Raw genomic sequence first — 72,089 nt, 5'->3', positions numbered from 1 at the left:
AAGCAAGCAGTGTGACTCAGAAATATTGTTCCTAAGCACAGTACTGCCTTAAACATTTGGGTTTTTTTTTTTCCTTTTTTTTAATCAATATTCTGTGTTTAAGCGATAACATAGCAGTTAGACAAGAAGCAGAATCATAAGACCACTTGACTTTGGCTACGTATCCTCCTTCTGAGCCATAGAGTTTCCCAATATGTTGGATCACTGAGTATTTTTATCCCTCTTCCCCACTGAGTTCAGAGAGACCAGCAAGGTAAGTATTGCGGAGCACACACTGGAAGGAGTAAGACAGAGATCTCAAGCTCTCTTCCACTACTTGTTCACTAGCCCCTAGTGCTAGTGAAAAATAAAAGACCCGATTTGGTTTTCAGGAAAAGAAAGTTACCAGTATTTATTTCGTTTTGTGTACCAGGTGCTCTCCTAAAATGATGCAAGGAGATGCATCTTTCAGCAACTCTATCTCAGGTTTTTCTACACCATCCTCAGAGATTTAACTTTTCAATAATCCTCTTTTTAAATATGGAAACTGAATGACAGACTTTAAAGCAGACAGACACACAAAAATAATTAACATTTAATCTGGTAGACTGACCTCACCAAGAATCCATTTTATCCATTTTTTTTTTTTCCCCTAAAAGAACTGAAGCCAGCCGTACAATAGCATTATTCCAGATGGCTCTAGAAAGTCCTCCATCTTTTTCAACAAAATGTTGATCGCGATCCAAAAGCAGGAAAGTGATTTTGATGGACATGCATGTCTTTCTGCAGTGTGACACATCCTACAAAACGGAAGAAGAAGAAAAGCAATCTCATTTAGAAAGAAGTCTGAGCTTAGGATGCAATTTGGAAGATTAGAATGAGGAAACATATAATCGACAAGACTAGTAATTAGAAGTGATTTATTGCCTTCCCTTGTTAAGCCTATTATTAAGATAGAATATTTTCCTACACTTACTACTCACAACTTATATAAAACCTCAATTATTTACCTCTTTTGTTTTTTACAAAAACTTCAAGACAACTGTTTTAATAACTTCCACTTAACTAAGAATCGTAGCACTGTTAGCTGCATTTGCTCACTAAAAAATCTTTAATGAAGCTAGCAGCTACCAAGGAATTTGAAAAACTAAACTTTATTCCTCAGTGAAAAGCAATCAACTGTTATCTCTGTGTCGGCATTTTCTGTGCTACCAAAGAAAAGTGTTTCCCAAAATGACTGTGCATCTCAGCACACTTTGCCTGCAAAGCTTAATTCTTCCTGACACTTGTCCCAGGGTAAATTTTTCAAAAGAGGTTGCCTTAATTTTAAAAGTGACTTTTAATGATACCCATATTTCAAAAGGTGAAATTTTAAATATACTGAATTCTGGTATGACTTGGAGAAATTAAAGAAAGGACACAGGCAACAGGGTTGAAGAAAAAAAAAAACCCCAAAAACGTCCACAAACATAAACCAGAAAACCAAACTCAAAGAAAACCAAATACCGCAATTCCCTTGCCTTATCAATCAAGGTCCCTAACTCATCATACCCACCGAGGTCCCTAGCATAAAGATCTCATAACATCCTAATTGACTAGGATTTCTGTTCCTCAGCTAGCAAAAAAGGAAAAAAAAAAAAAAAGCTGGGGGGAGTAAATGTCATCTTCTATTTACCTGGCTGCTCAGTAGTGAGGTTAGTTGGAGGCACAAGAGTACCTATATTCAGTTCCTTTCTTACCCAAAAGAGATTCAAGTCTGTATCACTTACTTCGTGACAGGTCTTAACCTCTCGGTCCTAAGCAACCATCAATTGAAGCTTATTCTGGTGTAAGAGTAGCTATCAAAGCTAAGTAATTTTACAAGAAATAATTAAAAGTTCAAGAGGTTAAAATAAGAAAGCATATACAAGTGGAATTCTCTAGCATAACTTTATGATATTTTTACGAGTGGCGACACCAATATTAAAAGTCACTGTATAAAATATTAAATTCTTACCTGAAAGCACACCTCTCTCACAGTCCCTAAGATCTTCTATGAAATATCTGAGACTGAATTCACAACTGTTTTTCTCCAGCTTATGTCAGCATAACTTCACCGATCTCAACTGAACCAAGCTCATAGCTATTTTTTCCAGCAAGCGTCCCCTGACAGCTCCATCAGCACAATAGCAGGTATTTTCCACTTTTGCACAGTGGTAGTTTTCTACTTTCTGAATAGTAGCATAGTAGTTCTGCTAGATGTTTAAAATATAAACTGTGTGATGCAAGGTACTCACCAAGTTCTGCCCATGAAACACTCCATAACAGAGTTTTTTGCTTTAAATCATGTGAATAATAAATGCTACCTGTTATTGACTTGCCACTCCTCTCTGCTTAGGTTTCCCTGTGATCCTAGTTTATTGGCCTGTAATGAGTGGCTGAAATAAAGAAGTACCAGTAGTGAAAGCATTGATACCTCGTTCAAACACACATTTTCCACTGCTTTACTTCTGTCTAGAATAACTCCCAGAAATGAAAACACTCATTTTCTTCGTCACAAGTGATCACAAGTAAATACGAGAAAATTTGGTTCTTAAAAGTAATTTTCCATTTTTCCTTCTCATTTTTGTGTTTTGTCAGTGTCAGAATTCTGCAAATCAGTGTAATTTACACTGCAATATCCAATTGATATATTTTATTTTTGGTCATATCCTGCCAATTTCCATAGATTTTCAGGCAGATTTTCTTTCAGAGGACTTCAGGGACTTAACAATAAAATGCTGCTTTGGCTTAATGTCAAGTAGGCATCTTTAAAGGTGTCTTTCAAATCAGTATTTCCAATCAGCTTAAGAAATTTACTTTGTTCCCTTAAACTCACTTCCTCCCAGTCACCTGTTGCAGAAATTCATATCTTGGTCAACGCCACGGCGTTCTGGGTATCACATCACTTTTCTTGACTACTGCCAGCTCAGTTCAGTCAAGCTCTGCTTCACTTTCACATGATGCAGCTGAGAGCAGTTAAGAGCTCTTAAATGCTACCTACTTATTCTCTAGATGAAAATCCTTATTTTTAAGTATTTCTTAATATAAAACATTTTAATTAAAAAATATCAAAAATAATAATGGCTGAAACAGCCTTAAAGGTATGAGTGACGACAACAGTGCAGTGACTTCTGCCTGAGTGAACAGTATCAGTTTTGACTCAGTTCACTGAAAAGGATATGATTCCAAGTCCCCAGATGGCACCAAAATCTATGATTTAACCACTCACCAACACATCTGACAATGGCAAGAGAAGGACCTAAGCCAACAATCTGTGCCATTTGTGATGGAGTTCAGAGATGCGGCCACTCACCCCCCCCCCCCCCCCTCCTCCAACCTCTGCCTCGAAAGGAAAAAAAAAGTCAGACCCAAGATACCTAAGACAGCGCAGAAGTCCTTACACAGAACCGAGCATCACAAGTCCAGTGAAGGACACAAACTGTACCAAGAAAGAGTCGAACGTGAGCTGCTTGCTTTGACGTATGGGGAGGTCAGAGATGACTGCAGCTCGAGCACATGGCGTTGAGTGTCTGACACAAATGGCGACTGTTTCATGGAGAAATGTCACTGTCACCTCTTTCCACCAGCGTTCCTCCCTCTCTTCCCTGCTTCTACACTTTCCATCTAGACAGCAGCAAAGACAAGAAAACAGATGATCACAACAGGAGTTATCATCAAATTTGTCTAAGGCGAGGCCTCAGCATTTCATGGAGATATGACAACTCCTAAAGTAACTACATGATACTGTGATTAATTATCTGTTAATGTACAGTTTGAAAATTAGATAAGCTATGGTATATGATACCATTTCAGATCAGGTACAGAATTTCAGATTCTTATAATTCACACTGAATAAATCAAGCTGTATCATCACACAGAGAAATAAATTTTGCCATTTTCCCAGTTTAGGTCTCACAAAATAAAGCACTTTGAGCTTAAAAAAAAATAATTAAAAAATCACATTTAAAATGATCAGAAGAGGCAGTATCTTTTCTTTCAGAAAAAAATATATTGATGGAAAAGAACCAATCTGCTCTCAGGACCAGATAAAGGAACATGAAGCTCAAAAGCTCATCAATTTTTCAATCATGTCAGCCATTCTAATTAAAAAATTACTACCTCTCCCTACAAACCCTGCATCTCTGCTCTTGCTTCTTGGAGTATATAACATGTACGATTATCATACATAACACGTATGCTTAACCCTGTAATACCATCTCTTCCCAATGGTCTCAAACTCCCGTACATGATCCACAAGTCTGTGAGCGGCTATGAGAGCACCTCCCTACCTCTCACAACTCATTTGCCCACCTTTCCCACTTACAGACACACCGTCCCTGTAGCAATCACAAAAACAGTGAGGATGAACCAGCACCGGCAGAAATAGCAGCAGCTGGGATTAGCATGGGACAGCACCACATGAACTGTCCCTTTCGATGAAGTTCTCCATCAATTATCAGGGTTGAAACATCCACTCTGTGTCTAGGGGGAAAAAAATTCACTCCTTCCATCTTGACATTAGAGAGTTCTTAAAGAAAGTGGTTAAGTCTACTTTAACACCGTAAAAGTGCTCTTCACCAGCTCTGTCTCATGGCCTAAATGATTTCAGGATGATCAAAACCAGTAAGGAAGTTATTAATTTGGAAACCTTCTTTTTATGTGGACATAAATACAGAGCCCACCCTTTCAGCATAGCCTTTTCCACGTTGAGGATTTGATGATGGGCTCAAGATTTTGGAAGAAAATATCTACCAATGTTTACATAATGTTTAAACTAGTACTTACTAAAATTAAGAAGTAAACATTTAAATTCTACTCCATAGGCAAATGCATATTTTCATAGATAAGCCAATTATTTTGAATCTTTAGATATAAAAGCGTTCAACAAATCATACCTCTGTTTTTACCCAGTAATTAGTTCTAGGTAATATCTCTATGCTCACGCACTACAATTAAATACTAATAAAAGATAATTATCCCAGTCTCAAATGCCAGAAGGTTACATTTGTCTCTTTCCAATCTAAAATATGCTTTGTTTTTAAATGTAAGGTTCTCAGTTGCAGTTAAGATGATCTACATTTATTTCTGGGGTGTCTTAGACTAATATTTTTGTACTGCAGCAATACTGGAATATGAACACACACATATTTTTCTATCCCATATTGCTGTAGGTTTACATTTATCTCGTATTTTCAAAATTTCCTATAAGACTTTTAGATTTCTTCACAACACAGAGGCAAGAAAGAGACGCTGACAGGGATTGTTGGGTCAATGAGGGTTAGTCAATATAAAAGTTTTAGATTTATAAAGCGTATGTGAAGAACAGAATTCAAAAGTGAACTTGTGTGTGTCTTAATCCAGTAAAACGCTAATTAGGATTTCTCACCAGACTTTTATGAGGTTCAACAAAAAAAAAAGAACAAAAATTAGAACAGTCTATTATTACTATATAGAAATACAAATTACTATTAATACTTTCTGCAAGCAGTTATTATATGTTACTACAGATTGCATGTATGCAAGGCCAAAAAAGGATAATATAAAAATATCTGAAAGTGTAATATACATAATTGCGATTCAGCGAGCACAATGTTGAGAAAGGATGAGGCATTAAAAGATTTGTGTCATGAATTAATGCATTCATTAAAGAAAGTAACTCGAACTTTTACAAAGATTTTCTGGAGAACATTATAAGTGTATCAATACCTCATTTGCAATTCCTCACAAGCAGGCAGGTTTATTGTTTGGCAGCAAAGCACAGATGTTTTACAAGTCGAACCCTTGAGTTTAGGAAAGGTTATGCTGGTTGTTCAAGGTCTTAACTGAGAGCTTAACTGTATTAGCACTCCGCACAGCTGGTTAACCCAATCCCATACAAGATAAAACATGCTAGATAAATGCAGTTAAGCAGAGTAACTATACGGCATGTGCTCGATAATGAAGTAATCGTTGCTGTTAAAGAACTACCTCATGAGTTTTCCAACACTGGCAGGCTACAAGCCATCACTGTCAAAACAACTTTTCTCCTGGGTGGCCGGTCGTTGGTGGTTCAGCACAGATTCCCCTTTCTTGACAAATGACGACTGCTCAAGCTGTGATTTTCTTTCTGCTCATTTTCTTTCATAGGTGGCTCTATTCCCAGTGCTCTAATGTGATTCAGCTTCATAGTCAGCCTGGTTATATTTCTTCTAGAGATTGCAATTATATTTCTAAACTATTCTTTGTGTTGCTATGAGAATCAAACAAAAGGAAAAAATGTTGAAGTTTCAATGAAGAAAATTTCCATAATATGTGGTGGCTGTCACAATCTTGCTGATAGAAATAATTACTCCTCCCAGTGTAACTACACTAAACCACCAAGAAATGTGGATAAAAACTCTTACCCATCTGTGCTCTTTCATAAATGCATGTGAGAGGAGAGCTAAATGCAGAGATTAGTATACCCTGGGACGCACAGCAGGACACAGACGCCAAGGTGATAGGCCCCGTTACCTCAGTCCCCGAGATGAGGAAGGTATTACCTCTCCTTTTAATGGCAGTGACGGAAGGCTACGTAGGATAGATTGTGATTTTGGGTAACTTTGTGCTTGGCCTTCATGTGATCCACTACATTATGCATGCTAGTCTTCTTTTTTTGGCTGATAACTGGAAGTATCAAAAAACAAAAGCGCAAGCTGCTGTAGCATGAGCTAATGATATTTTTCTGAGGCAAGAGAAAACCACGTCGTCTGCAGATAACAGACATTGTTTACAGATAAAACAAATTGCTTTTGTGGCTGCATTGGTGAATAAATGAAATTTTAAAAAATTGAAGACCATTTCCAGTAATGGTGTGGTTCTGTTCTTACCCAAACACCAGCCATAAGACAGTTCAATTTATTACCAGGTGCACTTCTCCGATCACCAACACTTCAGGATCTGGCTACTACAACACAGAGGCTGCAGCTCGGATGGAAGCACCTGAGCACTGCTGAATTTGCTGTCTCGGGTACTTTTAACAGGTTTCAACAGCAGAGCTCCAAACCTGCCTGAAAACTAAGTAAATAAGCAACTAGCCAGCAGCTCTTACAGAACTTTCTGAGCCAAGCTAAATCTGGGTCATCAGTTAAAAGTTAACTCAGGTGGCAGTCGCTGAAATGTAGCCATGTCTATGGACGCGTAAGGGAGTGCTACCAGGTATTCATACAGACGTCACAGCCGGAAAGCATTGCAAAAAGGTATTAGTAGAGAGATAGTTGTTTCAGATCTGTTCTGTTGCTCTCTAAGACCTAACCACAGTAAGACCAACTGATAAACTGTTCTATAACAGTGTTGCCAAGATAGACTGTACTCAAAATTAGTAGCAAACTTCGATATTGACAACTCTAAAAAGTTATGGGCAAACTACTATGGAAGCTTCTGTATCACTCTACGACCCTACCTGAGCAAAGTTACCTTCCCTGCTCAGTGCAAAATCATCATCTATCAATACAGCCCAACACTGCTTGCTAGGGCCAACCATTCCCAAGAGCCACAGACTCCTCACACCATGCCTGAGCACTTCTGGTGACCATTCCACCCACCACAGCTGCACTGGCAAAAAGACAGTCCTCCAAATACCTTTCAGTAGAAAAGAAAGTTGAAGAACAAACTAGATTGCCTAAGGGTAGAAGTACACCTGCAGCCCAAAGCAACTTGAGCCCAACAGCACTATAAACTCTTCATCCAGGAAAAGTGCTGCTGAAACACTACCCTGCAGCAAACTCACCGCCAGGCTAAGCTAATAGCTCCAGGGCTGTTATCTCCAGACACCCAGTCTAACTGATGGGGGGCTTACTGATTCAGACTATAGTCACTTGATTTTTTTTTATTTTTTTTAAGTTGCTAGGTACAAGCTGAGTGTATAGTGCCACCATAACGGTCAGACACAGTAAAACCCTTCTGCACGAAGCATCTGACAGGTAATCACAATCAACTATGCAGGACTAGAACATCCAGAATTGTAAACCCAGTAATCCACGTTAATACACATCCCCCTCCTTTCCTTCCTCTTCCTCAAAAACACCCAGGGGAATTTAGGTTAAAAAGGTCATAGGCTGTTCATGACTCTCTCCAGAGCTACCAAGAGCCAGCCATGTTTTGCTTAGCACAGGAGAAGACCCAAAGCATCTCAGCAAGAAGAAGGATTGCCAGCAAACATTTTATACCGTCACTGAACCCTCACCAGCTCCTTAGCAGCTGTCAGGTAGATGAGTTCACAGACTCGGTTGGTTTTTCTGAAAAAGCTAGAAGCATCCCAAATATCCAATGCAGCACTTGAACCATTATGTCATCCTCCTTGAAGGTGAATATTCAGGTTTAGGCAGGGAAAGACAGCAGTTATTTTTAGACTATTTAAAATAATAAGCATTATTTGACATTAATCTTCAATGTAATTGGGTTTGGTTTGTGGGGGTTTTTTTTACTTGAATAGATTTCAAGGACCTATGTTTTCTTATTTGCAATATTAAATATCATAATGTTTAGAAATGTTTTCATTTTAAAATATAGGAAAATAATTTTTCAGTGTCTTCTGAATTCATAGAACTGAAAAATCTAAATGAAAATTATCATATCCATAAAATGACAGTAAACAGTAACAATAATAATAACTAGTGAGTACTAGAAATATGCCTCAAACTGGAACTACTTCTCCTAATTACTAAGTCAAATATTTTTGTTTTGATAAAATTAATGACCAGAATCATCAACATTTTAAGTTGTTTTAAAAGAAAATTCTGACTGAGATAGCTTTGAGAAACTACAACCCTCCCTGGAGTTATCTCACCTAACAAACAACAGATGAGGACGATGGCAATAACTTATCCAACTCTTTAGCACGGTGGCTGTGAGCCTGGATAAATGGTGACTGAATTACAATATATCCATATCTAGGGCAGATGCAAACTCAATGAGCGGCTGCAATTCAGAAGGAATTCCTTAATTTCCCGAAATTAAAAACCCATGCCACCAGAAAAAAACCCAACTCCCCAGTTGAAAGGTTAATCATAAAAGGGTGGAACTTCTCTCATGGCAGATTAAAAATTATCCCCAACCCTGTTCTCAAAAGTGGGAATTGTCCACAATTTGTATCTTAGAGATTCCCAGCTCTTAGTTTTGGGAAGAACTCAAAAGCGGTCATAAGTTCGCAATAAACGAGAACGTACAAAGGAAAGCATCTACTCAGCTCTGTGGCTAACAAAAGAAGAAAATTACTTAGCTGGCCTGCACCCCGTCTCTTCACAATAATTAGATTCATTACGCGTACGCCTCTCCAAATGATTTTAATTCCGTCACTGTCAACACGAGTTCTTCAAAGCGGTGTAGGAAATAATGATGACTTTATTGGACCTGTTGGCCACTTTGTAACATCCAGCTGTGTTCTTCCTTTCTAGGGCAATTAAGGGGTTTTGTGGTGCTATTTCTGAGCATGATGCAGCAAGTCAGAAGGATCTAAATCTCAAAGTTGCTCAGGTTGCATTTCAATCCTGTAACTTAGAGGATGCTGCCACCAAGAGTTTTGAAGACATAAATGGCATGCTGACAGCTGTTGTCAGCGAGGACAATGAAAATTGGCAGATTTAGCCAAGTATGAAGCATGACAAATTGCAGGAAAGCAAAAGGAAGGCAGTGCTTCACTCAATTCAGAAGTAAGATGACATTTGCTAGGAAGCTTGTGGGAATTCTTCAGACAGTCTACAAGATGTGCTAAATGTTACTTGCATTATAACGAATCATAAGGTATCGACTGCAAAATCATTTCCCTTTAATGAAGACTTCTCGAGGAAAAAAAAATATCAGAGTCAATTAGAAGACTGAAACTACAAATATGATATGCTTTACATATCTCTGAAGCATGAAGATCCTAATAAAGTGCATTCAATAAAAATGAACAGCAAAACTGCTGCAGCTTATCGGATTGACAGTATGTTGAGTTTATGGCATGCTTAGGACATTGCCCTCCTCTCTTTACATCTACACCAGTGGTATGTTTTTCAAAAACATGTTATTCTGCATGAAGAAAAGATATCCTACCTGTATCTGTTGTTTCTTACCATTGGAGTGAAATAGTCACTTCTTTTCTTCTCAAAAAGCAACCCAACCTCACTGCATCAATGCTTTACAAAATAATAGTTGAAACGATGACCTATATTTGTTTAACATCAATAGGAGGAGGATTTAATTTTTTGCATACTTTGGGGGTCTTTTACTAAACAGGTTTTATTTTGTCTGTTGATCATGTTTTTCAGCTTTTATAATATTTGGTTTCAGTTTCTTTAGAATCCGAGTGTAATTCTGATTCTTTCATTTCACTGGAAAAAAGGGGGAAAAAAACCCCTGTCCTTTTAAGTACTACCTGTCATTCCAAAAGAACTTTGCAGACTGATATTAAAAAAGTATTAATTTTCTTTCCAAATACTACCATATCTAGGAATAAATATAACTACATTTGAACTATAAAGAATTAAAGAAAGGGTGTATTTCAGTACTGCAACAGAAACCAGCATGAATTTCAAAGTTACATTTTAAAAGCAGATCATAAAATTTAGCTAGAGTCCATGATTCTGCTATTACGCATGGAAGAAAGAGCAATAAAATAGATGGACTTCAAGGTCCTTGAAGCAGTCTGTCTCACTACATCTGCCTGATCTTTGACATGCAGACGAGAGGGAAACCTTGAATATGGCCTGTTTCACATCTTGTTAGTCTTCTGGGCACACGGCATCTTCAAGGACACCTTGTTCATGTTTGCGGAGTTGCATCATCATAGTTTTATGGAGACTCATTTGATTTAAGTCTAGGCACCTAACTTAGCTCACCTGCTAGTCTCCATGGGCTTCCTCACGAAGAATGGAGAGCAACTGGGTGTTTTGAAAAGGTTATTCAGAATAATAACCTATTCTTGGCGATGCGGACTGCTCCTGGAGACACCTAATTTCACCTCATTTCTACAGGGGAGATCCCAGAGGCACTGGCCAGCTACGTTAAAGGCCTAACACAGACGATGCAAAGATTGATTGCCTGCACTCCCAGCATCTATGATGTGCTCCTTTTCATTCTTTTTTACCTATTCTGATATCAAAGTCCTTGAAGGCAAAGAATCATTGACATTGCCTCAGTAACAATGCTATGGTATTTTTCATGATTTACCAAAAGGCACTATCTCAGAAATACCCTTTTTTTTCTTAATGATTTGACTATCATGTAACTTACACAGAGATAACCAAGAGAAACAGCACGTACCACCCACCGACATCCCTTATCTCTCAAGTTCGAGCTGTGCAGTTAAACCCAAGGGGTGACTAGGTCTACTACATTACGTCCCGCTCCCTGGCCCCTCCGTGGCTAGGAGAGAGGCAATTACAGCACACTAAGTGACATATTCAATTAGATACCATGTTTTTCTGAGCTAAGCAAGTGACCCATAACACCTCAGCTAAGAGTATGACATTTTATTGCAACCTGAAACCAGGTAAAAAACTTTACTCTTAATTTAGGTGCCTATTCTTTCTTAGTAGGTAAATTTTCATACATTTAGTTCTGGGGGATGATGGGTGCAGAAAGGAAAAAAGGATATTTTTTTCCTTCTCCTTCATATTTTATAATAAAATAATTTAAAATTATTAAGCACCAGCTTTTCTTATTTCTAGTTTAACTGAAATTCTGACTTGGAAACACAGACCATGCACAGCACACATGGAGGAAACTGGGTCATGTACTTAGGAGTCAACATATGGATTTCAAACTATAGCTTTTAGTATTTACGTTTGAACACACATTTTAGTCCAATGCTCTGCATATACTGATCATTTTTTAAAATTTAATTAAATTAATTAATTAAAATAATATATTACTTGTAGCTCATTGTTATTTACAATCTGAGCAGCCTCCATTCGATAGTTCTTGATCCAGATGCAAATTCGACATGTCTCAACAGGCAACAGGGGAGTGAACTCATCCAAATCTGGCCAGGCAAAGCAGAGCTTAATTGAGGCTGGGACATACAGCTCTGCTAAGAGTTCCTGCAAACTGAAAATACCACCCAAACAGACACGGGCAGGGAAGCGCCAGCCGGTTGTAGTCTCTCAGCTCCAACAAGTAGTTCATGTAATGTAATGTGAGAGAACGTAGAGTAACAAGGACTGGGGCAAAGGCTGAGGAGGAGGAGGAGGTTACTGAAGGATCAGTGGGGTTTGCAAGCATAAAAACGTTTTTGCAATGCTTCCCCAAATGGATACTATGATTTCTCCCACTCGCAGGGAGAACCAAAGCAGAGGCAGGGATGATGTTAGCTTCAAAGGGCACCACCAATTCCAGCACTTCGCTCCATACAAACTTCCCACCATCCAGTTCAGCTGTAGCACCTTGCACGGCAACCTGCTAACCACGTCGCTTTGCTCGCTTCAGAGGAAAATGTTTGAGCTGCTTTAAAAAAAAAGAAAAAGCTCTAATACCTCCACATTTTTTTTTGGTATAGCAGAAAAATAACATAGGAGGTTGGGTGCAGCACTCCAGAGCAAGCAGACATCACTAGATCGCAGCAGAATGAAACTATCCCTGTTGTGAGATGGTTGTCAGGCAAGGTGACACAAATCCCCCTCTGAGCAGCCCCTTCTCCATCGCCCCTGTCGTACAGATGCTGCTGCGGACCTCACAAAATGCAAGAAAGCTGAATGCAAAGAAGAGAGAAAGGAAAAGACTTAGAATCAAGACTGTTAATGTTACATATAATGTAATTTCTCTACTTTTGGATCTCACTTACAGTAGGAGCTCAGTGTAACCAGTTGGTTTCATATTCAACAGTCGCAATCGCTGTGGATGAGGGGAGGAAGTGTCTGAGGCTGTACAGAGGGAGGAGCTTGACTGTAGTCATTTGGAAAGACCCCTCCTTAGAAGTTATCAACAACCTAAGAGAGTGTGAGAGCATGGTGTGGACCCTAATTAATAAACGTTGTAGGAACACTGGAGAAGAGACTGTTGTGGAAGCAACCCACACAATAGGATTTGTTTTCACAAAAATAAAAAAAAAAATTAAAAATCAGCACACGGTTAACAAATTTCCTTCCAGCTCTCTACTCTTCTTATACAAATATTGCTGTTGCCCCAAGAGATCTAGGCATTTGCAAGTGCTGCTGAACATGAGAAAAAAATAAAGCAAGACATTCAATATTTTTGATAAAAGAGAGTTAAAAAGGAAATCTAAAATCCCTAATGTTGTCCTCCATGTCAAAAAGGAATACTTTTATCTTCATAAAATGATTACAACAACAAAAAGAAAATATTCTAAGTCCCAATTTCTTAAGCCTTTCAAAGCAGAGATGATGAGAAATGAACTTTTTGTAAGAAGTAGGAAAGAAGTCCTTGCTACGTGTCTAAATTAATCTGCAGCTCAGAGTGACCTGCTGTCTCTTTGCACTGCTAGAAAGCACTCAAGGCTTCCATTTATTATTTTTTTTCTTATTAAGGTAAGCATGAGCTGCCAAGTCCAGCTCTGTATCCTGTCTGGGTTACTGAAAACTGGGTAAAATCCGTGAGGTGATTCCATCATGGAAGTGATGGCAGATGGTATAAATGTTATAAATTTGAGCTCTTCTGCTGAGACAAATCCTTCATTGGTAGAGAGGAACAAAATCACTTCTGTGTCTCATTAACACCTCCTACTCTCAAGGATAAGACTTGCCATCTTTAATCAGTTATTATTTCCCAGGGATTTATCCTCCACAGTTTTTGGGTTTTTTTAATTTCCTTTATACCATTGAATTCATCGCAAAAGGAATGGAGACAGTAACTATTCTGATAAACTTTGGAGTTTTAAAAAACTAGATGACTGTGAAAGAACAATTACACTTCCCCACGGTATAAAAGCACAACCCTGTGATTTCAGAGTGGTTGGCTTCTCAATTCAAGTGCACACCAACGTTTTCTTGAAACAAACCCTATTTCTTGAAAATTAAATACGTGTAAAACTCACTTTTCCTTCCTCCTCCTCTTTTTCTCTACTCACGTTGGCACACTCTGGAAGTCCTTGTATTATCAGACATCCTCTTTCCCCCTTTGATCATAGCACAAAGAACTGCTCCTCCCAGACGAGGAAAATGAGGAACTGGAAAAAAAAAAAAAATAAAAAAGATAATTAAGAGCTGCTGAAATAAAAAAAAAAAAAAAATTAAAAAGTAACACTTCTTCCCGTGTAGAATGATAATTCTCCTTTCAGCGTACAGCTCCTGAAGCTCTGCTGCCCTTTGCAGGGTCACGCTGAGCAGCACACCGTGCGTACGTACGGTAGATCAAAACCAGCATTGCAGTGAAGGCAGGGGAATGAAGTTAGGGTGCATTTTGACTTCGGTAATGGCAGCAGACATAAAGGGAGCCCTCAAACTCTACATACTTCCCACATGGTGGCCCTTTGGTTTGCTTCACGTCTTAGAAATTCTAGAGGGAAGCCAGCCAAAATAAAAATGACAGTTGCTCAGCTTTTACATTATAGTTCAGTCGGATTTAAGGCTTGCCCTTTATTTTTGTGGCAGGAAAATAAAAGGGATAACATGCTGGAGCATTCTCTATATTATCATGAGTGTACTTGTGCACTGGTTTTTATAGTGTTGTGCTCAATGGATGTGCTGTTCCTCCCCAGGAACAGAGCACACTAAATTCTGTAACGGCAGAAACTGCTGGCTTAAATTGTTTTAAGGTCACCGAATGGAAACATACTGGCTGCAAACGTCGCTCTAAGTTTCATCTTGGCACCATCATGCAGTGGTGGCAGGGCGTACGAGTGAGGGGGAGACCGCCAGCATCCAAGTACTTTCGGTGATTTTTAAAACCAGCTGCAGCTCTATATAAATCAGCATCAAAAATTATAACTATTCAAAGGATAAGCACCTCAATATCAAATTGTTTTCCAGTGCAGTCACGCCATATATACAAGAAATCGCTCCAAGGCCATAACATAGGGAAAAAAAAATTCATCAATCTCATTGTGGAATCTCAGTTTAGATATTCCCTCTCATTTTAATGAACTTCATCTATTCTACTTCCGTTTATTAGACAAAGTTTCAGGTATACAAGAATTTAGCAATGATCCTCCTGCTGCCCTATGATTCTTGAGGAACATATTTAAGCCCTCAAAAGCGCATGACATCAGTCACTCAGTGCAGATCCCAGCGCTGCTGACTTCCTCCAGAATTTCTCATGCGCCAACATCTTTACCCAAATAAGAAAGATAGACACATTTCTGATCACAAATTTTGTCTTGTTAACAATAAATTACTAATTTCCTTTTAACACCAAGAAGCACAATGGCTGTCTGCACTGAAGATGAACATGAAATACCTTACCAACCCACAAACACTGGAATGTTACAAACATTAAGATAAAAATTGGGTACACAAAATCTCCCATAAATGGGGGGGGGAGGAACAAAACACAAAAACCCCACTTTGAAATAATTTTAATATTCCTTTTCAAGAATTCAAATTGATGAAATTTAAGAGAACTTGATTTTTTTTTTTTTTTTTTAATTAAAAATAACCAATCTGTCAACTGCATGAAATATTTTTTCAAGATGGTTGACTGGAGAAACAAATCAGAATAAACCAGCTGTAATCAGCAATTCAGTTTTGACAGATCAGCACATATCAACAAATTTCATTGGAAATGCCTCTTAAATTCCCCTCTCTCAGAAACAGTTTTTATCATGGAAGAAAAGTGGACAAGTTAAAAGAAGTAATGAAAGATAATCATGGATAATACATCCACTATTTTCATTCTTATTTAAAATGCCTTTCCTTGCTGCTGCTCAGAGCGATTCAATAAACACACAAATCACCTATGTCTTCCCCAAGATACCTATCTTTATAAAACCCGGATTTTTCAGTAACAGAATATCAGATAGAAAATTCTCAATAAACATCAGCAGGTTCCTGGAGTACGGTAGCTCTGAAAATAAGCTGTTTAACAGCAAGCTCTCTGCTGTTTTGCACATTCTGAAATACACATTAAACATATTTATTGATCCTGTAGCTGGCAAGCGAAAGCAGCTATTCCAACTGAAGATGCTCACACGTTAACAAAGAAAAATATGCCATATATTTACTTACATTTCTGAAAGTCAGCACTATGCACACAGAATACTATTGATTGACTTTTAATTGCACCCTATTAAAAAACCTTACCGCTGAATTAAAATTCCCCAAGAATAAAAGGTTATTTAACACATATGCCAGCGCATCTCTACAGGGGTTTGGTGACACTGCAAATATCAACAGTACTACAGGAAAAGGCTCTGGTCCAGCTAAATGCACAACTTTAAAACACGGTAAGAGCCTGCCATTTTATGTATCAGTTCAAAGTCTGTAAGCTTATAGATCATGATGATACAAAAATAATTTTTTTCTTTAAAAACCAGCTTACAAATTATGTTGCTTTCAACATCTGGAAATCTTACTGTAACACTTTAGAAAACTTTAATAAATAGAAAAAAAATCTTTAATATCTTTTCTATATCTAGAAAGCAAATATGCACTTTCTGTTCATAGTCATCTTATTTTAGATGAAGTAAAAAACCAGGCAGATGAGAACCAAAAGTAAAATCCGAAGGAAAGAACGGTCTCTGCGTGCGCCTGTTTGGAACACACTGCGCTGCCCACAAACTCACAATAACAGTTGCACATGGAGACTCATGAGTTAATGCAAACACCATGCACCGATCCAGTATGTTACAGATTTAAATTTGTTTAGATAACTTTGTACCATCTATTATCACAATTAAAAAAAAAAAAAAAAAGACAACCCCCCCCAAACAAAACAGTGAGAATAAAGGAGCCACCCACAAACCAGTGAATTTTAAGCAATCTTCTAAAAAATCTTACTTTGTATTATAATCTTATGACATTATCTCAGTTTCTCAGCATCTTGCTGGCATTTCACAAAGGAGGAACTTCCTTGCAACTTTCCTCCATCGGGGAGGAAGAGCCTTTCCCTGCAGCGAAGGCACGAATTGCCTTTGACTGTATCCAGAGGACGCCAGTTGTGCCCCCAGCACCTCCCAAGGACCCGCAGACAGCCCTGCACGCCCTGCTACCAGGCAGGGAAGGATTTCATCATCCTACAGCACTGCAGTTCCCCCCGATGCCAACATCATTTACTCAGCTTGCACAAAGAAATCGCAATAAAATAAAAAATAAGGGGGGGGGGGGAAAGACTGTTCCTTGTTGAAACATCAGTCCACCCTTCACTAGAACCAGACTTTTTAAGACCTTTCACTACAGATAGGTACTATTTATATATCTAAACTTTCTGGAATTTAATGGGATCTCATTGCATTTGAAATTCCCATGAGGTGTTTAAGTACATTTTAAAAAAATTTTTAAAAATAAAATATCTAGAGCTGGACAACCTGAAGTTAAGAGTTTCCATTTAAAGATGCAAATCTCTAGAGGTATTTAGAAGCTGTAGCCCAGGAAGGAGTAGAGACATAACCATCCCTCAAAATCCGTTCTTTAGATTTGTAGTCCCTCAACACATTTAACATTCTGAACCTACTTAACTTGATAATCTAATATTATAACTCAGAGTTTCTTTCTGCTAATGAATTTTCATTTCATATGTGCTCTGACACTGCAGGAAAAAAAATTAGGGAATTAGAAGCAATTGACTGGGAAAAAAAACCCCACTAACATTGTTTTGAAATGTTAACGTTTGCAGCGATCTTTTAAAAGTTTGCATTTCTACCAAACTCCGATAAGAAATTAAAAACTAATCAGAGTGATACTGTTGAAGTTGTCTCAGGTATTTAAAATTACGTGTCTAAGAAATGGAGCCCATTTTTATATTTAGAAAATGCCTCAGTCAAGTATGTGCCTTGCAGCTTTTTACTATTCAAATTACCGAGTGATTCATCCAGGTACGCCATCATTCGCTTGCATGCCCTGCCTATGTATCCGGTGCACGCGGAAACCACAACGCAGTAATTCCAGGTTTGTTGAGGTGTTGGTCTGCTTAACATTGCAGGGTCTCTTACAGGTAGTCAGGTACAGATAGTAAATTAATGGTTCTTTTACTTTTTGAAACACACACTGTTCAGTCTTGGAAGGTGTGTATATACGCAGGCTAGTGCTTATACTGTGCCGCAACATAATCAAGTATCTGAAATTTCTTGGCATTTTTATTTTCTTTTTTCAAACTTGGTTTTTTATCTGAACTTTGGAATTGTGCTTAGCAAAGTCCCTGACTGACCAGGAAACAAATACAGTCTTATTCCCTACCCAACAGATTTTATATTCAATTTTCTTTTCTTATTTCAACACCAAGTAATTGCTTGTGCATGCATGTGAACAGTTGCTATTTAAACGCTTGTGGAGAGCTCAATTTCTGGCTCATTTAGTTGCCTGAGGCCATTGGCTAAGAAGATCTAAGGAGTTGTGTACAACTGCGTAATTTATTTTATCTGCCCAGAACGAACCCTCTGGACTCCCTTGCGATAGTGATGGTGTTTGTCATCACTCCATAATTCACAAGTGCCATTAATTGTAGACATGCAGAGTACCCTTTGCAACGTGTGCACTCACGTACCCCTGTCTCTCTCATTTTATTAGCTGCGTAATGCCAGGCCTCCTGGCATTAGGGATTGGGAAACATGTCTTACTGATGGATTGCTGGGTCCCACCTGTTTATGCTCATCCATAGTTCATAATTCTGCCAAACGCAACTTTTGCTGTAATTCACAAGCCATTTACTGCAGTCCTTAATGACATTTTTGTTATTCCCACACTCACATTACATCAGCCCGTTTGTACGATCCCTTCTACACAATAACAACGGTATAGGTACGCTGACCGTACGCACCGCTGCCAGGGATCGCACCTTAACCATCCGTCCCACTGAGACCAAGACGTTTCATAGTGAGGACTCAAAGGGCTTTGGATCAAAGCTCTAATTTCAGGCTTTTGTCTGGGAAAGTTAAGCTCACGTGTGAGTGACTCGCCTTATTCTCATTCACACCACTCCAGTTCTTGCAATTATTGCCACGAGAACAAACCCTCTGCTTTGGAGTTTCCAGTGTATTCATTGACATAAACCCCTCTACTCTGAATGCATTAATGCTTCATATTCTGGCCGACAGCTGCTTCCCCACGGAAAAGGAAGCTGTAATCAAGAAGCAAAGAAAGAACAGAAAGAGCCAGAAATGGCATAAAGACTACTAGAAAAGGTCAGAGTAGCCCTGCACGAGGAGTACAGGACAGCTTCAGATTCCTGCCCTGTCAGGGTACTCCAGACTAGTTAAAGAAATTCACAACTCTGGTTGCAAAACCGAGGGTCATCGAGGGTATTTCCAGCAGCTGCCTCTGCTTTCCCTACAAAAAAAATTGGCATGGCTCTGCAACGATGATAAACCTGCCTGGAGTCTCTGAAGTACTTCAAAAAGGGATACAAGGCTGCCCAAAAGACCAGAGCTGCCCATCGGTAGCCCATCCCTTGTCCCATTAAAGTCTGCATCCAACTCCTGTCAACTGCAAGGGCACAGGTAGAAAGTGCCTATGAAAAAAATAAAAATATAAAAAAAGAAAGAACACAATTTTCAGAACAGCTTCTACTCAGATGTGAATAATCATTATCCCACAAAACCGAATTCCCATCGGGCTGGGTGTGGCGAGATGCAGAGTGTGGGAAGCCAGTTATTGAAGCAGTAGCTACGTGCGTGTCTAAACTGCAGTACCCTGTAAGGTATTTAGCCATACTTTCAAATAAAGGTCTTGAAAATGACAGTAAAATTATGTTCTTAAACGTCTGAAATGGTTAATGCAGCCTTTTTCATCGCTTTGCTCTGACGTGGAACTCTCCATAGGTTACCAGACCTTGTAGCAGCACAGGAACAGTCAAGATATAAATGAAGGGTTGTCTCATTGCTGTTGCTTAAAAATAAATTATAACTAGAGATTTTCTATTGTGATGATACATGTTCGGCACAGATAAATTAATTATCTTCACGTGTACTAAACTGCATTCCCAAAAGATTAAAAGGAGGCATCGGCAAAAGGGCATCTGCTTTTTATCCTCATCATTGAAGTTTATCATCTAAGACCCCGGTTCACATATAAAGCTGTAGGAAGGGGAAGAAATTCAATTTACCCTTAGCGAGGTGAAGGATCCCTGGTCCAGGCTCAGATCACAGTTAATGTTAAGTCCTGCAGACCGTTGCTTCTGCCTGCAAAGTCTACACCTATCATGGGAGTGACAGGCTAAACAGCTGAAGGGCAAAAGAGAGACAGCATAAAAACTCCTCTCTTTCAGCCTCTGCATACAGCAGACCGCTCAGAAGGTAGAGAGCCTTCTTCTGGTTTGTCCACACGTTTTCTAAGGCTTCCACTTTCCACGTGCCTGTCAAACACCGGAGCTGATCCAGGGAGAGACCGAGGCTCTTTCCTCTTCCTTTCACTCCAACAGCAATCAGGTGAAGGCTAGTGCAGTCACTTGGAAATGAATACTGATTACTACGTTCTTCCTGTTTAGGAATTATGATCTACAAAGGAAACGTCTGGGGCCAGGTTAAGTATTTCTATGTAAAGAAGTGGGGGTCTGCTAGTTTGATTTTGTCTTCTGCTCCTCTGGTTCAGGCGAAGGCAGTGAATAATGACATCCACTAATGAAAAAATTCAGGTTTCAGCTCACTGCAGCCAAAAAAAAAGTGCACTGACTCTGTGCTAACTTGCTCTATGAGGTCACTAGTCCTGCAAAGCATTCAAACTATCAATCTATCAGAATAACAAAACCACAAGCAAGCTGAATAGTTTTCATTTCTCCATCTATTTCTTCCTGCAAAATACTTTAGATTCCCTGAAATTGAGCAAATGAAATCAAAATTAATTAAACATCAGACTAAAGTGAATTACTGGGCTTTACAAATTCTTTCCTTTGGGATAGAGGCTCCTGTTAAAAAAAAAAAAATTAAAGAAAAAAAAAGAAACCCAAAACCTAACTCCACAGTGTTTTTCTATTAAGCTACTTATCAAAAGTTTTTCAAGGAGAAGAGAAATTATAATGTTAAATGAAACTCATGGGTATAGTTTATTCATTTTATGAAAAAGAAAAGAAAGAGCAGCAGCTCAGTCATATGCAATAGATTTTGCACTCTGTCTGACATCATGCAGAGATTCTCCAAATGGAATGAGTTAAATTGTTTTGCGGGAAAATAGCGAGATCTTGTACATTGGAGTTATTCATCTGTATTTCTCTCTTGTTGGTACTCTCAGAGACATCATCCACGCCTAGACTACAAGGTAAAAGCAACAGCTGTGATCTACTAGCCTCCAGCGGAGCACAGGCCACAGGATTTCCCTGAATTAATTCATCACACAATGCCCGTTCAGGGATCTCACTGAAAAAATACATATTCGGCTCCAGCTCCTGGTTCATAACTGGGAAAAGGTTCCATGCACCAGTGATGCCACGTCTGTGCATTCCTCTATGTACGTATACGCCTTGCTCAGAAAGCTTTACAGCTCAGCTGCCATCCCAGCTCTACTCAGCTGAACCTCAGAAAAGGGAAAGCTCTTTAGGTCTGGAGCTGTACGCCCAACGTATAAATTGGAACACCCTCAGATCCTCATATGTTCTTTTACATATTCCCTAGAAGAAAGCATGGTGCATAAAGACTGGCTCAAGTTTCCTAACGTGTTAAACTGGGCAGATTACGTAGCTCTTATTCCCACCAAAAATGCTAACTTGATGCTTGCATGATCTTAAGATTGTCTTAAGCAGTTTTAAAATCCTCTGGAACAAAATTTTCCTGAATTTGTTTTCCTGAACTTTGAGAAACACAAACAGTAAATCATCGTTTGAGAAATACTACTAATTGTGAGTAATAGAAGGGGAAAAAACTGGTGCAAGGTGCTTTTCCTGTGTATAAAGATTCAAATCAAAGCTCAGCTGGGGTTTGGGTACATATTCCCATAGACTGGCATGGCAGATGCCAATTTTTCTTCTCTCCATCAGAGGTGTAATAGAGTAGAAAAGTTCTGAAAACGCAGTCTGGCGCTAAAGATTTCAAACTTATCACAACAAATAGCAGCAAGATGTTTTTTCCTACAAACAAACCTAAAGGATAAGATCCTAGCAGTGTACTAAAAGTTCATCCTAGTGCCACACATCAAACCTAAGTCAAGATTTGCCAACAAGACACTGCAGTTATTCTAACTCCATAAAAGTATACTCAAACAGTCCATGTACTCGACTGCCGTAAGACTTATGCTCTTTCTATTTTATCAGTACAATTTAAAAGTCAGAACTCGCCTTAAAAAGGCAACGGGATGTGAGATCCTGCAACGCAATGGCATTCAGGTGTCTAAGACTGCGGCAGTCAGCAATGACTTCTGACATAAATTGCAAGACAGAAATTGGGCTGCAGGTAGAAACAAGATAAATACAACGAAGTTCTGGGCTGATAAGTGTTAATTTCACTGCAATGAAAGCAAAAGGGATCATCTAATAAAACAGGAAAACTAGTAATTGAGTGTTGGAATGATACCGAAAAGTCAAACTTCTAAAATTAATGCCTAACAACTGCATAGTACCTCTTCATCTCCCACAGAAAGAAGCTTGATTCCTGATCCTCCTCCAGAGGTGTGAATACGGGTCCACGCAGTGGATGCAGCACAAATGTCAACCCTAGAAGGTAACGGTACTCCACATCTTCTACTGAGGTCCCTAAGAATAAAAGGTCCTTGTCTGCCTTCCATGCCAATGGCAAAGCTCTTGCTGAATTTTGTGGGAGCAAAGCTAAGCCTAGAATGAAGCCAAACCTCCGTAACCCGTGTAGTCTTATCGTCTACCCTACACCTGCTATGGCACGAGCAGCAGCCAATGGCTGTCTGATAATAATTGGTTTGCCAAAGTTCTTTGATAAATTGCAAAGATAACAGTCCCCTTTCTCAGATCCATACCAGTCAACAGTTTAGAAGGAAAAACTGGTCTCTGCATTGCTGCCTAATTACCTTGAGAGTCTGCCAACTCATTTCCCTGCACCATATATGATCCCATTGGTTTTTCAAGCTCCACTGAAATACTCATGACACCAAAATACTGATGAAAGCCAAATGCCAAAAATTGATCTGCATTATATCCTGGGGGAAAACAAAAAAAAAAGGGGGGGGGGGGGGGGAAAGGAAAACACAAGCGCAGGGTCACTTAACACACAACAAAAAGAGATGCAACTAAATTTTATATCTACACTGCTCAATAAAACACAACAGCGAGTGCTCAGGCCAGCAAAACCTGCCAGGTCTAAAAAAGAGGAAACAGCCCCAGGACTAAAGTATTCAATCAGTGTACTTTGCCCAAAATACGCACTGCTTTCAGAACTGACTTAGTACTCTTGCAGGGTGGTGAATTCGCTCAAAACAGGCATGTGTCTGTCATGTAACTTTAAAAAATTTAACTTTGAGTGTGGCCAGGCCACAGTCTTCTCTCCTCCCCTGCTCTTCCTAATTCTTTATCCGTCTCAATATTCTGCCTGCCCAGGGCAGCCTCTAGTTTGGATCTCCCTGTTCAGCTCAGTCCCTTTCATCCAACTCCAATTCCCATTTGATGCCTTGACCGACTCCACCCTTCATCCCTTCCTCTGTTTTTGTTCAGCAGCTCCCAGGAGCCGACAGAAGGAACAGAGGCAGCAAATTTAACCCAGAAGTTGGGTTTGCCGCTCGCCTTCCCTGACAGTCTGATGGCCTTCCCTCCGCTGGGCATCACGTTCACAGGCAAAGCTCTGCTGAGCCTCTTCTCTATCTCACTGGGACATGGGATGGGGCTTTGGGCAACGTGGTCTAGTGGAGGGTGTCCCTGCCCGCAGAAGAGGGATTGGAACTAGATGATCTTTAAGGTCCCTTCCAACCCAAACCGTTCTATGATTCTATGATTCTCACCTGAGATGGATTTTCAGGGACTCTAGCTGATTGAGATTTAATAATCCTAAATACAAATATAGCCAAATACTCTCCCCAGTTCCAAGGTACAAAGTCTTTCACCAAAATTTTGATAGAACTGCCAACAAAATTGTTATTAGATTTATTTAAGTTTATTTAAGTTTTGCAATGAGCATAATGATTAATACTGTTCTTAAACCCATTCTGGAAAAGACACAGACAGTTCCTATTTATATTTTCCCAAACCTTATCCTGAAGAAGAGGACCTCTCCTTTATAATAAATTCATAAAGGAGAAAATGGAAACATCAGTAATGAACAATTCAGGGCAATGCTTTTTCTCCTAGATTTAAAGAAACCATACATCCCTGGATATATATATTTCTCATGATGTAGTTGGTACACTGTTCATGAAGAAGATTCATAACCAATTTATTTTTTTTCTTTTTTCTTTCTCTTGCTTTGCATTTTGACATAAGTGCAACTTAGATACCTATACTACATTTAGTGATAAATATATATAAAAAAGAGAGAGAGATAAAAGATATATAAATATAAAAGATTTATATAATCTTATTTTTAAAAAAAACCACCATAACACAGAATGCACATTGCTAACTACTTAAATCTATAATCTCATAGCCTCTGCAAAACCGCTTCTCTCTCGTTATTCCAGATTGAGGTCTTGAGGCAGTATTCCTCCACCTATTTCATCAGAATTTAGCTTGGCTCTCAAAATTTAGAATCCTATTTTTATATGTCTTCTTTCTGAGTCATACAGATCAAGTGAAGGTAATCTTAGTTCAGAGACTGTCATGCTAAGTGAAATCTGAATAATCTGGCAAGATCTAAAAAGGAGCTTGCACTTCATTGAAAAGCCTTCGAATATATCATTTTATGTAACTCTTGTCACTGCAACAGACTTTCAAATATGAGTTACACGTCCAACCTCTAACCTCAGACTGCATTTTTAGGGGCTGTGAAACTACATTTTGCATCAATCCTTCACTTTGCCATCTCATCCCACACTGTGGTCCTCTTACTAAAGTCAATAGCATTTACAGTTCAATTTTGCCTTTTATTATCTCTGACCTCCTTTGCAAAAAAACACTTTTTTATCTTTATGTTAAGATATCACCAATATCTTAATTTGCCACCATGTAACTTGAATGTGGATTGAATTGGACTCACTCCTGGAGAAAAAAACCTAAAGGAGTAAGAACCAAGATTCAGAGGGAGAAAAAAAGCATACGAACCTTTGTATATTTAAACGAGCACAGACGTCTGTCTTCCTCGTGTAGGGACAGGAAGGGTAAGAGTCTATCAAGAACTTTGCAATAGAGTATTGAGAAGCCTGAAATTCAAAACAAAACATTCAGAATCCTGTATTTTGAAAAGACCCTAACCAACATCCATTTTCCCCCTTTCACACATTACCTGATGTTAAGGATCTTTTTTTTTTTAATCTGCTTGCACTGGGACACAAAGATGTCCAAGCACATCCATCTTTAAATACAGAGGGGTTTGTGAAATACCTGAAGGACCTATTTTTAGGATGACTACTTAGTAAATCACAGCGCTATGCAACAGGACATACAGCAAATTAAAAAGGAATAAAAGCGTCACATTTCCAAGTCAAACTATCCTTCTAGATATGTTCTTTGACCAGTAGAAAAGTCTTCCTAACATCTATCTAAAATGTCTCTACAGCAGTTAGAACTCAGTGGCTCTTGCCCAGTCTACCTTGAAATGAAAACCAGATTTCCCCTCCTTTCTGTAACAACCTTCTACATATTTGAAGGTCATTAACATGTTTTCCTTCTGTCTTGTCTTTGTAGAGCAGTAATATTTGTGCAGTAGGTAATAAAATATTCTGTTTTAATGAGAGTAACTGGCTTGCAGAGTAAGATGTATAGCTCTTCTCATTTTTCCCATAATTTTTGTTTAATTTACAGGTTGAACATCTATGATGTCCAGTAGATTGATTCTCCCATCCTTCGTGTGGTTCTTGAATTTAGGCCCTGTCCACGTCACCAGTGTTCATAATTACCTGAGGGCTTTTTGCCCGCAACCCCCACAAGACTAATTGCAGCTCCTCTTGCTAAACGGCTCCTTTGCAAAGCAGCAGAGAGGGACCTGCAAGAAAGCAGAAAGAACGAACCTAAACTGCCAGAGGTGCACGCTGGCCTCCTCTGTCTCTACAAAGGGAAAAAGAATAATCGCACCCTCTTCTCATTGTGCTTTCTTGGTTTTTGTGTTATTACACAGGTAGCTCGGTCTCTCTCCTACACGTATACATACACACACACGCACACGCCACAGACCCTCCTCCTCTGGCAGGTGAAGTTACTGATTTTGCTGCCACAGGTTCTCAGTGCAGGAGGAAGCTGTGTCCTCCCCCGCCCCAAGATGAGATCTACTGCAAAGCCATTCTATTAATTTCATTAAGTTTTGAGTTATGACTCATCAGCTAGGCCCTACCAGCAATTTCAGAAAACACATAACAGGATATCATTTTTACTCCCTGAAGTACATCACTATTTTAATCTGGAGTTGTAATTGACTCCACTTTTAAAGGAGGTGATAAAACGTTCAGAGTTGCTGCAGTACCTCCAGATAAGCAGCCCTGCCAATATGTAAGAGAGATAGCACAGCCAATGGATGAGAAAATGATTACAAACACATTAGAATGATCCTTTGCCACATTGATCTGTAATTTCATTTTATGTTATCTATTAATCTCTGAACCGTATGTTTTGAATCGTATCCAAGTGAATTGTACCCCTGGCGATTACTGTTCAAACTTCCTCTAAAGTCACAGGCAACCTAGCAGCATGTAATACATTTTGTTACTGTAAATACGACGGGCAAAATTTGATACTGAAAAAGATAGTGGTGTAAGTGGGTGCGTTATCAGGGCTAATATTGTTTCCTGTTGTGTAAGATAAGGAAGCACAGCTTCTATCCTTTTTCAGCAAGCAAGCATCATGTTTGGTGACAGCAAACACAAAAATCCTTTAAAGATACAGACTGCTTCCAGGGCTTAAAGTTGTAGTGAAGGTCAAAAGTGACAGTGACTCAGCCGCGCTCTGCCCACTGCCATCCGAGTTCAGAGATACTTCCCCCAGTCACTTGAAACCAGGGAGGTTTTGTAACAGCTGGCGAAGGAGAGAGAAAGAGAGAAATGAACTGAATGCTCTCTAATCCTACCTAATCCATAATTGTGTCAGCTTCTGAAATGGGATGTTTCTACTTGCTTCAGCATCTGCTAGACTAGAAACCTGCCCTTTGCATCGCAGCCATGGAGCATATCTTTGCTAACCTTTATGTTCATCTTTTCCATGGATCATTTGAAAAGCACTCAAAAATTAGCAGTCGTTTCAGCAGCTCAGAGAGAACTCAGCTCTTAATCATTTGTATTCTGTCAGGCAAAGATTAATTCCTTCAATGAGAAAAACAACATGCCACAGGAAGGTGTGATCTAATTGCCAGAATAAGAATGCCACCAATATCCAGAATCTCCATTTATATATATTAAATCAATTTTATGGGGAAACAATAGGACCGTGCTGGTCACGCATGCTTCAGCTTCTCACTGTAGGAGTTTAAGAAGCTGAGAACATATAGCTGAACGAAAGGTATTCATGTTTATACTTACGTGCTTTTCTGGCCATCAGCTCACCACAATATCTGAGACTTCCACCAACAGGCTCTGTTTTGCTTGCCTTTCGCCCAATGGATCCATCAAGTTTTATCTACAGGGAACTGAACCACAAAGATGTGACGTAACAGGTTTAATTTGTGTCTTTGAAATCTCTTCCTTTGCTACCATGCCAATCTCTGCCTAATGCACTGCAGCCTGGCAAATGAGTTCTCGCAAGTCAGAGAAGCAGAGGATTCTGTCACCTAAATAGTAACCAACACAGGTATTATTTTTAGCTGCTATGACATCAGCATTTACAAATCTCCATTCAGCTATGCCCTCTGACGAACACCAGCCCTTACGGTGGTTTGTTTCATCCATATGGAGCCCAAAGTCTGCACAGGACCTCAGGTCATCTGCTTTTGTGGGTCTCACAGAACTGAACAGGGGTGATGGAGACCTCAGAGAGGACTAAACTCCTACAAACTCAAACACTTGGAGCCTGTAGCCTACATACACGTTTTATCAGGTGCTAAGGAAGTTTCATGGGAGAGCATGCCCTTACGTGTTACGATCATGAAAAAGCATCAGTTGGACTTTATACCACCTCAGACATCAAAGTCTTTAACCTCAAGCCACAGATTTGTAGCAAATGAGGCTTAATTAACACTGGTGCTCCTGAACTTCCTTATTCCTGAACATTCCCAACTGCTATGGAAAATTAATTAAGGCTTAAATCTTGTGGTTCTTTCTTTAGCACTTGTTGCATGGCAACATTCATTTTTATGTATGAGCTACTTCTTCCCAATGACTTTATAATAGTTGTATCCAAAAGATGAGCTGTTAAAGTCTTAAGACAGATATTTGCATATCTTGGTTTAGTTTTGTTGGGTTTTTCACTCATAGGACATGAATTATTCACTGATAAGAGAGACTGTAAAGCTCTGGTTGGTTCTAGGCATCAGTAAAATCAGTCACAGCAGAGGATGTAACTGGCTTCTTTTTAACTGTTGTTTTCACAATTGTTTTTAAAGAATATCCACTGATTAAAAATAGGTGACTTCAGAAAACTGTGGTGTTATCTGGACACTCACGATAAAGTACTCCAAGCCAGACTAACTCTGCCCCTAAGAAGCACGGATGTGCTGAGGCACCGAGCAGTCTGCTCCCCCAACTTCCTCGGTTCTCCGATACCTATCGCATCTCCCGAACCGGGTACAGCAAACCCCGGCTTCGGCTCCCACCACTCCTCACACGTTCCACCAGTGGAGAGTGGGAGAGACCCTTTTTACCTTCACCTTGGACAAAAAGAAACGGGTCTCATTCAGCGTCCCTTCTTAATCTGCCTCTTCGGATTATTTGTGTTCTCTAAATTTAAATTCTGATCAAGAGGCAGTTTCCAGGAAAAAAATACATGCATGAACTGTCCCACACAGGTGACTCTTCCTTCCACTGAATCACATGCCAAATTCACCGAGCGATGAAACAGCCTGACTGAATTCACGCAGTGGCACAGCAAGATTAAAACACCGATGGCACAACTTGAATTGCAACTGTTTGTGACTAATTCTAGTTAATACTATTGCTCCTTTCAGTCATTTTTCCCCAATGCACAAAAAAAATCTTAGAAGAAAAGCAACATGTCTCCAGATCACATTTGTCTCTCTTTCTGAATACCCATCACCTTTAAATGATTTGATCCATGTTACATTATAAACAGCAGATGAATTTCCCTGCGTGCTCAACACGTGATTTCTAATGCTCAACTCATTTTCCTTCACTGTGGGGTCAGTGGGACTCCACACATCAAACTCAGCAGAGACAAGACTGACCTGAGAATTTATACACGAATATACTAAAATGTTACAGGCAAATTCTGTTGAAATTCAGCTCTGCTTTGTGTCTGTCAGATAGTGTTTTATTTGCTTCAAAATCTGAAGACCTGTGGTGATGGTAATGACAATTAGTATTTTTTTCATGTGACAAGCAATCAAGTCACATCAAACTCCAAATAAGCTACTAGTATAACTCTTACAATTTCTCTCCTGCCAGTGCCTGTTTTGGAGGTTTAAAAATTTGGCTACAGTAAAAACAGCTACCAAGAGAAATAATCGGCACCTTATTTTATTTCTAACGAACCACACAAGTTCATATTCCATGAAGGTTAAGATTTCTGACTGCGGATTGCTTAAAGCTAACAAAAAAAAGGGAATGGAAAACCTCATAGACCAAAACTTGTATCGACATAAATGTGAGCCAAACTATATATTTTTGATAGTAAGGGTAACTAATATTGAAGGCTGCTGCAGACTGTCTCTCACTTTGAAATCCTTAAACTATTATTAGATATCTTTCTGAGGTTCCAGTTCATCTGTGAGATATCGAATTGATGTAGGAAGCACTCAATAAAGCTTGGTGGGCTCCATTTAGTTTGCAATGAACTATCAAACCAGCAGATCTGTAAAAAGCTTAACTTTTTTGATCTACTGCTCCTGTCTTCTCACTTACTTACCCCGCTATGGACCAGGAACTCGCTCAGAACAAAAGTTGACTTTAGCTCCGACTATAAAAGTAGCACGAAACCAAATTTGAGGTCTCATCATGCTTAGATTTATGCAACGATCCTTACACTGGGTAAAAAGACCTCAGTCCACTGATTTTGGGAGGAGTAATAAATTTAAAAGAAGAGCAGAGATTAATGGAGCGTTCAGCTGTCTGCTGTTCACTTTGCATAGTTTCCATATAAACAGCAGTTTGGTGCTTCTCTCTCTCTCTCTTTCTTTTTTTTTTACTTTTTAAAAAAGAAAAACAAGAAATTCTGGGCTTCAAAAAAATATAATAGTTCATAAGAAATAAACTGAAATAACATGGAAAGAATTTATTAAAAATACAGGCTGAGAGGACATCAAAAAGTTCAGATAAAAAGACACTTTCTTTCCATGTACAAGCTTGGAGTTTTACTTATGGCTCTGCAACAAAAATGCTAAGGAATAACATAAAGGTGACAGAACAGTTTCCTTAAAGTTTTTGTTCCTTTGTCACAGTTTCATTTCAAATCCCAATATTTCATGACATCACCTGCGGTGACTATGGAAATGTTTTAATGCCATATATTGTCAAAAATATCACAGCGACACTTAAGAAGATGGGTTTAAATTCTACACAGACAATTACTAAAGTGAGGATTAACTAACTAAAATTAGGCATTAAAATTAGGAAAGAAAAAATAAGACATTTCTAACAATTATGAAATCAAAGGAATAAATTATATTAAAACCTCTGTACTCAAAATCCATTACCTAATTTTATAAATAAATGATTTTAAAAAAAAAAATCGTACTGAATTTTCAATTCCTCAGTTAAGACATTACCATTTTTGAAACCCAGACTATACATTAGACTAGGAACAGTAGACTTTCCATCCTTTACTCTCTTTGTATACTAGACTTTATTAAGAGGCATGGGATCTTGTCTATGTACTTTGAAGATTTTAACAACTATTATCCATACATTTTGAAGCTATACCAAAGTTCCCCTACCAAAAACCTAAATATATTTCCATCTTCAAAAAAACATTGCATTCTGGGAATCTCTAACCATCAATACCAGAACTATGATTTTAGACATTAAGAACATGTACTATTTCAAGGGAAAATGGATTCCATAAAGCAATGGAGAAATGCAGTGACAGAGCAATCACTGGATCTTCACATCTAATTTTTGACACCAGAAAAACTTGGAGGAGATTAGACCAACCTCTCATGAAGGCCACCCCAAAAAACCCCAACACTTTCCTCAAAGAAACTGCTGAATTAATAATCTTATTCTATTACCCTCTTACAATCAAGTCTTTTTCTAAAGTATATTAATATTTTGTCTCTGTCAAAACAACAGGAATTTTTACTTTGTTTAACCACTATTTCCTTAATATTTGAGTGAACAGAAATTGTTTGCACTGACAAAACTGCTGTATCCGGAGGAGAAAGGAACAGGTAGTCTCTCTCTTCTAAAGACATTTTTATTCAAAAAAGATAAATTATACTTCGAACAGCCACCGTAGCACTGCAATCTGTTAGTGTATGCTAGGACCAACAAGCCTGTTCCCAAAAGGAGACAGGCTCAAAATGGAAAATTCAGACCTCAGTGTCTAATTTTCCAGACCCAGTGTGGGCTTAAACTCCATTATAAGACGAGTCATCTGAAGTTTTTGAATCAAATCTCAGCTCAGTCAGGTGATTTGAAGATGTTTGGGCAGAAGTTGTTCTAATTTCTGATAACTCACAGCTACGCTTTCCTATTATTCACAGTATTTCAGTATTATGAAAACTGCAACCAGCCCTGCAGAGAAAGTGTACACGGTACACATATTTATTTAACATGATCTCTTTTTGTCTCACTGAAGCTTTAAATGTCCAACAAGTTCTACTTTCACTGTCCCTGCTAGTCTAAAGTAATGTATTCAGACTAAAGAGGAATGAATTATGTGCACAGAATAAACAAAAACAAACCTACCGACGTATCCATATTCAAACATTCAAATCAAGTGTGAGAGAAAGCTCCTGCTGGGAATACTTGCCTTTATTCTTTTTTTTTTTTTTTATTTTTTTTTTTAAATTTTTTTTTTTTAATTTTTTTTTTTTTATTTGAACCAATTCACCCACTTCAGGAATATCTTGATAGTTTTCAAAGGGACATGTAAACAAGCCCAGAAGTACTGAACTTGCGTTGCACTCAAAACCGGAGAATGTGGTACTCGTCTATCATTTATGGCAAGACGCTGAGAGCAGCTGTGAATGCCAGGCTGACGATTTGCTTAGGACGATGTAGTGCAACTGGAGAGGCAAACCCGGGATACGTTACCCCTACAATAACGCATGCCGACAGAGAGCTATCCGTTACGTTAGTAAGTCATGGTGATGTACCGTTTAAAGCACCGGTTACCAAAAAGGCAGGGAATTTGTATTCCCTTGTGGGTAACAGCTATTACAGGATAGCCTTGGACTTGTGCAATTCCTAGGACAGCGTGGCATGTGCCAAAGCAATTATTCTGTGTTAGCCAGTACACCGAATGCCAGGAAGGCATTAATTTGGAGATGATTAGAACCTGCTGTTTTCTTTGTGACTAATTTATCTATTGAATACAGCAGTCATTTATTGATAATCTACAAATGGAAAATACCGCACAGTTCTGCTGGCTGCTGTTGGCAACCGCTCACTGAAGGATCCCCAGGAACGCGCGCCAGCCAGGGCAGAAGTCCCCCCACTCTCTCTGTTATTCCTCGTGCTGAAGAGTCACGTAATCACACGCTGGTTTTGATAGTTTTTTTCTACTACGTCTCAAACACACAAAGCCTGCTCACACCATACTCGAGCCCTCCACTTGGCAAAGGCTTTACAGTGTAACTTCACTGGAAACATTCAAAGCAAAGTAACAGGGGTGCAAACAGATCTAAAATTCTCAGCAAAATGGGAGAATGAGAAGATGATTCCTTTCCTGTACTCAGGAAATGTCTGTGATAATTTATGTTCGTCCTTTCATGTGTTTGTGTGGCACAAGCAGCTCCTGACAGACACTTGAATGAGGAGAGAAGAGACCTCCTGCCTCAACCAAGGAAATACATTCCACGACAAAGAAGAGAGATGAAAGATATTTGTGATAGCAATAAAAGAATACCAAGATATTTGATAAGATTTTTTTTTTTAATTTTTATTTTTTTAACTGTGAAGGACAAAACAGAAATCATATAAGAAAGAAAAAATAAAGAAATAAGATGAGGCAGAATTAGTAGGAACTAAAAGCAAGGACAAGTTACAGGTCCCTGACGGTGTAACAAATTACAAAGCAGGTAGAAACTGATGTCGAGAACTATTTATTCATCTCTATAATGGGAACAACTTCAGGCAAGGACAATAATCACAGAGCAGGAAAGTGTTCATTAATTAAATGGAAACAAGTCAGGATTGTTCAAGGGACAGCTTGCCAAGGATACGTTTGGCAGGCAGAGATGTGCAATGTTCTTCTTTCTGCTCCAAACTTTTTGTGTGACAAGAGCTTAAAGAAAGTTCATTAAGGCTCCTGGCTACGCAGGTAGCTATTTGGCAATCAATCACATCAATCACATGAAAATATAAATCTAGATTATCTATACATATCAAGTCACTAAAAAAATACACCAGTGTACCGCAGGCAACTGTGAAGCCCTTGACTTCCCCAGCCAGCTGTGTGCTGTGTCCGTAACTACTAGATTATCAAATCAGGCTCTCCCCGCTCGCCCAGCCCCTCCTGGTCTCACCAACTTTCCCATACGCGGTGCAGTTTCAGCACCAGGTGCGTAGGGAACTTCCCTGCCTCTGTACCAGCGTCGTCTATAGCCTCAGAATTAAACGCTCTTCTAAAACTGCAAGAGAGAGATTCATATCCCTCAGACTAGAAAGGGAGATTCAAACCAGATCTTCCCTTTACTGGAACGGGCATCTTTTTATTATAAATTACTCACAAAGTTTTCCTCCGTAGGCCTGTTCGTGCTGATACATCCCACTCTAAGCAGGGCTCTCCGATCCAGTCCTTCAGAGCCCCGGGTGTCACTGCACAAAGATACACAGTCCTACATTTTTCTGGAGCAAAGATAACAAGGGGGAGGGGAGAAAAGAAAGAAAAAGAGAAAAAAAGAAGAAAAAAAAAAGAAGAAAAAAAAGAAGAAGAAAAAAGAAAAAAAACAGAAGGGAAAAAGCCAGAAGGGAAAAAAAAACAGAAGGGAAAAAAAAAGAAGGGAAAAAAAAAAAGAAGGGAAAAAAAAAGAAGGGAAAAAAAAAGAAGGGGAAAAAAAAAGAAGGGGAAAAAAAAAGAAGGGAAAAAAAAGAAGGGAAAAAAAAGAAGGGAAAAAAGAAGGGAAAAAAAGAAGGGAAAAAAAAGAAGGGAAAAAAAAGAAGAAAAAAGAAAAAGTGTTTCTGGAGACAAGCAGTGTCCCAGCCGGGGGCTCAGGTTGTGATTTTGAATTCCATTCCTTGTAGTTAACACACTTTTGTCACCTCCATACTTCTTAGATCTGGCTCTTTGTAGGGTTTTTTTTCACCACCATAGCTTAAAAAGGCTTAATCAATTGAAGCCATTAAAAAACCCACTAAAAACTTGCATACAGAGAGACAATTTATTTCCCAAGTTTCAGCATGTTACAAATTAAGTGGGCTGAATTATGAACTCCTGAACAACTGGATGTACAGTGGAAACTGCAATGAATCCTTAATTACAAAACAATAAAGATGATGCGATAAATACGACATTGCAAATGCAATGAAGGAATGACTCTGCTATAATTTAAGCATCTTTCATTAAATGCAATAGGGTTTGGGTTTTTTGTTTTAGGTTTTGGTGGGTTGGTTTTTTTTACTATCATGCTGAAAATAAGTGGATAAGATTTTTGTGACGTACATTTACAAAAACAGCACAGTACCACTGAGATCTTTTCAGAGGAATCTGTAAATCAAAGGGTTATTAATAGAATGTGAAATCTTTCCAAATTTTAGGAAAGATTTTTTTGTCTTATTGACTATGCGTTTGTTTCAGGATCTAGACTTTTTTTTTTTTCTTTCCCCTTTTTAACTTAAATGCAAACTACTTTTTCTCTTTCCTTTTGTGTAAATGTTTAAATCCAAGAAACCAAACTTGGGAAAATACATCAGATATTCAACGCATCAAAATCCCTCTTAAAAGAACTAGGATGCTCTTCATACGAAATACAACTTCATTTTTCGCAAAATGTGTTTCAAGTAGAAACCTCCTGGTTTCTTCTTTGCAACATGACCTGTTTCACACAGCTCAATGATTGCTCTGCAACCAGAAAAAAAGTTGGAAATTTTAAGACTATCACTACTGTGAAGTCACTGTAAGAGTTTTTATAGAAAATGTAATTTCTGAAAAGTGAAATTAATGTAATATCCGTGGGGCGATCCTACAGACCATGTTCAAAGAAGCATAAAATTATCTGTCTATGAATGTCAATTAGTTTTGACATGAATATTGGTAGCATAAGTTAAACCATTTTTTTCTACACTAGTAACAATATATACAAAGCAAATTCTAGAAAAAAAATACATGAACATTTGCAAATTGCAAAACACTTCCATTATTCGTTCAATTTACAAGTGAACTAAAACATCACTAAAGACTTTTCTATTATTTCAGCTTCAGACAACGAGCATGTGCTTGCACATTCCTGTTATTGAGATCGTGCCTGATTATTTTGCAGGAGTCAAACTAATATCCACTTAGGAAAAATGCCTAAAAAATTGATGGAAATTATAAGTTATTTTGAATCAAGCACTGAAAGCCATAATGAAATTTTATTTCAAATTAATTCTACTTTTTAATCACAACAGTAGATATGGCACATATCTAAACACAACAAAATACATCAAAATCTAAAGTAAAAAGAATCAGTTTAAAGACTTCCACGGAAGTTAAACAATTTATCTTTCTGCATGAGAATTTCATTTTCTACTTTTAAAAATACAACTTGCCAAACTAATCCAGCAATAACTGGAAACAGACCAATTTCCACAAATGAATGTTTTATATTTTCAAGTATACTTTTGTTAATTAAAAAATTAATTGGCCTTGAAAATACTGAAGAGATGATGGTTCCCCTCCCCCCCCCCCCCCAAGCGTATGGGGGGATATTTTTAACCAAATCCAATTCTCTCGTCTGAGAGAATGCTGCAGGAAGTAGCATTAGTAACTTTAAGAAAAAAACAAAAAAAACCCCACACCACCAAACAACAGTTGTCTTTAATAGCACAAAACTGCTGTTGGAGGCTGTAGGAAGACCTAGCTCCCACCAGGGAAGATGGGAACACGCATGTCTCGAAACTCAAGAACAGTGTCAGCACATACTTTCTCACTCTCAACATTATAGGCCTTTTAGGACATTTTCATCATAAATTTTCGTCAATTCCTGACCAAAATTCCCAAAAGGAGAAAACTGCAGTCCAAGACTAACTTTGAGCACTGTGGGGGGTTGACCCTGGCTGAGGGCCAGGTGCCCACCAGAGCCGCTCTATCACTCCCCTCTTTCATTAGACAGGGGAGAAAAGCTACAATAAAAGAAAACTTACGGGTCGAGATAAGGACAGGGAGAGATCATTCTCTAATTATCATCACGAGCAAAACAGACCGAACTTAGAGAAGGAATTCATCTTATTTATTACTAAGCAAAACAGAGTAGAGGAATGAGAAATAAAACCAAATCTTAAAAACACCTCCCCCCACCCCTCCCATCTTCCCGGGCTCAACTTCACTCCCGGCTTCAACCTCCGCCCCCCCCAGCGGCACAGGGGGACGGGGAGTGGGGGTTACGGTCAGTTCATCACACGGTGTTTCTGCCGCTTCTTCATCCTCAGGGGGAGGACTCATTGTTCCCCCACTCCAGCGTGGGGTCCCTCTCACGGGAGACAGTCCTTCACGAACTTCTCCAACGTGAGTCTCCTCCACGGGGTGCAGACCTTCAGGAGCAGACTGCTCCAGCGTGGGTCCCCCACGGGGTCACAAGTCCTGTCAGCAAACCTGCTCTGGCGTGGGCTCCTCTCTCCACGGATCCACAGGTCCTGCCAGGAGCTTGCTCCAGCGCGGGCTTCCCACGGGGTCACAGCCTCCTTCGGGTGTCTCCACCTGCTCCAGCGTGGGGTCCTCCACGGGCTGCAGGTGGAATCTCTACACCCCCTCATCCTCCCTCCATGGGCTGCAGGGGAACAGCCTGCTTCACCATGGTCTTCACCACGGGCTGCAGGGGGATCTTGCTCCGGCGCCTGGAGCACCTCCTCCCCCTCCTTCTTCACTGACCTTGGTGTCTGCAGATGTTCTTACATCTTCTCACTCCTCTCTCTGGCTGCAAAAGCTCTCTCTAACTGTTTTTGTCTTTCTTAAATATGTTATCACAGAGGCGCTGATTGGCTTGGCCTTGGCCAGCGGCGGGTCCGTCTAGGAGCCGGCTGGCATTGGCTCTGTCAGACACAGGGGTAGCTTCTAGCAGCTTCTCACAGAAGCCACCCCTGTAGCCCCCCCGCTACCAAAACCTTGCCACGCAAAACCAACACAAGCACTCTTAATGATGTTTTCCTAAATGGTTTGTCTCCTGGAAACCAGTCAGCGTGGATGAGGGGGGGATTGTTGGACTTGATCTCAATGCTCCTCTGCCCAAAGCTGTATTTTCATTCCCAGTTCCACTCTGCCTCACAGGACACAGGACTTTTCCCTCAGTTCTGGAAAAATAAACTTTTTCTAGTCCTTTCCCAGTACATAGGACATTAGGAGGTGAGCAGGAATGGCTTTGAGAGATTTATAAATAATCTTTACAAGTGAATAATTTGTGGGTTTCATTCCAGAAACAGAAATAAATATAAAGAACAATTTACCATTGCTCAATTTACCATAACCAGCTGAGGGAAATTCTTGGCAGATGGCATTTCTGATCAAGAATTCCCATTATTCCTTGAAATGCCAAAATTAAAGTGTTCTTTAGCTGATATTAATAATGATTTCTCTTTTCTCATCTTGTCAATTCTCATCTCAACATTACCTCTTTTTTTCCTAAAAAGAAGTCATTTTTGGCAAAAAATGAAAGTTTAGAGCAGCCGTACCCCCCAGCCATGTCCTGAACAAAAAATAATTATTTGGTTACTACAGCTGCCAAGCACATCACGTCGGAAGGATGCTTCTCAGCCCAGTGTCACCACCTCCTACGCACCAGCCAGCCTTTCATTATGGAATGCCAGGGCTCAGTTTAGTTGCTGACACAGGCACCTTTATTGCCACATCAGATGTCCTATGGTATCACAGAGGTAGGACTCCTGCTAAAGTATCAGAAAGAAATAAAGGGTCTATCAACAGCCCCACGCAGCGTCCCTCATTCAAATAACATGTGGCTTATCACTGGGCAGCTGAATTGAACCCCCAGGAACCTTTAAGGTAAAGAACTCTGAAACTAACAGTTATAACACCAAGAAAAACAAAAATGCATGTTTCATACAGGTATACTTTGCTATACCTCTGTTTTTACTCGAACAGTAAATTAGACCCAGTAAATTTTCAACAGCCTGAGAAGCATGCCTGCTTAGAAAAGGTTATTTTTACATATCTATGGCTTCTCCCAGCTTTGGGGAAACTCAAACATCTGGTTATTCTGGCCAAGGTATTCAGCATCCTGCTGCCAAGCAAGCACTGAAGTCAATGGCCTGTGGTTTTCCCCCCATACATCCTTCTGCTGGCTGAAAAAAAGCAAAACTACGGGTTACCCTTTTCTACGTCTTTGTGCAAGCATTGGTTTCAATGTATTCTTGCGCTATTATTAGCTTGCCCTGCTTCATACTGAAAGTCCTCCTACGGTTCCCAGCAGGATGCCAGTTGCTGGCAAGCTCCGAGAGCCTGAAGGCTGTGCATCTGTTCAGACTGACAGGTAGCACAGCAAGTTAAAAAGCCTATAAATTTGCAGCAGGAGGCTTAGCCTAGACAAATAAAATCCCTGCTTTGCTTTGTTTTCCCAAGCACCAGGTCATGCTATGCCACTGTTTTCTCGCAGGAAGCCGCTTTCCATTCGCTCGTGGCCCCAGCGGTCCCTGGGGATGCTCGGCACTGCGGTCCAGGTCACCCTGCGCCCTGTGGTGTGTGCTGGACGAACTCACATCATCCCTTCTGAGGAAGGTGACCAGCATAGAAGATTGTGGGACTTAAGTTTTGTCTCCAGGGCATTGATTTTTCTGGGAGCGTCTTAGTATTGCCTTTACTGTCTACAGGCGAAACCTACCGTACGGGGCTCGTGCCAGTGTTTTTCCACTGCATGAACGGGATTAATCCATGGGCCAGGGATTCAGGTGGTATAAATGGACATAACTCCACTGCTGAAGTCATCCAGACTACATCACCTAGCAAGAGTCAAGCTCATGCAAACAGCAAAATGAAAGCAACTGCAAGAGATCCAGTAAAATGCATCAGCACAAAGTTCCAGTATCATTAAGAGATGAAATATTTCACATATTGCCTTTTATTCTCTACGTTATGAAATTACATGAACTTCTTATCAAGGAAAATAGCAAAGATGATGGAAAGGTTGGAAAAATCAAATAAAAGTCCATTTACTGATATCATTCAAAACACCAGCTTGCCATTATGCCTAGATCGACAGTCTAAGTGATACTACATGGGAAACAGAAGATCCCAAATTTCTTCTGTCCACTACATATTGTAAAAGGCCAGATATAATCCTCAACATAGTCAACACCGAGGTTTGAGTTCTCTTCTGGAGGCAGATGGTCCCTTGGATGGGACATCCAAGCAGGTATGAAGGAAGCCTTCCAAGATTCTTTGGCATCTGGTGACTGAGATTAATCTGCTTTGCCCATTGAAGAAAACCCAAGCTTGGCCCACAAATTCCCCACATCACTCAAATCCCAGTGGAGCGCAGCCTTCTGTTAGGCAGCACAAAGCCATCTGCTTTCAGATCTTACGCCCCTGCAGAAGCTGGGACCAACAACATCTCTCCCTCCCCAGCACACGGCACCATTTCTCTGTTCCCCTGCTAACAAGAAGCTGTTATCTGAGACAAGGACTGAAATAAACACAACAGAATTATTCTACTCTGTAGCCAAAGGAATCAATTTATGATTCACATTTAACTTTTCCGCATCGGACACAATGAAGAACAAAGAATTTTGGTTAAAGGAGGAAGTTGAACACAGTTTTACCACCAATTTAGATAGTCCTCCAAAGGTATTACATTTTGGCTCCACAAAAACAGATGCTATTATTAGAAAATATATCCTGACATGTACTATCTTTAACTAACTCTTGCTGAACTCAAGTGACATAAGCTTTTATGTTGAGCAAAAAACTAAAAGAACATTTCAGATTCTGTGGATTATAGAGCTCTCTTAATTCAGTGCTACTACCTGTGGAAACCATGCATCCTATAGTTAAAACCACTTTACCTAAAAATGAAATAAAACCGAGTTGTAGATAGTTTCCAAGGACAAAATTTGAATGATTTAAAAAAAAAAAAGAAAAAATCAAACTCAATAAGTCAAAATGTTAGTTGAACCAGCAATGTCTCATTAATGTTCATTTTGCATGGTACATTAGAGAAAACGCAGTGCTCTGCAGAACCATCTACTTCTCTGTTCTCTTGCCCCTGCTTCTAGGCTTTTAGGGGTAGGAGAGCAAAAGCTGCAAGTCTTTAATACTAAATACTGACCACAGGCCCAGAATAATGATCAGTTTTCATTATTTTTTGACTAAAAACTTCATGAACATTTCCTTTTTCAAAACTATCTCTGAAAATCCTCATGTTTAACTGACAAAACATAGAAAAAAATTGAAGTCAGTGCTTAGCCTTCAAAAATCAGCATCTCACTGAGATGAATGATGGTAATTCATATTCCTTGCAGTGCTATTATTTCTATCACATGGAGACTAAAATTTTGTCTGTGTTAAGGAAACGTTTCTAAACTCCTTGTGGGCATTTTTTTCTATTTCAGTCTACTCTGATGTTAGCAACATTTGGACACAAACTACCTACGGACAACACCCGTAGCCATCTGTGTTTAAAACGGTGTGCCATTCTCTTCTCAAAGATGACGTAATAAGACAGTGTTGAGAACGTAGGAGAGAGATCATTGTCCAGCGATTGCAAGTGGAAAAACTCTTGGTCTCACAAAAGCAAAGACTAGGGATTAGTGCTTTCGAAATACACCTCTCAACCCAAACCCATGCGGCGGTCAAAACCCTATCGGGTACTACCGCTAACTTACTCAGTCTCTTTTCTCTCATATATTCAGCCTTTGATGAAATATTTCCAGACGCTGTATTTCTAGGCTATTATACTCATTTTGTGGGAAAAGCTCAATATAGAGCAGTCACAAATGTGAAGCCTAACTCACCTTTTCAGACTGGTGGACACCAATTATTTGGTGATTTTTAGAGTCTGGGAACTGTACGATTTGAAGGAAACAAGGGAATGGAAACACCTAAGCAACATCCTTCTGCTGCAGCGTCTTGTCCCTCCCTAAAGGCATAGGAAAATGCAGTTAGAAACAAAGATCCAGCTTCTGTGTGTTGTATGACTAACACAGATCTTAATACTTAGCCTTAAACAGCCCCATCCATGCCAAGTCCTCCTACCCTGCAACAACCTGGAAGTAGTCAATGGACTGAGTAATTTGTAATCACCCAATCAGTAATACCAATTCTGAGTAAAGAGAATGGACAGGAAGACCTTCATGCAAAGGAGCAGAACTCTAGACCCCGTTGCCTCAAAAAAAAAAAAGTGCAATTAAAATAAAATTCAAATCTTAAATAGCTCCTAACTCCCTGTCCTCTAAGGCGTATTGTATGAAACTCCCATGAGAAGTTGAATCCTGTCCTGATACTTAGATTCCAAGGTGGAAAAAGAGAACACACACATTTAGAAGAGTGGATGCTGCCATTCTGAAGGTTATCAGTTCGTAAACGTGACAAAAGTGGGCTAAGAAATACCTGCGTCTTTTCTAATTCACAGAATTTCCTATCACGCTCACAGATTGCGAATCAACAAACACCAGATGAATACCTGGTCTGTGAAGAAATGGAGCATCCAGGCAAGGATCAAAATCATTATATGGGCACTTCCCAAACACTTTGCTTACATTGTTATACCACAAATCAATTCAAAGGCTTCAAAGGCAGAGGGATAGTTATAATCATCTCATTGACCACTTGTACAGTACAGGGTGAAGAATTTCAAACGAGAATTTTTGCAGTTTCATAACTGCTCTTAGACCCATAAATTGCATTTAGAAAGTTATCCAACCTGGATAAATCACAGCTAGCAAGCACTTGAGAAAGTTCTGGGGGAAAAAAAAAAAAAAAAACACCACAGAAAAGGCAAATATTTCATGCTGTTTATGTTAGTTACAAATGAGTGCTTTCCTAATTCTACGTACTAAACCTAGAAATCTGTGTGCCAATTGGAAACGACTGGCTTCAGGTCAGTGTTGTACTGAGGCGCAGGGCACAAGGGGACAGCGAGCTGCTTTGATTGCTGGATCTTCAGGGTGGGGGTTGCTCAGGGCCACCAGATGAGGCTCCTCTTAATAAACCCCTCTTACCTATGCTCAGGAAACATTTCTTCTCAAGATTTTACGTAATTTAAAATACACTTGATTTATTTTTTGTTGTTGAAGAGAAGCCATAAATTAATGTTTATTAATTGATAAGAAATATAAATATTTTTTTATTTTTTTTTGGTCACACTGCTGTGTGGTGGTTGCGGTTGATTTCAGGTCATTCTTTTTTCGCATAGCTATTATGCACAGACTTCATTCCTGTTTTGTATTGCTATTATGCATTAACTTTGTTGGTTTTTCTCAATTCTGTAACAAAACCACTTCATTCATCGTTGGCAGCACGCATCACAGACTGTAGATTTCAGCCAGTTGTTACTATTTGGGAACTGGTGACTGCTAACATGAGACACGCTGCCTTCTGCCGCATCTTTGGAAAGTTAAATATAAGCAGTTATTATACCTGTAAACCTTGGTAATGCACTCATGCCACCTATTGGCAAATTACATATGAGTCACATCTGAGTTCAGATTTCTGATCAGCGCAGATTAAATATTTTAACTACAAAGCTGTGTGTTCATAATGGATAATAAATACAGAAAAAAAATATCAGAAAAAGCTAGTAGCCTGCTTTTATTTACAGCAGCTGATTTCCATAGGCAATGTGTATAACCTTTGGCTGAATATACCATAGGCTATCAAAAACACTTATGGAGAAATAAGTATTTAGTTGTATCAGTGAAAGCCATAACATCTGCTTCAGTTACACTCATTCCAATATTGTTAACCAACACTTTGCAGCAAACTCAAGAGAACATCATCAAACTTCTTTTCATATATTGTGGAAAGATATAAGACAGGTAGTGATAACTTTGGTGGTTATAAATCTCACAGGGAAAGCAGCACAATGGCTTTTTTTGATTTAGAAAATTTTCCAAAATAAAGCAATGCATCTTGAAAGGACTTGTTGTACTTCAATTTGAGCTTAAAGAAAAAAAAATGAGGAAAAGAAAAAAAAAAAAAAGATGGAGGGAAGAAAAAAAAAAAGGAAAAACATCCCACACTCACAAATTCAGTGCTCCAAAACAGGCTGTGAACTTCTCCATTCTCCGCAAAAGCCAGGAAAGTTCACAGTGAGTACTCTAAGATTTTGAAAACATTCTCCTGAGTCACATTTCTCATTTTTTAAATTTCTGCTTAGCAAAAAAATTAGGGATACATCATCTATGAGTAGAAACATAGTTTAAATTATATTCAGGTTTTCTTATTTATTTCCAAATATTTATTTTTTCAAAACAGTTTAAGAAAATATGAATTCACAGACAAATTACGATCAGCTTGTCAAATACAGCAGTGCTCTCCAATCAATAGTGTGTATCTCAGAATAGTTTCTTGTACAACAACATGCAGTGTCTACTCAGCTTTGGGAGTACTGCCATTAAAATGGCAATAAAGAACACTACAGGAAATATTTACTGCTGTCAGCAAAGCAACAGATATGCTCTCATTACCTAATGTTAGACACTGAGAACATTTTTTCCTATTAGAGAAATAACATTTTTCCAGTCCAAAAGGTTGATGTAAGAATGTAATACATTTATGAGCACGTATTTTATGAAAATATTGTGTGTGGTATCTCAGAGACCAGGAATATGTAACAGATATATGCATTTTTTCATTTCTTCTGAAAACTGAAGGAAAGCTGGCTTAAAACCTAGTGTTGTGTGTGGCTGGCTTCACTCTCAGTTCTTTTCATCTGTAATAGAAGCAGTTCCCTCTGCATAGGATGGTCACCCATTTAATTGCATGGTAGAGAGAAAAAAAAGCAAAGGAAAACTCAGCTGTGGAGATAAATCTCAATAGAAATGTAATGAGCACTCCTGCCAAGAATCATTTACAAAACTTCCTATTCAATGCTAACCATCAGAAGCGGGACATCCACAATCCCATCTGTGAATCTGGAGATAAGAAGCTGCTATTCAACACCCAAAGCAGTTTGCTACTGGCCAGTAGCAAATCCACTACTTCAAATTACCAGTAGCATGATATACGATAGCATTTTGAACTGCAACAATTACAGTCCCCTAAGCCAGCGAACTCACCGCCCTTGGACCCCGAGATCTGCCCTCCTTTGTGAGCTTAGTATCGTTCATTAGGTTTGGAGTGGAGAAAGGCAGAAATTGGGGCACTGACTCAGCCGTCCTGATGCTATTATTCAAACAACTGCCACAGCACGATCCCAACAGAGTTATAAAAATACTCAGTGAGATAAGCCCGGTGAGGTTCTCCTTCATAGCTAGATTTTTTTTTTACTTTTACAATTGGTGAGCTAAACATCTGACAAACCAGACAGAAAGAAGGGGAGAATCTGGACTGACAACCACGTCTTAAAACTTTTACAGGATGGGAGCACAGAAGAGAATGCTAACTATGAACTTTGGACAAAAGGACAGAAGTACTAACCTTTTTTAATTCCTTCTCTCCCGGCTAATGGATGCTTTTCTATATGTCTCCATCTACACTTTAGACTGCAGAATCTCTAGGCATTCTGTGGTCTTTTCTAGGACTTTCAAACTTCTCTTAGGGCTTGGGGGAAGGAAGAAAGGGAAAAGGCACTCTCTTTCCAGCTGAAGGTATTTGGAGAAGAGTCTTCAGCATCTGCTCAAGCTGCTGTCAGCTGTCTGGTGGGAGGATAAGTAGACCCAAAGTATCTTACTCCCAGCAAAACTTCAAGCCAACCAAAAAGCAACGCTTGTGAATTCAACAGACATTTTACTGAAATAACGCACATCTTTGGATAATGCCACTTCATCTTTATTACTATTAGTTGTTCATTATTCTATCATTATTATTAATGCAATCATATAACTTTTTTTCCTAACCAGTCAAAAAAACAGTTTAAAAACTAAATGTATTAAGATCAAAGTAGAGTTGCTTCAGTCAACCCTTTGACTTGGGAAAAATGCTGGATTGATGAAGAAAATGTGCTAAGTCTAAAATTCTGTGTTTCTATATCAGCATTAATGTGAGGATCTGGAAGAGCTGTACACCCCTCATCTACAAAAGAGACAAATATTTTTATAAAGCTACAAATATTCAGGTAACTCAGATTCAGTTTCTACTGCCCTGGATTTGGTACCATCTACCCATTCCAGTAATTATTCCAGTAGTTCCTCAAAGACAAGTTCCCAATGCTTTTGCCTAGTTTCTTCCTCCTTTCTTGTATCCAAAATCAATCTTTGATGACTCTACCCTCCACTTTGTATGCAAATTTCTTTTGTACATTGAACAGGACACTTGCCAAATCTAAACCTTTGTTTTCTGCCGCACTGAACTGACAGAGCACTACTTTACCATCATCCGGCCAATATCGTTCTTGGCTACCAGGTAACTAGCACTTGTTATAAAAGCTCTGATGTTTTCTGAGCATCCTTTCCTTCGCTCTCCAAAGTTCCCAGCGTTACCTACATAATGCACCTTGGAACAGCACAGAGTCAAGCGCAATGGTCCGAGAGCAGTCCACAAGAAGGCTGAAGACAGAGACAGACTGGCACTATGAAGAGATGCAGAACCATGTCTTCTCTTGGGACACAGACACACACCCCCCTACACATAAAGATATGTTGATATGGCAAGGATTCCATATCAAGGAAGGAAAAAATCATGAAACACGAGAATGGTATGGCCTAAGATCCATTTGACCTGTTATCCTGTCTGCAAGTGGGGCCGAGAGGAGATGGTTAGTGTAAGCACTGGCAAGCACACAGCCACGCTTCTCCTCAAAATCTTTTCCTTGTATCTGCTGTCTGTGCATCATGGTCCATTCTGCGCCAGACATAGCATTCTCATTTTTAAACAACCCTCATCAGTGGGACAGAGAATTGACCTTCTCTGGCTCTGCCCTGATGAGTCCACTCCAGACAGATATTTTTCTCTTCCAGTCACTCAATGAGTTTTCATCTGCTGCTATTTATGCAATGAGAAAGCAAATGGAAGCATAAACATTAAAATAACAATAAAATCACTCATCCAGCGTGCACATAAAAATGCACAGCTCGAAAAAGATCAAGCCATTCCTCTCTTTTTGACCCTCAACACAAAATCACAGCTACAGTCTTCAAACTTCTGCCCAGAGGACAACACTGCTGCATTTAAACCGGAGTTGAAGACAGGGAAGCCACAATCCCTAACACTTCTCAAGAAAGCAGGCACTTCTATTGAGCCATATGCTCTGTCTATATTATGATCCGCTATAGGCAACACTGCCACACATCTCAGACTAAAGTGTGGTACAGTAATGCTCAGAATCAGCACACAAGTGTCTCCTTTCCCACCCACACATCCCTCAAATGCTCTTCTGCTCTGTAATCTATAACATATCTCAGTTTGGTCTCATCTCGTATTATCCCACATCTAGAATAAATCCTTCTGAAACCTAAGGAGAAATCAAGAGGGATCACATATGGCTCCGGAACATAAAGGAAAGCTTATGTGCCGAGTAATGCGATAGGGACCGGCAACATGAAAGCTGCTGACAAAATCAGATTCTGCTGCCTGATACATAGGACTGATGGTTACTTTGGGAAGATATTCTATGAAATTTAGGATCAGCAGGGCTGAAAAAAGGCTCGCTCCCCATACAGTGGTTTGTGTGCAATTCAGTAAACAGGAGCTCTCTAATGGCAAATACAAGGTACATCAGCCTTCCCAGCAACAGAGAATTTCACCTTTCATAGGTGTAAGATATGAGAATTATCATAAAACTAATCCAAGCAGACTCCCAGGAGAACAGTATTCAAATGCAATCAAGGCAATATGAATCTGACTCTTTGGTAACTATTGGCACATACTTACAATGTATTGCTCAAATATGATAACTGATACATTGATTTTTGTCTTTGAGGTGGATTAAGACAGTTGCTCAAAAAAACCAAGAGTGCCTTCAGATTAATATGACTAGTGCTTTGAAATTAATGTTGCCAGTATTGTGTGAAAAAGTTGTGTGCAACAATGCAAAGCCGTTCAGAGTGCCATCCTCCAGAGTGGCATTAGGAGGTAATATTGCTAAGCAAATATATGCCTGCTCAAGCAGTGCCATCCAGCATACTCCATAAATTAAAATTAATTAAGCTGAAGTATCCTCTTTGATGGGAACAGAATTTGCACCTGTAAATTTAATAATGAATAATTGTGTAATATTTCTATCAAACACCTCTATAATTCTATTAATCCTTAATTGACTTGTGGCACCTTAATTTCACGTTTCTCATGCTTTTTGGAGAGGAAAACTGAAAAAGATTAAAAAAAAAGCTCTTAAAAATAATAGTAATTGAAGTTGAACATTTTTTTATTAGAGGCTAATCAATACCGTAGAGATAACCAGTGGATTTCCTATTAGTTTTGTAGGAATTCAATTCCTTTAGATTTAGTCAAGCGAAAGTGAGACTAAATATCACAAATATTCACCAGCCCTGGTATTTTACTGGCAAAATTCTACTGACTTCAAGGTACTTAATGGTAAAGTATAATGATACAACAGAGTAGAAAAAATAGCATCCTTTAGCTAGATAATTTGATACGTGGACAGACAGATGAAATAATAGAATTTCACACCATTAAATGATCTGGAAAGTGACAGGAAATGTTAAAATAAAGCAAGCAATGATTTGTTTTCTTGCCAAGAAAAATACTATTTTCAGAAAGAATCAGATTTGTGCCCAGGGAAGGGGGGAAAAGGGAATGCTTGAAGGAAAGCTACGGGAGGGTGAGTTTATGGCTGGGAATTCAGCAGCAATACCACCTGCATCAGCTGAAGAGGTCAGCATCCTCCTCCCTTTCCAACTACTTCTCACCAGCTTGAACTGTGCAGGTGAATGTATTTATGCAGCTGCACAGTCAGCTAGAGTGGGAGCCTATTTCGGCTATAAAATAATTAGCAAAATGGGATATTTTATAAAGGATGGGAACAGATCATTTGGATCCAAGAGGAAAAAAGAGGAAAAGAAAGGGGAAATAACAAGAGAGGCAGGAAAGATTAAAGACTTGTATTTATAACATTAACTCCAATACAGAATGGACTAAAATATAGAACCCCAAATAACTATAGAAATTAAATCCAGTTTTCCACTAATTTCTGTGGAATTCAAGTGTTTCCTCCATATTTACAAGGGCAAGAAAGCCTGAGGATGAGCAAACCCCTTGCGCTGTGGTTTTACCCGCATTCCAGCCCTTCAGAGTAACGCACAGAGCCTTGATATTTGTGAATAACACCTCTAATAATGCCTCTGGGTAAGCAACAGATTTCTGTTAATTATCTCAGTAAGAACTGAAGAAAGAAGAGCAAATATATTATCTGAGCAGAACCTCACTACCAACAAGGCCACTCCAACACTGCAATTTCAAAATGGTCATAGAAAAAGCCAAACAAAATTAATTTTAGACAGAATTTATAAAAGAGATAGGATAGATGGAAAAGCAGAGAATATCTTCTGTTACTTAGGTGTTTATATAACCTTATTTTCTTAGACAGCTGTTGCTTTTCAATTATTTTCATTATTTTCCACTATTTCAGAGTCTAAATTTTTGAATATAAAAATAGGGTCTTCTAAAGTTAGTAAGCAACTACATTTTTCAGGTAATTGAATGAGTATTATTTAATAACCAGGGATATATATTACTTGAGTTTCTGACTGCAAAAGGGATTCTCCAGCACTCTTTAAACAAGTGTTTCCTACCATCACGTGTTGGACAAGACATTTCACATGTCTTGAAAGAAGAGCATGTGTTCAGAGCACAAGTTCTGATACCATACAAAGACAATAATATTCCTTTTATCTTTCCAGCATTTCCTTATTTTTTCCACTAATACGATTTAGAAACAAAACAGATTTAAAAGAAAACCAACACATATCTTAAAGATTACTTTGATAATGCCAATACGCCCTTTAAAACTGAGTCCAGCTGGGAAATTAAAAGGGTGACAAGTGGAACCAACTTATATTAGGTTGGCCTGAGACCAGCCACTGGCATCGCCTAAATGACAGTTACAGCATCTGGGAAGTGGTTGATAAGGAAATCCCGTTACAGCGCAGTGCTAGATTATTTTTTTCTTCCCCTCCTTAAATTACATATTCTGTGATTTTATTTTTGCCATTTCTTCCTTTTTCTGACAAAAGATTATTTTAATTGAAATACTGTTTTGATTAAACAAATGCCTAAATTATTGCTTCCAGCACCTTTTTTTTTTTTTTTTTTTTTTTTTTTTTTTGCTGAAAAGAAATCCTAATGTAAACTAATCTGATCATTCAAAGGTTTTTGCTGGGCATCCTTCCAGTCAGAAGTTCAACATATATGATAGTAGTTTACAAAGTACCTTCCAACTGAGGTAGAGAGAGAGCGGAAGCTCTTCAGATGACCTCAATCTCTTCAGTTTTACTAGAGGGAATCCCAGGGGCAGGATTCTACCGCAGCACCACTGTCTGTTTGCAGATGTTCTAAACAGAAATCAAACAGGAGAGAGTTATTACATGAAAATCTCACTCCTGTGTGCAGACATGCTCTAGAAGTACAAGGTGGGAAAGTGATCAACTGCAAGGGTTAAGCAAAAGATAAAGGACTAAATTCAGCGTATCTTGTCAAAGCATTATATTTAGCTTATCTGCACCTCTGATTTTCAGTTGGACCCATCACTACTTTTTCTTCCTCTCAAATACAAATCTTTTTGGTCTTTAATTAAGCTGTTCTGTGAGTTTACAGGTTTCATGAACCTGGGATGGTTGTCATAAATTTGTCAAGAGAGGTGGAGTGTTTAAAATAGTCCTGCTGCTGCTGACATTTCTGTTTCTGATGAATAAACACGATCCTATGACTTTCACGGGCTTTTGCTGATTCTGAATCATATTATGCTTCCAATGAAGCACTCAGGATAGATTACCTGAAAATTGATTCACGGAATTTATAACTTCTCACTATTCAACATGCTAGCTAATGGCAACATTAAAAATACAAGCCTGAAAGACAGCCAACAGAAAAGACGCAGGTAAGCCACTGCAACATGTCTCAAAGAGGAAATATCAGGGTTTATTTCATCATTAAGGTTGGCTGAATTAATGAGATGCAAAAAAAAAGACATAAAATAATATGAGCTAATAATATGGCTGACTTTTCTCAGAAAAGAAGGTCTGTGGGTTGCATGCAGGTTCCTAAGGAATTTTTGGAACTGTTAGCCAATTTCAGTCAAATCCATCAGATGAAATGTATAGGAACATAATTAGCATCTCTTTAAAAAATTGATTAAAAAGCATACAAGAACTGCAGAATGTTAATGTAAAGACACCATGTTTTGCATAAAAAGATGCAGAGTAAGTTTGCTAAAGAGGCAGAAGCATCTCAGAGTCATAAGGATCTTCAGCCAAAGCTTTCACAGCTCCTTAGTATCCAGGCTTCATAAAGGTCCTCATCTTCTCACTACCTAATGAGATTTTCCTAACTGTGTTCTGGAAAAACAGCATTCCTGCTCCTTAGCAGCCTCCTTCAAGTGTTTGTGGCACTGGCTAGGTATTCACATGAACTGTTGGACTTCTGAGGATTTTAAGGAGCTTCAAAAATACTGGGTAAAAGTCAAAGCAAAATTCCAAAGCTGCTTTAAGGGAAAAAAAAAAAAAAAAAAAAAAAAAAAAAAGGAGAGAGAGAGAGAGAAAGAGAGAAAGAAAAGGAACTCCTGTTCTGCAAAAGACCTCAGTCTTGCTTTCTATTCTATTTTTTTCTATATTGTACTGAATTCATGTTTTAGGAAGCTGGGAGTAAAAACAGGGTTATGTTGTGAGCTAGATGCCGTTCATCACAGGACACTAGTATTTCTAAACAAGCAATCAAAAACATGTCAAAGTCAATGAGAGGATCTGAGGAACTTCAAAGGGACCATATGGTTCAGTATTTTGATTCACTGGTATCTGCCTGAGCACCTGCTACAATAAGATGCATCTTCCATTTAAAGTGGGCAAGATTTCACCCAACTTCCAATCCATTTGTGCCTATTACTCCTGCCAGGTGCAAATTAAGGTAAAATATTACCCAGAGTCTAAAACAGGCAGTATGGCTGGCTCTAACTAATTGTCTAGTATGGTTTTATGCAAATGCGCATCCTAAAGCATTGATTTAGCTAAACATTTGTACAGCCAATATTACTCCTGGCACTCCACAATCATTAAATTAATATTCATTTCATATTCCCGTGAAGTAGAGAAGTTATTTTACTTAACTATAGAGATTAAATGACTGACAGAAATTCAGTAATTTTGGGAAAATGCCAAGAGCAGAACCCAGGTCTCCTCACTAACTCCACAAAACCATTCTTCCAGGCATAGTGCAGCTGTACATTTTAAATGCAGAAGTTAATTACTCTCATTTCTTGTCCAATAAAACCTATTTAATTTTTGTTCAGAATTAAAACTAATATTTTGTCCTAATACAAGATAACTTTCTCATTGTTAAATTCAATATTTTCTTTCAAGTGGTTTAAAAAAAAAAAAAAAAGAATTCTTAATCAGAACACCATGACATACCTTATATTGGTTGAATTCATGGCATATATATGCTGATTATCATCAATAAAGTCAAATACAACCAGCTGTAACAAGTTCCCAGATTATTTCTCATTCCTATTCTTACTATTAAGTGCCATCATGAAATGACCTGACTATAAGAGACTCTGCAAAGTGTGATGGGTGCTTAGACCATGGGGTTTGACTCAGAAGAAAGGTTAAGGACCACAGGTAGAAAAGTCCACAAATACCAAGCTATCCGTCCCAGTCCAATAAACGTGGAGTATGAGGCTGCAAAAATCAGGCGCTGTACGTTCAAGGAGACTGATGTTTGGAGAACTACACTGATCAGCACACAGCTGGATAACCATGTCAGCATTTTCCTGCAACTGAATCGAAAACAGCATGGGTCATGGAAGATTTCTACCGCATCTGTTTCCATTTCTGCTCCCCTAACAACTCAGATTTCATATGTCGTTTTACAAAAAAAAAAAAAAAAAGGGCAAAGAAACAAAAAAAAAGCCTTCCTAGTACAATACAGATCTATGACTAAAATGTTAAATTATAACTAATGATTTTTGCTTTCCCCAAAAGAAATAATCTAATTATTCAGAAAGCTCTGAATAATTATCCTGTACAAGTCAGGCCTTAAAACAAGGCATCTCATATCTAGACAACAATTAAAATTTCTTGGCGCATGAAATGATTTGTTAGTTTTCAAACCTTAGCATACGTCTTCTCTTTAATGTGTTCTTTCAGCAGCTTAAGCTTTTCTATATATAAATATTTAAATCACCTCAATATATTCTTCCTGTATATGAACATTACATAGCTGCAGAAGTTACATTTGCTTTAGTTTTCAATCTGAATAAAGACAAGCCAACTGATTGTGATCTTTCCCTCCCTGTTCATTTACCAAATTATTTTAAAAGTGAGAAGGCAAACACACAAAGCTGGCAATGAATATGAAGCTTCTCCCCCCCTAAGCCCGATTAAAGGAAGTCGTTCCGAAGTTAATGTCAATGGAAATATCATGGAAACATGACTGCTTGTGATATTTCCAATGGAAATACCAAACAAAGAACTATCCAAATATTACTTCTCCTGTAAATATCATAAGGATATTTGCTGCTCAGCTCAAAGGTAGGAGGATGAAATGGAAAAGAGGAAGAACAGAGCAGAAAAAGGAAAGGGAAGTAGTGAAACCTAAGGAGCAGACTGTGGCAGAGCGCTTTTTGAGGATACAAATCTAGAGAAGCAGAAAAAGTTCTGAGGAACTGAAACTGAACTTTAAAGGATGGATAAGATTTAGAACTACACAGGAAACGAGTGGAAAGGAGGCAAGTAGAGAAGATGGAACTATTAGAGGAATGGCTGGAAGATCATCCTTCCCAAAGGGAACGCACATTGCTGGTTCTGGGATGAGAAGAACAGAAGCATTGGGTGAAAGTAAAAGATCAGAGTATATAATCAGTTTTGGAAGTGTAGCTGTCACCTCAAAATTCATTCAGGTAAGAGGACTATTAAAATATCATTTGAACTAACAGAAATGTGTATTGCTAACGTGGGTTAATGAGGATAGATGGTAATGTGAGAATGTTCTTTAAAAACATTTCAACCCAGTTTCCTACTACTTAAAATAATGACACTAAGAACATGGTTCTTTTCCTGCTTTTAATAAATAACTTCCTTCAGCAGATGACTCGAGAGGTCATCTTTAACTTATAGACCCTTAGCATAGGAGTTTTAATCCAGTTCTAGTGCCAGTCACAACTATCACCAACAAGTTGTGCCTACCTGAACCAGGGGTATAGTCGATCTCCACTCTGGTAAGCAGCAAAAGCACTGTATAGCAAGTAACAAAATACTGTGGATCTTAGTTATCTGGCTGATTCCTATTTTTACTTCATATCCGTTCTTCCAACGAGCAGGATGATTCTAAAATAGCAGATGATGGCAAAAGTGTGCAAACCAACTACTTCAACACCTAGCAGTGCATTTCAAGTGTTTAGCTTTCAGTTTAATGCCCAGTTTGTCTCTAGGATAAATATTTAGCAATCTTAAAATAATTTGAATAATTCCCTATTTTTTGCTATTATATTCATTCACCTAGAAACAGCAATGACAGTGTGAAACTCTGGTTTGAATACTGAATTTATGGCCACATCTAAAGAGCAGCTTTCATAATATTTGAACTTTCAGAATGATATTACCTTTAATTTTAAATCTATTTTCAGAGTCATTTTCAAAATCCCTTCTTAGTGGAAGATTAAAACTCTACAGATATTCACCGCAAAACCTTAGCAAAGATATCCCACACTCCCGCATCAGTAGCAAACATGACCGGAGGTCAGGAAACCGGACCCTCAGCCACACTGCATAACACGTTCTTGTTTCATTCAAAATGAGAATTTCCAACTCCCCTTGGAGCAGAAAGTCTAAATTACGACACACACACACCCCCAACTATTCTCATAATTTATTAATGATCGTGTTATTAAGAGAACATTTTGCCAAGACATTAAGAGAGTGCTATTTGTTGATTCCCTTTGTGATCTGCACTTCCTTTCCTCTTTTCCTAAGCTTTAGATGGTGAGGGACCAAGATCTTGGGTGATCTCTGCTTCCCCCAAAATACCAGAAAAATAAGACTTAATAGCAGTCAAACATACCATACATCTTTACTTCCTGTCAAAATCTGAATTAGAAACCCAGAAAAATCCTCCTATGTCTGTTCTTGTGTACTTCATAGACTTACCGGGAAGTGGCAAATGATAGGAAGTTAAAACCTGTTAAAAATGGCTTTCCTAACAAAAAACAAAACAAAAAAAAAAAAAAAAAAAAAAAAAAAAAAGAGTAACAGCAGGGACTTGTCGAGGTGAGGAAACATAATTTACATAGACACTACGTTCAAAAAATTGTTTATTCATGGTTCCTTTAGTGGGCTCTTTTAGGCTGGAATTGTCATGGCCCCAGTCTCAATCTGGCAGTCTACTGCAGGAGATAATTTTTTAAACTATTAGGATGAAGGAAACAGTTGTGTTTATGGAGCTTCGTTGCTTCGCCTACTGTTTTGCGGGGATGCAGAACTCGCTGATACATAGAAAATTAAGTTAACAGGCAAGATACTAAGACACTGAGATGGAAGAGGCACACTGGGAATTGAAGTAAGAATAAGAGGTAAGAAGCAGCTTTTCAGAAGCAATATATATTTACATAGACACACACACCTTATATGCATACATGTATAATCCTTACATATGTCATCAATTCAAAGCAGCACATACATTTTACTGTTTTCATGCATATGTATTTTTTAAGTATATATACATAGATATAAGTATATATATGTGTGTTTGATATATATACCTATATATAAAAAAAGTAATTTTCTTGACAGTGTTTTCTTGTCAATGTAAATATATTGCAACACTTATCTTGATACATCCTCTCGGTAAATCATCCCAGAAGCCAAAACATATTAATGAAAAAAAGACTGTACAACCCAAATGCTTGTTGATTTTCTCAGTCCATCCTACACATGATAAAATTAGCAATGGACATCTTTAGATGCATATTTAAAAGTTGCAGGTTTCAGCTCCTGTACAGAAAAAAAGAAAAAATATGAAGAACCGTGGCTGATGTTAATTCTTTCCAGATAATTCTGTATTTTTTCCACTACAATTACAATAAGTGTATAAGAAGTCTAGAAAAAACTTTTTGCTATATTAAAAAAAAAAAAAAATCTGTAGAGTGGAGAAGAAATCCCATTCACAAGTGAAAATTATTTATATTCAACTGCTGTAAAAAATAAACTGAATACTTCACCAATTTTGTAGCATGGATTAACAGTGTATAACTGTGCACAAATTGTATGGGAAAGCTTTAGTCATTTCAAAATCTTTCTGATCCGTGAACGTAGTGTAAAATGCCGTGGAGAAACCATTCCAAATACTATTAATAAAGACGGAAGCTTTAGGCAGTACAATGAACACTTAGTTACTGAATGACTGTTTATAACAACTTATATTTAACTGATAAATAATTGTTCATATTTCAATTCCTCCTGGATGTCTCACACACACACAAAAAAATCCTACAATCGAGATCAGACACTCGAAAAGATCATGAAAAAAAAAACCCAAAAAACCAAAACCCAAACAAGTGGAAGAAGAAAGCAGAGAGAAGGAACTTACCAAGAGATTTCACAAAACATGCTATAACCAGCAGAATTGAGAAGAGCTACGTCTTCAGACTGCTAATTGCAAGTCCCATCAGGGAATTCTGCCTCCCAGCTGCCAACACAGGTATAAAACTAAACAAGTGTGTGATAATTGTCTTCCTTGCTTCTTGACAAAATTAAATCCAAAGTTAATATGATGTACAGAACAAATAAACATTACAAATTATACATATACACACACAAAATATACAATACAGATTAAATATAAATTAAATCAAATCTTATCCTCATTTCAACCTCGCACTCTTCCAAAATAGTGGATAAGACCTTCTTGCCCTTTAAACGTATTCGAGTAAATGATTTCATTTGTCATGCTGAGATGAAAACAAATTTACTTAAATGATAGTCTTCCGTGTTTCTGTATAGCTGTCTGCACCAACTTGAGAACATAAACCAGCTAGAAAACAGCTCAGAGATACACAATCATCTTTAGGATTCATACGGCATAAGTGTTTTATTGATCCTCATGTTACGAGACACCATTTAAGACAGAAGTCATTCCCTTTTCAAGTACATACTTTAGTAGTTCAATAAATGTTTCTATACTTTCGTGATCAGATCGCATACATTAAAGCAATGGTTGCTTTCCATATACCTTAGAGATAGGCAGTTCAATCAACAGATTATGAATCTCAGTTTCATTGATTTGGCCAAATTTTTTAATAAAAAAGATGCCTATTGCCCTGATGAACTGTGGAATCTAATAATATAATTCACTCAGTTTGGCGGATTTTATCGATGTCTCTCTACAGCTCAAACCATGATAATGCAGTGCCCAATTAGCATTTTCTAGTGCACGTTCAGCTGCTATTTTCTCAATAAGGAGATGTTTAATGACATGCTCGAAGAGGCCAGGCAACTACAGAAGATTTTTCAGTTCGGCATAAGCAGCTCGGCACTAAATCCTTCCAGAGCGCGGCTCTGGCAGCCAGTTCAGAGTTTGCATCTAGCGTAAGGAACTGGGCTTTTCTCTTCGTTACGCCTTGTAGGGCTCGGCAAAACCTGAATTCCTTGTTTCGACTACGTTCCACTAAGTTGTTTTTTTATATTATACCCACAAGTGGGTACATCTGCTAGTCCACCACGCACTTCTCTCTTTGATCAAATAACTCACAGCCCTGCCTTTATTCATTGTCTGCCCAAACAGACTATGTATATATACACGCACGTAGATACGTACCCGCGTACACCAGCACTGCCCTGAGATCTCTCAATTCTTAAAGCTCACCTGCATGATAGGATGATATGTTCATATTAAGGGGACAAAAAAGGTCCCGTAAGCCACAATTCAGCTCTCTGTACTGTAGAAAGGAACATGAATGGGTGGAATCACTTCCGTTTTCCCACTTTTCACCGACACTGTCAAATAAACCGAAGACATGGCTAGTTAATTGAATAAGTAGTTGAGCTGACAGCACATCTAATAAATCAACCAGGTATTCAGCTATTTTGCAAAAATAAACAGCTTGACCAGAATAGCAGCAAAGACAAAATTTGACAAGTAGAAGTCTAAGAATGCCTACCTGATTTTACAAATAAATAAATAAATAAACCAAAACCAAAAACCAAACCCCAAAAACACAGCAGGACAAGAAAGATCTTAACATAGCCGTTGAACTCTACAAAGCAAACAACAAACTACCTTAGTTATGAATTATGTAATTAATCATGACTTTAAATGAAAACCAGCTTCAAAATAAGCTTAATTATTTTATCCTGAGGCTTGCATGGTGAATGTGAATGGTCTGGTTGACAATATCTTTAAATAACTATGATTTCTATCAAGCAGTCATAATAGCCACAGGGGCATAACATCTCTAAGGAAAAGAAACTTCTAACTCAAAGTAATTCAGTGACAAAGATGAGAGAGGCTCACACCTACAACATGCGAAAGTTCCCACGTGATGTGGTCACACATACCATACCCTGAACCAGAAAGCACCTGCATTCGTTCCTGAGGAAGCACAGAAACAAAGCAACTGACTCCATACAGTCAAGAGAAGACACAGTTAATCACAATGGAGATGCAAGTCCATAATACTACTACTAATAATGGCATTCTAATTCTGAACCTTTCCTGAATTAGTTCCATTTTCTGGAGTGATTGAGGTGTTCGGTGAAGGCGAGATGACTGTAAAATTGGCTTCCAGTCACTCTCCAAATACCCAGAAATTAAAAGTGTGAGACCTACAGTAAAAGCCTACCATTTTCCTGCCTTCAAATTACAGCAGAGCTGCTTCCCCACCTCGTATTGCAGTGCAAATGTAAAAATGAATTTGTACCAGGACATGCAAATGTGACATGAGAACAACAATCCCTTATGAGTAAAGTCTATAGAAATGGTGATACTAGGAATTTGGGTGGTTCTTCATTAAGGTCAAAAATTAATCATTTAGGGAAATTCATCCTCTAAAAAAACATGTAAAAGAAGAAAGGGAAAAAAAAAAAGAAGAAGAAAAAAAAGATTGCCTTTTGACTCATTGAAACTGCTTCTATCCTACAACACCAGTGGTATTTCCCAGCTGGTTATACAGGGACACATCCAAAAATTACATCAGACTGTTGCAAAGTAAAGCAAGAGTTAGTTACAGACACAGCATTTAATCCTTTAGCAGCAAAACAGTGGTGAGCATACATTGTTGTTTTTTTAAAAAAATGATTCTTTGAATTCAATGTCCCAACATCTAAATAAGATGAGGAAAAAATTCAGTACCAAGTCAAAGCATTTGACTGGTGCCAAGACCATCCTGTATTACTTGCTGTTCTACTACGTAGCCAAGGAATTTCTTGTGTCATGGTAGGGAGGGGGTTAAACTACCTGAAGTTTAAATGTGCCATGAAGCACATCTCCTTTATGTGAGGATTTCAAGTTCAGGTCTCACTTTGTAATCCCCGAGAGAACCACAGCCTCCGGTTTCTTTGCTTCCTCACGACATTAGTTTCACAGCCTTCTGCGTTCCGAGGCAGGAATGGTACTTTGTGCTTTTTACAGCACGCTGTAGAAAAATGAAATAAAGAAGTAGAAAGAACAAACTGTTCTGGATAATCTGTCCTGTCACATGTTTCCCTATTGTCTTCAGCAGGAAGAAAAAAAAAAAGAAAAACAAACAAACAAAAAACAAACAAAAAAACTCATACACATTTTATTTTTTTATCTTTTGGAGTACAAACCACAATCCTGGCTGCACTTGTTTGCGGAGTTCACAGGATTACCTCAGGTAAAGAGCAGCAATCAGTCCACAGCGGTTGTAAAGTCCACGTTTGCCCTTCCTCTCACACACAGACGAGTGTACGTACAAAAGCACTGAGTGCATCACTTAAAGGCTCAAATTTGAGAGCACGGATTACAGTAGAAAGAGAGCCAATCTCGCTTTCACAGCTTTCAGCAGCTTCCACTCCACATTTTTATATTCTTTTTTAAACATGTAAATATAAACCATGTTAAAGGTGACTCACAGGTCATAGTCAGCTGACGATCACAATACTGAACACAATATATGGGGGGGGTTGTTGTATGGCTAGCAATCATTGCAGCAAAATATGTCCAAACGTACAACCTACAGCAACTTCAACTAATTAAGTGAAACGTAAAAAGCAAGAGCTCTCTGTACCAAGCATATATACATGATTTTATATTTTCTCTACTTTAAGGTATGTCCTTAGTAGTTTTTAGACAAGGTAGTGCTTACTCACTCACAGACAAGCTATTGTTTTAAAACAGTAACAACCAGCTGCGTTAAGAGAACACTTAGACGTTTTCAGAATTGGTGCCTACACGGGAGAGCGCACAAAGATATCATCTTCTCTGTCTATCAGCTCAAAACACATTTGAAGGTGCCACAAAAAGAATAAATAAAGATTCAAAAGCTACACTCATCTGATCAGTAAAAAGACAGTTTGGCTCAATAAGGCCTCCTTAAAAGAGTATAGGCCCCTGAAGATATATAACACCAAAGTACCTTCTCCTGGAGGAGCTGTAAACATTTAAGAGCTATTTACATTTTAAAAATGAAAGCAAAAGAAGTCGATTAAACAGAAGGCAGACAACCAATCTGGCAGTAACTTCCCATTTGTTTAAAAAAAAAAAACAAAAAAACAAAAAAACCCCAAACCACTATCTGGATTTCCAGCTACAATATATTCAAGGTTCACAAAAGTTCAAAACTCAACCTGAGACACCATTTTTCTTCAGGCAACTTAAGCGTGACAGCAACTTGCCTTTCCTTTAGTGATGTAGGAATATTAAACCCACCAAACCATTCTGAGGAACCATTTTTCTCACAGCAAGCCCCTCAGGTCAAACTGAGTCGTTTGGGATCCCACCTTCATTGTTTTTATTTTCTGACCACGCCAGCGGATCCGTGCAGATCTCCTCGCTTGCTCACAAAGTGCTTTAACTCACCTCGGACAAACCCGATGTGAATTCAGAAGCTGCTAGAATCAAGGGTTCCCTTTTCTAGAACCTGCCATTATCTATACAAGAAATGTTTTACCTTTTTTTTTTTCAATGCGTATTTTTCTGAGACAGCTGGGAGATATAAGACCTAGATGGGGCTTACATTCAAAGTTATGGGGCCTTATTTCAAAGTTTCTGAGTTTGTGCATCAAGAACCTTCATTCAATTGCATCTTGAAATTGATGCTGCCTTCCTTTTTTTTTTTTTTTTTTTTAAATCTCTTATTCCAATACTTCGGTGTTGCTTATGACCAAATAAGACTTCTTCAAGGTACAAATTTAATAAAGCCCTTCATTATGATAAAGATTTTGGAACTGACAAGGTGTATACTATATAATTAGCAAGCTGTACCTTCACATAATTGTTGCCTGAACAATAAACCAAAAACCTGAGGTATCTCTTCACATATCAGCAATCCTTTCACCAATACAAGTCAGGCCGCAACTTGCATACTGATGAATATTATTTAAATGAATTTATAGATAAAAAGGAAAAATACCTATTCTGATGCAAATCAGACTCAGCACATAAGCAGTGGGAGTGACTGAAGCCTAAATGCCTTTTCTGGTTTTTCACAGCACACCAAAAAAAAAAAAAAAAAAAAAATTAAGAAAAAGCCGTTTGGGTGTTCTCACTGATGCTGACATGAAACCATGGGAAATTTACAATAAGGAGAATGAACCCGAACAAAATATTTAGTATTTGCTTTAGTTCCTGTTTGTTTAATATCAGTATGACACCGAGGAGCTGCCCTCGCAATGATCACTGAGGTTTGGTGCACATTACCTGCTGGAAGCGTAAGACAATAACAGCTACGTTGGTCATCTTTGTTACTGCTTTTCAGGGAACAGAGCTTCAAGGATGCCAACCGAAGACGTGAACAGCCTCCTTCCCCATGCCCACTCTAATTTTGCAGTGAAAGAATGAAGTTAAAATGGGTGAGGGCACTCCTGTTCAGGGGGCAATCACTGCCACTGTGTTCCCAGAGCACTTCGTTACCGCCAGGCACTGCGTAGAGCACCCTAAGTATCGAAAAGCTACTGGAACCTCAGCTATAGGGTAAAGCCTCTGCCCCTTCCTCTGCCCCCCTTTCTTAGTCTTTGCAGAAGTTCAGCTAAAGTAAAAGAATAATTTGAACCTAAATTAGGTGGGAGAAAAATACAGGCCCTAAAAATGCATCTTTCATACATTCATCTCACTTAAAAAAAAAGTAAATAATTTAGTAAATATTACTGAAAACGTTTTTTTTTTTTAAAGTGGCAACTTGCTAAAAGAAATCACTAGTAGTAGGGAAACAGCACGGTATTTCTCTGCTGACGAGAGCTGTGCCAAAGCACAGATGGTGTTATAAACTTTCCAGATATAGACCGTAGGTTATTTTTACCATTTTGCACCTGCATATTTCCCTCCTAAAAATCCTGCAGAAGAGCAACAAAACACAGCTTATTCCTCATGCAAAAACCCCACTCCTAGTATTACTCTCCCTTCTCCATCCACTCTCCCCATTATATCTGCAAATAGAGATGGACTGAGCTATGAAAAATCACACACACAAAATTTACTAGCTGAACCAAAAAAGTAAATTATCTTTTCTTCCTGGCTCTAGGTCTCAAGTGAACGGCATGGGAACCCAGCAGACACACCGCTGCCCTTGCCTAGCACGGGGCAGGCAGGACCACAGCCTAAGCGCCAGGCGGAAAAATCCAGAGGAAACTTTTGGTAAGCTGGAAACTCCTAGAGCATCTCCGGGTACGTTGACACCACCCAATGCAATGCCATGCAACAATAACACCGGTTGGAGTTGAAAGAACAAACTCAGGTGCAGGAGGCAGTTTAATCAGAGGAGAGCAGCGCTGCGCTACAGGTAAACCACCACCCTGCTTTTCACAGGACTGGTGCAATTCTACCCAGCGTTACAAGTCATTGCTGTCAAACCTGCTTGGGCACGTTTACTGACTACTCCAAGCCTAAAGCAGAGAGGAGAGAAAAACCACCCTACAAAGATTTAGTCCTCATACACACCACAACCATTTGCATTGACCGGGCTCTGTTCTCACTCCCCTTTCCCCGCACGCCGATTCCTCCGAGATACTGACTGATCCCAGGTGATGGAATTTATGACAGTATGTGCTTGATTTCATTTCTAATTCCTTGTGTACACATAAACTTGCTCTAGTTAATTTAAGTGAGAATATACCAGCACAAACTCCTGCGAGGACGTCTTCAATTTTAGTCTAATTTAATGGATTATTACATTTTAGGCTAACAATGTTCCTAGCTGATTTACACTAACCTGAAATAAACTTAGTTTATGCTGAAATAAGAGTGGCTATTGGACTAGTTCAATGAAACTGATTTTAAATTACACCTTAATTTAAAGAGGTACAGTAATGCATATAAACAAGCCCTAAGTGATGCTTTGAATACAGAGAGAAAAAGAATGAATATAAAAAGCTACAGACTTGCTAGATTGTACATCCCAGCTTCTCAAAGCCCAGCTCTGAAGAGCTCAACATCGAATCTGACCCAGTAGTTAGTCAAGGAGAATAAATGTAGCATAACAAACAAACAAATTAATTTCTATGTGGATTGCCTTTAAATTATGCCAATTCAGAGACCCAGTATTTCTCCAAAGCTCAGTAAAAAGGGGAAGGGCACATACATGAGACTACATATATTTTCTCCAGTCTGATATGGCGGAAGTTGTCAAATTCATCACTGTGGGCTTGATTCTAGTGCTCAAGAAGTTTAATCTGAGATACCATCAATTTTGTACTAGACAGCAATCAGTGGAATGGAAGCAAGAGAGACTGGGGTCATGTGTTTATTCGGTAAAGTTATGAAATTCTGTCTTCTATTAATGGTTTGTTCTTTGGACCAAAAAAGCACATAACTGTAAAAGCAGGGTTGATAGTTATGCATATAAAGAAAACAAAATATTAAATACTTTGGCTCAGTTTACTTAACTTATGCTGTGTTTCAAACAAGAGAATTTGGTTATTAGCCATTTCTGGAATTTTTATGTCCCCCAAGATTTAGTTCATTATGCTGAAATAGAGTGCAAATAAAATATAATAAGGAGAAAATGATGGCATAAAACATTGTGTTGTAGTGGGGAGAAGACTAACCTTATCTTTCTTCTGCAATGCATACTCCATTTTCTCCTCAGAATGGGTTCATATATAATTTTAAGAGTTTAGAAATAAAGCTTTCTGTTTTATTATCTGTTTAATGTCAGCAGCTCACTATTTCATAGTAGGCATTGTGACAGTCTAATACTGCAAGACAAGATACTCCTACTACCTCCCTGATTTAGTCAAAGGTGGTGATCACAGACCTTTGGTTGACCTCGAACTTTGAGTGCTAACTCTTTTCTTTCTTCATACCCTTTGACTCTAAACGAACACAACTTTTTAAACAACAATCAAAAAAACCCTTACTCCTCCTTTCCATGGTTATGTAGCAAATGCTCATTCTTGTTCTCTCATCTCCTCCCTGTTTGGGCAAAAGTATGCAGATACAGAGTATGGCATTTTCATCTTTCACAACTAATGGCAGGTCCTTTAAGACTATGAGTGATAACTAACTAAAACAGATGAAGACTTACCCCTAGATACAGTGCATCCTTCATCAGGGAAAAAAAAAAAAAAAAAAAAGGATCATAATTTTATTATGTTCGTGACTCCTGGGAGAATTGAATTACATTCACTTATAATTTTATTAAGTTGGTCAATTAGTATATGTTAGAGAGGAGTCTCAGAGAAGAACAAATATCACAGCAAACTACAGTCATCCTGTTTCTTTACTGAAGTCTCCCACTGCTCCACTGCACTAATCCAGGTTTACGGCTGCTTTGCATCACCAGAGCAGCACAAAGTAGCCAGAGCATATCAATGAATATGGCCTAATGCATTTAGCAGAATGTTCTCGGGGTTTCTTAACCTGTTTTGGTGCCTGAGGAAGGGACTGTGAAACTCAGCGGTGTATTCACCGACACACAACAATTTGGATTAAAACTAGGTAACACAGCAGGCAGAGCTTATTAACCTAAATTCTTCAGCACTATCAACCCAGGTGTTGTCACAGACAATTTTGCTCATTTTTTTATCAGGTTTTTTCCCTAATTCTCTAGTTCTAGCTTGGCATGTGAATACAAATAATCATTGCTGACTTCTAGCATCATAGGACCCACTGAAATCTGGACCACCTGTACTCCACCTAATGTCCAACATCCTATACCTCAGACACTAAAAATAAATAGGACCATCTGTTCTCCAAAGCAAGGATGGCCTTGAAGCAATAAAACCCAACTGGTTCTCTTGCAATAAGGTTCATCTACGCGTTCAGAAGCCGAACACCTAAGCACCTAGTTCCCACACAAACTCTGTCCCAGTTCAGAGAGAAATTAAACTCTGATTCTCTTGGAGAGGTCTCTGGAGGGTGTCGAAAGGCCAAGTTCAAAGACCACCTAACAAACAGGTATGTGTTCTGCCCACAGTCACATTTAACTCATATGAACAGCACTGAGACCCACATAGAGTAAAGAAGAGAGCGCCACTTACCTTTAGAAGAAAATGTGAGAAATGGAACTCCAAAGCGCTCTGAGTTTCTGTTTATTTTAAACCACTGCTTCATCTAACCTGGGCCCTTAGAAGGTCTGACCTGCAAAACCCATAACAACTTGGAAATGTAGTTATAGTAAGGCAAATCGCTTGGAAAAAACATAATTTCACCCCACTCCAAACTTGTTATGCTGTATAAAAGGACTGTTATTAAAGAAACGTAGTCCAAGTCTGTCTTTGGCCAAGGAGAGAGGCACAAGAACTGCAGATAGGCTTCCAAAGAGCCTTTCACAAACTCTAGTTGAAGTAAAAAGTAGGAGACCTCTGTGTGTGGTCACTAAGGCAGCCATATTAACAAAAGACAGTCGTTAATGAAGGCAGGCCCTCAAGGCTGAGCTATCTGGGGAGCCTTCCCAGCCCTTACAAGCATCTCCTGCAGGAGCCAGGCTCCTCCTGAGGGGGGAGAAGTGTCCGGCCAGTGCTTGTGGGAGGCGAGGGGAAGATCTCAGCCCTCCCAGGTCACTCATGGGCAGAGGACAGGGAGTCCCCAGGCAGAGGACAAAAACTGAGCTAACGTCAGACCTCCTGTCTCAGCTTTACATCCTTTCACAGGCTGTATCTCTAGTCAGATAAAAGCACAGAATTTCACCCAGAAAATGCTGCCTGACAACAGAGCGGTGGACAGAAGCCTACCTTTGTGTCTGCACACTGGGCTCAGTTCCACATTTACTATCTTCACATTTAAACCATTATTTGTATTTGCTAAATTGTCGAGGCCAATGAAGTTCAGTCTGATGCTATTTGTTTTGACTGTTCAGCTTCAGCTATTTATGTTTGGTGGCTGCTGATTTGTTATTTCTGCCATTTCTGAGATGATGAACATTTTGAGGAGGAAAATAATTAGGGCAGAAGGTAAGTCATTTTCCTAGCGTGGAAGTTTACCCATTCTCTGGGTAAAACTTAAAGCCTGTTCCTGTTGAAAAGCTGACATACTCTGCAGTTTAATCTTGAAACAGATCCAGGTAAAACAGTGTCAGAAGTTCAAGGGCTTGAGCTGTAGCCAAGAAAAAGGAAAGTTAGCCAAGGTGCTATACAAGTACGTACACAGTCAGTGAATAAAAGCAGTATCTGTCCTTTCATCTGAGAGGAGGTGAGGAGAAGCAGACAAAAAAAAAAAATCCCGCTTAGTGTAGACATCTCTGAGCTTAAAACACCATGTGAAAAAAGTAATAAATTTCTGTCTTCCTGAATAAGTCTGACTTGTGGCATTTGAATATTTTACATACATATAATATTATCCAATGCTCAAGACACTGAAAACATAAAAAATCAGAGCAGAAGCTAAAATAGCTAAGTGGTAAAACCAGTCACAGTTTACATAAATTGTTTGCACTGGAGAATCATTGTAGGACCCCTAGGGAGGTCTGGGATATCTAGTTCTGAGCCTTCGCAGAACTCCAGCATCTGTCAAGATGTATTTTTACACAGCTCTCAATAGAATGATTTATGCCATTTTTATCAGAACATCATCAGGAATTGCAAAAGCTGAGTCAGTTCACAGCTGCAGACAGTCAGAGAGATTAATGTCTCACTTGTTGCTGTTGCTAGCAACAGAAGATAAAGGAAAGCCATGTCAGGTTGGACATGACAAGTTTTGTCCTAGAGCTGTAAGACCACATTACCAATAAAGTAACGAGAAAGTTGCAAGCGGTATCACTTTGGAGCCAAAGCATTGTTTAAGTCATAGACTGTAGCAGTATGAGACCACTCTATCCCTTCAGCCAAGGGCTTGGCCCCAGGAGATCCTTGGAAGGATGTGAATTACCACCACCAGTGCCCCTCTAAACTGGCTTCCTTGCCTTCTTTGACAAGTTGGTCCACTTCTGTCAATGGAACACAAAACCTCCAAAATTTTCAGGTCTGCACTATTTGCAAGTCAGGATTTCTTCTGTGCCCTCCAGCAGTGAAATAGTGAAGGATACCACCATCTTTCCTATGAGAAATGAATGTTGTCTCCACTCTCAATTTTTCCAACTGGATGACTCTTCCTTCCATTTTGTTCAAGAAAATTTTTGCAGCGTCATAGAGCCCTGCTGAAGCCAGTCAGGTTCTGGAGTACGAACTCTGAATTTGATTTGAACAGAGCTTTCTTGTGAACCTCTGTATATTGGTAACAACGACAGATATTTCCTTTGGTAGAAATAAAAAACTAAAACGAGGCTTAGAAAAACAACCAAAAGAAAATCTGGCTGACTATTCTTATATAAAAGATCTATGAAAGTTTTTAAAAGCAGCACAGAAGACTTAAAATTTCTAATTAAAATGTGTAAATGCATATTAAAAACATCACACATTGATCACTCTGATATCTAGGGCCTTTCATTTAGCATAGCATGTTTGGAGTTATCCTTAAAAATATTTTAGAAACACATATTTTGGAAATAAATTCCTCACACAGCCACAGGAGACTACAGTGCATGGCACATTTAAAAATACAGCCCACTGTCTTCATTGAAAAGAAAAAAATCTCTGATGTTTGGTCAGATGTAAGGCATTATTCAAAAGACTTTCAATGGGGAAAAGATGAACATCGGCAACATTGTTAAAGATAAAAATAGACCATGTTAATGGATAAACAAATAGAGTACCTTGGGGTTTTTTTGTTGTTTCTTTGGTTTTATCTTATTTGGAATAACTGTGGAGTTGCATTTAGGTTTCAATTAATTATCATCTGCTTGTTAAGAAGCTAAAGAAATCTTTGATCTTTAAGGAGTCTTTCTATTCCAAGTTAAAGGCATGTACGATAAGAAAACAAAGTACATCAAATCACGTTGTATCTTGTTAGTAACACATGAAAGGTGTGAAATCACCAAGCCACGGTTTCATTGTACACCACACGACAGAGCCAAGATGAGACAACTGGTTTCCCTAAGCCTGAATCACGGTCACAATATCCACCAGAAACAGCCATCGTCCAGTTTTTGGACGACAGTTTTAACGTCCCCACCTCGTGCAAAGCTGCGCTGCCTGCGAGTCTCAAGGCTGGATGGTAGGGCCCTGGCAATGCATCGTGCATTGCTGCACATTAAACTGCTGTTGCTGGTTTATTTGTTTTGAAGGCACCATCTAAATAGCAAGTGCTGTTGCACATCTTTGAAAATAATAGGATCAAGCTGGCCATGCACAGCTAAATGTGTAAAGAATAGTTCCAGGTCAGTTGCGTATGACCTGCTCCACACTTAAACAGGATTTTCCTATAATCTAAATCAACGGACTTGCAATCGCTCTTTTAATCGTCAGTATTCACCATCTTGCTGGTCAAAAATCCACAAGGAAAAAACCTGTCTCCGTTTCAGACTGCAATCCCGTCCTTGCATGTATTCTTCTCTAAACTAGTAGAGCAAATGGCTGTGTAGGGTTAAGAGATTAGCTCTCCAAGCAGTTACACCAGTGAAAAACAAAGCCACAAAGCTAGAAAAATGTTATGTGAAAGGAGTATATTTACTTAAGGCAATCACTTATAAACTATTTTATGTTTTAAAGTATTTTCTTTTGCTAAGAGACATTGTGTAAATGAAACAGCTTCAGCTCTAGGACCAGTTGTTATATTTCTGGTCTGAGATTTCCTGGGCACAAACATACGCAGAAGGGAGCACAGCTGCTCTGTACCGTGCAGTAAATCCAGCACTTCAGAGATGGTATAGCCACAAAGTAACTGTAAGTCTCGTGCTTTCTTGAAGAGCCAGAACTGCTGTGGCTTTGAGACAGTCTGCATAAGCACGGCACACACATCCAACACTTCCAGAGCTGAACGGGTCACTTACAGCTACTGCAGAGCAGATCTGCGGATTAGATTGCTCTACAGCCAACACCCAGACAAACACTGAGTATCGTCAGAGTATTCCTCTGAACAACAAGAACGATTCCTCAGGGCATTTTTGAACAACATTTAGAAGAAAAGAATAATAGAAAACCACAACTTTCTAAGGGCAGAGCAAAAGCAGAAACAGCACTTACATGAATAATCCAGTTCAAGATGGATAGAAGCTGAATGCAAACCTAAGCTACAATATCAAAGATGGATCAAATAAGAGCTGGAAGATTTCTCTTCAGAACAGTCTTTTGGTTTATTTCCCTGTGCATTTACTTGGATGGCAACAGAGACAGGAAAAGATACCCACATTCTTTTTAAAATTAGAAATAACAGTCAACAAAGCCAAAAGGATTAATGGTTTAGCATCACTGCAGGATGGCAGCCCTTATTAATCTGTTTCATCACAGCATTTTATATTGCAAGTGGAAAAAAATATGCCAAGGGGAAGTGAAAATTGATGGGTCATATCACCAAAAATGCATTCATGGAATATTTCAAGAATTAAAAAAATTTTTTTTCAAAAATCTCATGGATTAGAAAACTGTGAGATGCAAAAATGGAGTGCTGTTTTTACCTGCTTTAATTGTGCTCCTTCAAGGTCTTCAGGTCTTGGTCCTTCATAGAACACATCACCTTGCTTTCTTTGCTTGCGAAACCTGAGACAGTAGATCAGATGAAGTGGTTATTACTGTTCCTCCTACATCATTCTTTTTTCTTTTTCTAGCACTTTTCATAATCTGTACCCAATAACTTGTCTACAGACTATCCAGGAGTTCACCCAGCTAACACTAGATGGTGGTGTGATGCCCTGCATTTTTTGAGTGCAGACTGATGCATTCTTTTGAGGAAAGGAAAGTCATAATGAGTTTTCATTCCAATTGACTGCTGTTGAAATAGTTGGGATGCTTTATTTCAGGGAAAAAAACAAACAACTCTGCATTCCCCGATTTCTTTTAATGCTAATTTGATTATATTCATTCTGTCCTAAATTGGGGATGGTAACCTTAGGTAATTGACTTAGAATTGCAAGATAGGAAATTACATGCTCTTTTTCTTACATCTCCGCATCCTTTAAAAGTTTTCCATACCAAAAGAATTGCCACTGGCATTTTCCAAAATTTGAAGGAAGAAAAAAAAAAAGTTTTAAAAAGTTTTGTTTCAAGTTTTTATTTTTATGATGAAGACCTGAAAATTTCTCAGGGGAAAAAAAAAAAAAAAAAAAAAACCACAAACTTTTTCTGTAAATAAAGAATGTCTCATGAAAATCCCCAATTTTCTGAGATAAGAACCACCTATGCCAAGCTGCCACATCTCCTCACCATTTCTTCCATCTCTGTGGCAACATGGCTCTTGTATGAGATACACTGGGAGAAACCTACTGCTGCCATCAGAACTACACTCTAGAGAGGAGAAACAAAAGAGAGCAAAGGCTCAGAGCACCACTGCAATGGAAGGTCAAACTCTTGGCCTCAAAAAAACTGCTGTAGACAACAACTACCCCCAATACTTCCTCTTAGGCCTTCATACCATCTACAGAAAGATCTCCTAAAAAGGAGCGCAGTATAGCAAAACCATGTTTCTTCCCCTACCCTTCCCACGTTTCTTCCCCTACCCTTCCCACGTTTCTTCCCCTACCCTTCCCAGATCATACGTTCAAATCTCTTTTAAGTAGGGGGGGGGGGGGGGAATCTGTCGTTACTTTGCCATCATTCACTTATACGTCACAGGAAACGGCAGGAGTGAAGTCACTTTTTTAAATATCAGTTTTAGTTACTCGTAGTGATCTGCTCATGGAAATTTATACATCATTGTAAATATCATTGCAGTAAAAATTTTAATCTGAACTGTCTTTCTAACATTTTTCCCTTTCTAAAGACTTAAAGAGGGGAAAAAGTTTCATTTTATTAGTTTTTTAAAAGTTCATTTGCATGTGTTCCACTTTCTTCTTGAACAAGAAAAACATTAAGTTTCCCTGACTGTCAGACCATTTTAATGAGTTGAAGAAAGTGTTTTCTTATAAATTATTCATCTCTTTCCTCTCCTATTTCTTAGTTTCTTCTTTTCTTGCTACATTATATTAATATTCTATATCCTCTATAACAAAATCCTTACTTCAAAATTATCACATTTGACTTTTCCACCAAAAAAGTATAATAAATTAAGTGCTGTATGGAATCCTGCCTGCAATTTCAATGCATTGTATACAATGTCATCCTTTTTCATCTGTCCTCCTTTTTAATTTCTTTCTTTTTATCTGGTGGGAGGATAAACTAAAAAGAATGAGGGAGGGAGGGAGGAATCTGAGATTGATGAAGTAGCCCTGGGAGTGTGAAGGTTCAAGAAACACCTTGTAGCTTTAACTTGTCTGCACCACTGGCTAATATCGCATGCTTCAAGTAAAATATCTAATACTGTCAAAAAAACCATAAAGGATCTGGCTAGTGTAGGAAGAAAAATCACGGAACCTATCTAATGATCTATTTATATCCTGAAGCATAAGAACTAATAGTCTGGTAATTTTATCCCAGCTAGAGAAACAGCAGACTCTATTCTTATATTCATGATAAATGAATTTACCCCACCAGTGATTTAGAGTCTTATTGGGACAAACAGAGATGAAGTAGTCTTAGCCAACAATAAATGACTCCACTGCTTTTGGCTCAAAAGCATGTTTCCTTCATATACTATTTATTATAAAGACAATCACAGATAGTGAAGCTTTAACACAAAATAAGCAGCTGAACAATTTCGGT

General features: G+C 38.7%; 1 long non-coding RNA gene across 1 annotated transcript; it reads right to left on the bottom strand.

The window, feature by feature from the left end:
• Positions 1 to 27,588: 27,588 nt before the first annotated feature.
• On the bottom strand, positions 27,589 to 54,898 carry LOC142603008 (uncharacterized). Its single transcript, XR_012836879.1, has 3 exons — positions 54,000 to 54,898; positions 50,033 to 50,153; positions 27,589 to 27,687 (listed from the first exon to the last, which is right to left on the bottom strand). It is a non-coding gene; the product is annotated as an uncharacterized LOC142603008 (long non-coding RNA).
• Positions 54,899 to 72,089: the final 17,191 nt, after the last annotated feature.

Source organism: Balearica regulorum, chromosome 9, assembly GCF_011004875.1.
Source record: "Balearica regulorum gibbericeps isolate bBalReg1 chromosome 9, bBalReg1.pri, whole genome shotgun sequence".
NCBI lineage: Eukaryota > Metazoa > Chordata > Aves > Gruiformes > Gruidae > Balearica > Balearica regulorum.
This window is presented reverse-complemented; position numbering and strand designations above follow the sequence as displayed.